The sequence below is a fragment of the Henckelia pumila genome, chromosome 3 (genome assembly GCF_033568475.1).
Source record: "Henckelia pumila isolate YLH828 chromosome 3, ASM3356847v2, whole genome shotgun sequence".
Lineage (NCBI taxonomy): Eukaryota > Viridiplantae > Streptophyta > Magnoliopsida > Lamiales > Gesneriaceae > Henckelia > Henckelia pumila.
In genome coordinates, this window is record NC_133122.1 from 152,748,512 (window position 1) to 152,820,600 (window position 72,089).

A 72,089-nucleotide genomic window follows, 5' to 3' on the forward strand; every position below is an offset into this window, starting at 1 on the left:
ACAGCTATTCTTGATGAAACGAGGGGGACAAGAGATATATGTGGGACCACTAGGTCGACATTCTTGCCATTTGATCAAGTACTTTGAGGTAAGTTTTGCAGGATGAACCCCCATTTTTACTGAATAAAATCTGTTTAAAAAAGCAAAATATCGAATCCAGGGAATTCCAGGAGTTAAAAAAATAAGGGATGGTACTAATCCAGCAACCTGGATGCTTGAAGTGACATCTTCATCTCAAGAAATGATCCTTGGAGTTGATTTCACAGATCCGTACAAAAACTCGGAACGTTACAGGTAAGATAATTCACGAATCACCAAAGAATTTAACCTTGTTAACCACAGGCAAATTCAAGAGACTCAACTGAACTTTGAATGGAATTTCAGGATGAATAAAGCTTTGATTAATGAGTTAAGCACCCCTCCTCCTGGGTCTAAAGAGCTATATTTTCCTACTCAATATTCTCAACCATTTTTCACACAATGCATAGCTTGCCTATGGAAACAACACTTGTCGTACTGGCGCAATCCTCTTTATTCGGCAGTGAGGATCGTGTACTCAACATTTTTAGCACTCGTCTTCGGCTCAATGTTCTGGGATCTTGGTAGCAAAAGGTAATCATGAAGTAAACTATTTCAGATAACATTTTATTTTCCAAATCTAGATACTTGTTTTCATTTTCAATGCTACGCATCACAGGGGAACAAAGCAAGATATTTTCAATGCTATGGGATCTATGTATGCTTCGGTTTTCTTTCTAGGGGTGCAAATCGCCTCGTCTGTACAACCTGTTGTGTCTATTGAACGCACAGTTTTTTACAGAGAGAAGGCTGCTGGATTGTATTCTGCTTTGCCATATGCATTCGGCCAGGTAACTAGACAACTCAATAATCAAGGAAATTGAAGTAGAAACGTATGGAAAAAAAATGACATTTTATTTCTTCTGATTTTGTGTTCAACAGGCTGTAATTGAAGTCCCATATGGTTTAGCTCAAGCTACTATTTATGGAACCATAGTTTATGCAATGATCGGATTCGAATGGACAGTGACCAAATTCTTTTGGTATATATTTTTCATGTCCTTCACTATACTATACTTTACATTTTACGGCATGATGGCTGTGGCACTTACTCCAAATCTGAATATTGCCAATATTACATCGTATGCGTTTTACGCGATATGGAATCTCTTCTCCGGGTTTATAATCCCAAGACCGGTATGTTTTAACTAACGTTATACATAATATAACATGCGCATGAACCCTGGATTCGAGTGAAATTGCTAAAATTTTGTTTTGGTGCAGAGGACACCCGTGTGGTGGAGATGGTACCATTGGGCGAATCCAGTAGCGTGGAGTTTGTACGGTTTGGTTGCATCTCAATTTGGGGATTTGGAGGAGCAGCTTAACACAAAACAATCGGTCGCAGAATTCGTGGAAGATTACTTTGGGTTTAGGCATGATTTTCTTGGCTTGACTGCTGGTGTTATGGTTGGATTTGTTGTCCTGTTTGCTTTTGTTTTTGCATATTGTGTCAAGACTTTGAATTTCCAAAGGCGTTAGGTTCTTTGGTCTTCGATTGCATGAGCCGGTGGTCTGGTCTGTCTTGACAAGAAAAATAGGTTTTTGTGGCACTACATCAACAGTGTAAATTAAAAGCACACTACCAATGTTATTATTTATAGGACACCCATTAACGTGCGCTATTAATATTATTATAGCTTATACAAACAACAGCTTGATAAAAATGCACGCTGTAAATAGTTATTTCAATGACGAACAATCAATCTTCTCGTTTTGTTTCTTTTTTTTTTTTAAAATTTCTTCTAACTACAATATGAAAACTACTCGCACAACCGACGAGACTTGAGCATGAACTCGAGATTTGCTTATTTTGAACAAAGAAATTACAAATAAACTACTAAATTTATCTAAATAATAAATAAATTAAAAAATCTATCCGCAAACCGCGAGAATCGAACCTGAGATCATATGGCTCAAGGCCTCAACCTTAACAGGCGAAGGCCTCATCGGCACATCATTATTAATTATTGTTACTTCAAAAACATCTGTATATGAGTAGATGCACGACAACTAAGTTTTGAAATTTATTTTTATTTTGCACTATTTCAACTGTTGAACGACAAGTATGAGCATTTGAGAAGGTAGATAATTAATGGGCTTCTTTGGCTGATTCTATGATCTATGCTATATCACAATAAATACTCACTTCCGATGTGTTTGTACGATATGTTCGGCGAACTTATCATTTCACTGCAAAATAACCTAGAATTTTGCAAAACCGTTGCAAATTTTGCAACAGTTTATTTTAAACCATCGCATTCGCGACGGTTTTTACTAATCGTCGAAATTTGCAACGGTTATTTAAAACCGTCGAAAATAATTTGCAACGGTATGTAAAGCCGTCGCAATTGGTGACGGTTGTACAATAAACCATTGCAAAAGTGTGCGACGATTATCATACAACCGTCGCAATTTTCGGGTTTACGGACCTTTATTGCTTGAAGTTGTGACCTAGGATTTAAAATTATCGAACTAAAAAAGTATAAAATATTTTAGGACTTTAGGTGGCGAATTAAAAACTCTTAAAGTTACATTGGAACAATGATTTGAAATTTCTTTTAGGACATCATCACTTGGGAACAAATAAGAATTGTTAATTTATATTGCAGTAGGAGTTAGTCATATCCTTGATGATATAGATATCACTTAAGTATCAGAGTGAGCAGCGAAAGCTGATTTGGGCCAACTCATGTGGATGCAAGGATTGAAAAATTTAATGTTGATCTGGCATAATGTATCCGAACCTAGTTAGTAAGTCTTGAATTTCGAGGACGAAATTCCATTTAAGGGAGAAAGGAATTGTAGTGCCTAAAATCAAATCTACTAATTCGCATGCATTAAATTAAAATAAATATTATGATTATTATTTTTAAGTTTAATTGATTTAAATTCTTTATTTGATTTATGTGTTATTAAAATGTTTAATTATTTATTTAAATTATTTTATTGTACTAACTATTTAATTAATGCTTTTTTTTTACAGGATTTAATTAATGCTTTTAATTGTATAAGTTTACTTATGTAAATTATTTTATTATACAACTTATTTGTTTTAATGATTTTAAAGATTTAAGCTTTGCTTATTTAAATTATTTTAAATATCTAGCTTATTTATTTAAATGCTTTTGATTGTCCAATTTGTTTTAAAAAAATTTAATCCGCTTATGCATTTATTTACAACCGATTAAATAACCCAATATACAACCCAATAGAATGGAATAATTTCTACGGGCAAAAACCTACAGCTAATATTGCTGTCTCCAAGGTCAATGGCCACTCCAAGCTCCTGGTGCTCAATCATGCACCTACACCTGCCCCGTCAAATGGGGTGTCCAAACATACAGAAAACACTAGACGTGAGCTCTAAGCTCAATACATAAGCAATGATATATATATAATACATGCAACACATAAGTGTATTTAAAACCAAGGTAAAACGGTATACTCAGGGCGCCAAGAATATGCAGGGCTGTGCCGGATAGCTAATCCGCAGTGCCGCTCCCATATTCTCCTACCGACTATAGCTTCAAAACCCACCGTCATTGCCGCTCTTAGTGATAGCAAAACCAGGGGCTGAGTTTCCCCTCCCTGACACGAATCCATAAGGAGTAATCCCTCACTGATGAAAACTGTCAATGACTCACATCATACCAGATGCAGTCTACCGTAAAAACATGCAGGAGCTGTAAACCATATAAAACAAGTAGCACATACTCATGCAACACATATAATATATATCATGCTGGCCATCTCAGTCAGTACTCACGTACCTTTTTAAGGCAGTCCCTAGCAGTCCCACTCTAGGTTCCAAGCCTATCATCAACTCTACAATACAAATACACATGCATCATCTAATAAGCTTTAAAAGCCTTAACTAAGTCATTGCATACTCCTAAATAATTTAAAGAGACCATAGCTATACCTGCATTCGTCGTCAGCCCATTGATGGCGACTGCCTCAAAACTTAGACACAGCTCCGCTACGACGTTAGGATCGCTATGCCACTTCTGAATTCCCAATAGGACGCCAAGAAATCCCTAGATCTGAGTTAGAAGGCTAAGAAACGAGAGAGAAGAAAGGAGAGAGGCGAGTTGCAAATGAGTCTCGGCACCTCTATTTATAGACAGAGAATGAAACGTCCGTTCCTCCATCGTTGTGTTCGATTGTCACATCACGGTCATAAGAAATGACGTCATCTTGCTGACGTCACGGATGACAACAGATGACCAGAACGTTGCATCCATTCCACGAACGTTGCTTTCGTTCTAAGTCACCCTTCGGGCATTTATGATCATTCTGAATCCATTTCTAAAGTTCGTTAATCCAACAAAAATCCATTAATCACGTTTTACTTAATATAAACATGATCACACGATTAATATACTCATTAATCGCTAATTACGGATACGGGTCACTACATTCTCCCCCCCCCCCCCCTCTCTAAAAGATTTCATCCTCGAAATCTAGGGTAAAACCTCGAGAACGTACTAGAGACCCTTGCTCGAGTGTCTGGTCGAAATAGCTTCCGACACCCTCAGACTCTTGTCAAATTCATGAAAGCTCCATTAATGCAGAACCGCATTAGCATTCTCCCACTTGCAGATTACTGCGCTACTTGCCAACAGTCGAACTTTCCTGGCACTAATGTATCAAATCACTGATACATCTTCCATTATGACCACGATCTCCCTGATCACTGAGGATACAAACACCCACTTGATCGAGATCATCATCACAAGGAAAAATCTTAGACCGAAAAGGTCCAAGTCATAACCTGACTGTCTTACGAAATTCGTCGAGTCACCGAACAAAATCTAACCATTTGATGGTTCCAAAAGCTCTCGGTGCATAACACCTCTAGTCAGGAAACACCGATCCCAACACTGAGCTGACACATCCTATCATGAATCTCTTGTCAAGAGAATTCAGTTGACACAAAACTATACTACAACGTAACTGTTTTATCACAATTTCCAGACTGGTTATCATTCCCATGCTCCCCTGAAGCAACAAGCTTTCCAAGAAATTTACTGGGAATTTAGCCCACCATGTCTAGTGTGAATCACAGTCCATGTTTCTTAGTATAACTGAACACTGTGTCCTAAAGAAACTCTCCTCATGAGACAGTCATGACACAAATCCTTTCCTAACCACTAGCCTGCGAAGCCATACGCATATGCCGCAGTGACAATCATCGCATATATGATGATCTACATCATCTAGAACATAGGTTATTCACCCATGAATTCTAATCTATGGACATCCCCCTGATAGTTATACATACTCGCAATCACTGTACACACATCAAGACTAAGGCAAGCTCCCACCAATATGCTCGACTGGGACATTCCACAGTGCACTGGCATATGGAAACGCTTTCTATTCTATCTCGAAACTCTATAGTCATTGCACCTGGTATAACTCACCTCGGAGTCTCTGATAACACCATCATCATTAGCTACCTATCACGCATCCGACCATTGTCCATTTCTAAAGCGCAATATCCTTGACAAACAGTCTGCACAGATGTGACTCACTGACTGGAAAGAACGAATTCAATCCGCCCCGATCTTGCAAAGTCTTCAATCCAAAAGGCAATCCTCGTTGGCTATTAAGATGATCATCGACTATCTCGATCATCTTAACTGTATCACACATTTTATGTTGGAAACTAGTGACACATCCTGCTAGATCTGGAGAACTAGATCCTAGCTAATTTCATATATCCCAGCCAGACAATTGATGTTCTCTTACTAATGTCCATTAGCTTTTCCAACACTCGTCGGATTCAACATACGGTTGAACACAAGAACACTCCGTCGAAATGTTTTGTTGACACCCTTAATGTTGTTGTTAGTGGACAATTCTCACACGAAGCAGAAATCTTGATCCCTTCCGATAATCAATCCCGAGTATGCGATTACTATTACTAAGCAATTGTTGGAATCAATATTAGTTTCTTCTTAGAAAAAGACACTATCCTGAGTAACTATCGACTCCCTTGCTTGTCTCTATTGTCAAGTTATCGTCTAACTTGACCATACAAGTCCAATTGCAATTGTCCCCGATTACAGTAATCCCAAAAGAAAATCCATCCCTGGAAACCCTAGAGACTTCTAAATATCCCAAATCGTCGACTGCTCTGAGATTGTACCAAGTACAAATCCCCTTAAGCACTACGCGACGAAATACTATCCCAAGCACTTCTCGATTCGCTATGTCCTAGTCAACACTGATAGTATTAACCTAGCGAATTCGTCGATCTACTACGGCTCACACTTAGCTCAACAGTGAAACTCAAATCAGATTAGCTGGATGGCTCGATCAATAATCTTGACTCAGCTGCCACAAGTCTACTATTCCAAAACACTTGGAATACCCAAATCACTTTGGTTCCAACAAACCTATACTCGATAGCCAGACAATAGCTATTAGTAGTCTACTAACAACATCTCGCGCCTTACTACTGACAGCTACCTCGTACACTAGAATCGGAATATTAAGGCGAACTAAACCCAAGAAATGTTCGTGATCCATCAACCTAGACCATTTCCATTCCATGGAAAATCCTACGCTCAACTTCTGAAAACGTCAGACAGTACTTAGCGCAAACATTGGACTCAATATCCCTTGTCTCATTTGTTCGGAAAGAACGTCACGATTCGTCGAGTCCAAGAATTATAATTAATGAATTTCCAAAGATTTCCAAAATCTCTAGACACGCTCCTGATTATATCTCTCGTTAAGATTGTGCAATAATTCAAGAATGAGGTAGCTTACCACGATAACCCACCTGAACAACCACCAATGCTCCACGGTTATAGACCACGGTTTTCTCACGCCTCAAATAGTTCTATACAATCCCTAGTATTTGATATAATCCATTACTGACGAAGTCAATCATCATGAAGCAATTCTCCTATTTGGGTCGAAGTCTCGAAACAACATTCCATCCAGTATCATGGATAACTCCTATTACAAGGAAACTCTTAATCATGATTCTGATGACAACCCCTAGTCATCACTGGAAGACATCCGTCTATCTACTAGATCTACTCATCTAGTAATATCCCATAGGTCAAAACCCATCTGCTCAGAGTATACACTTGTCAAAGGAACCCCTCCAAGACTGGTCCTCATAGCAGAACACTCCCACTGATATCTTTGACACACCAGACGATATCTACCCAATGATATCAAACCTGATATCCAATCTAAGGTCATACCCCATCGCGACTGTCGCCAAATCCCTAGACTGAGTAGCCTTCCCACCGCCATCTCCTGAAGCACAAAGGCTCCTAGGTAATCCTATGAAGTACAAAGACTCCCAGAGTAACACTGGCATAGGGTCGCGCCCCATCACGTCTACTCATGGTCATAGTCCACAACTCTCGACATATACTCGATCTGGAATCCTGATGAAATCCCATCATCATAGTTTCGACCTTACGAAGGTCAAACATACTACTGTTATAAGAAAACAACCTAGAACAAGCCCAAAGTTCCAAACCGAACCATTTTCCCATGCCTCAAGATGAATCACTTCATCACTGGCACTAGCTTAGTCCACTGATTAACTACGTCAATCCTAGGAAAAACACCTAGACTAACCACATACAGGTAGTTACAATCGGCTTGCTCAAAACCTATGAATAACACAGTTGAACACTAATAAACTAGAACCAAACCAAACTTAGCAAAATCATGCAATAATTCACGAATTTCTAAATAAATAATACACGTATAAATTATTTCAAGTTATGTATAATTTCTTTATTACAATCCCATGTAATACAATTACAGTATTCCGAAAACACAACAAAATGTACATCCAATAACTTGAAATGATGTAATCAAAGTATGATGATTCATTACAACTGAAATAATGTTTACAATTACAACAATACAGTATTAAAATCATCGTACTCGTCTTCGTTTTTTGAGCATGAAGCTTCTAATAGACACACGCATCCATACAAGCATCCTCCTGTCCAAATCTCTCTACCCGTACTCCTTCAAAGACATCCACAGAAATGGTACGTGCTGGCTAACCAGCTATGCTATGCATCAGTGCATGTCAGCCGACCTCTTCTGCTCACGATCTACCGTCAGCGTTCATCTTGTAACTAATTCATGATTTTGAACATGAAGTTTTCCGTGTGCTTACCGAACGCATCGATACAAACATACATATAAAATCATATACTACATGAATTTAATGACCTTACGTTCACAATCAGTCATGCCTTAGCCACTTGAGGCATTTCCCGGTGAAGGTCTATTTGACAATCTCTTCAACTACGATTGGATAATCTTCAGAGTAGTGTCATCATGGTATGGACTGTACAGATGCAAACATCAAGTGCGTCCCAACCAATCCTCTGCCACTGCCTCTGGCATCCGGTACTCGATCCAAAGCTAGGATCCATATGAGTAGAAGTCTCAAAGACTCGGACACGATCCATCGCTCCTGCCCGTACTTGCTGGAATCTCATAAGCCAAATCTTAAAAAATTCCTGCCGATGATGATAGTCTTCGGACAACCTAATCGCCTCATCATCGTTTCTCTTTAAAGGTCTCATCAATCCTACAAGGATAACCCAAAAGTTTCATTACTATCTCCCAAGTCTCTTGCATGCTGCTCTGATACCAATAAATGTAGCGACCCAACCCGGATCCACTACCTAATCAGAGTTAGAGCATAATTAAGCATGCATTTAAAATAAACCGCTGCGGAAGACTTAAATAAAACTGATCGGCAGAATACAATCGGTTAAATAACCCAATATACAACCCAATCGAATGGAATAATTTCTATGGGCAAAAACCTACAGCTAATCTTGCTGTTTCCAAGGTCACTGGCCACTCGAAGCTCCTGGTGCTCAATCCTGCACCTACACCTGCCCCGTCGAATGGGGTGTCTAAATATACAGAAAACACTGGACGTGATCTCTAAGCTTAATACATTAGCAATGATATATATAATACATGCAGCACATAAGTGTATTTAAAACCAAGGTAAAACAGTATACTCAGGGTGCCAAGAATATGCAGGGCTGTGCCGGATAACTAATCCGCGGTGCCGCTCCCATATTCTCCTACCGACTATAGTGTCAAAACCCACCGTCGTGGCCGCTCTTAGTGATAGCAAAACCAGAGGCTGAGTCTTCCCTCCCTGACACGAATCCATAAGGAGTAATCCCTCACTGATGAAAACTGTCAAAGACTCACATCATACTAGATGCAGTCTATCGTAAAAACATGCATGTGCTAAAGCTGTAAAACATATAAAACAAGTAGTACATACTCATGCAACACATATAATATATATCATGCAAGCTATCTCAGTCAGTACTCACGTACCTTTCTAAGGCAGTCCCTAGCAGTCCCACTCTAGGTTCCAAGCCTATCATCAACTCTACAATGCAAATATACATGCATCATCTAATAAGCTTTAAAAGTCTTAACTAATCCATTGCATACTTCTAAATAATTTAAGGAGAACATAGCTATACCTGCGTCCGTCGTCAGCCCACTGATGGCGACTGCCTCAAAACATAGACACAGCTCCGCTACGACGCCAGGATCGCTATGCCACTTCCGGATTCCCAATAGGACGCCTAGAAATCCCTAGATCTGAGTTAGAAGGCAAAGAAACGAGAGAGAAGAAAGGAGAGGGGCGAGTTGCAAATGAGTCTCGGCACCTTTATTTATAAAAAGAGAACGGAACGTCCGTTCCTTCATCGTTGCGTCCGTTCTCGAACGTTGCGTCCAATCCACCATCATTGCGTCCGATTGTCACATCATGGTCATAAGCAATGATGTCATCTTTCTAACATCATGGATGACATCAGATGACCAGAACGTTGCATCCGTTCCACGAACGTTGCTTCCGTTCTAAGTCGCCCTTCGGGTCATTTCTGATCATTCTATATCCATTTCTGAAGTCTGTTAATCCAAAAAAAATCTCATTAATCACGTTTTACTTAATCTAAACATGATCACATGATTAATATACTCATTAATTGCTAATTACGGATACGGGTCACTGCAGCCCCTCTTCCCCGGGATATCACTGCCACCTCTATTGTTTTGATTCCTAAAATTCCAGATGCACAGAGGTGGTTGGATTTCAGACCGATTAGCTTATGTAATGTCAGTAAAAAAATTTTTACTAAAATACTCTCATCTCGTTTGAATCAGCTACTGCCGAAGATTATTTCTCCTTCCCAGAGTGGATTTGTAGCTGGGAGAGCTATTTCGGGTAATATACTTCTTGCTCAAGAGATGGTCAATCACTTGAATTATCAGTCAAGGGGAGTGAATATTATTATGAAATTGGATATGGCGTAAGCTTATGATAGGGTCCAGTGGGTTTTCCTTCACAAGATGCTGAGTGCTTTTGGCTTCTCAGAGGAGTTCTGCCATGTTATTCTCAGGTATGTGAATAATTGTTGCTTCTCTGTTATTATCAACGGTTCTCTCTTGGGGTTCTTTCAATCGAACAGAGGGCTCAGGCAAGGGGATCCGATTTCTCTTTATCTTTTTGTGATTGCTGCTGAATATTTGTCTCGGGGTTTGGATCTTTTATTTGATCGGCATAAGCGGCTTAGCTATAGCACGGGTAGGCCATTCAGGTTATCTTATTTGGCTTATGCAGATGATCTTATTCTTTTCTCGAATGGCTCAACTCCTGGGATCAACATTATCCGAGATTTCTTATATAATTATGAACAGTGTTCTGGTTAACTCATTAGTAATGCCAAGAGTTTTATAATCACTGCCAGTAATTGTCCGCCTCAGATAAAAGGGCAATACTATGCTATCACTGGTTTTGGAGAAGGATCTCTTCCTGTTCGGTATTTGGGTGCTCCTTTATTCTTAGGTCCGAGAAAGAGCTCTTATTTCTTTCATATTATTGTCAGTGCTACTAAGAAGCTTCAAGGTTAGGATTAGAAGATGCTGTCTGAAAGATGACGTGTACGTGGTTTGTTATGTGAAAACAAGCAGTGTTGTACTTGGTGTTGTAACACCAACGACAACACAGTGCAGCGGAAATTTAAAGCGTAAATAAAACACAAGTAAATAAATTTGCACGAGTATAAAAACTCGTGCGGGTGCCTTAGGGCTAAATATCACTAGAAAAAGTAAGATCAGTCTTACAAAACAATACTAGTGATTTTACGAAAAATCAATTAATCCTAAATTTCTCAACAAGTTGAGAAATCAAACTTGCATCCTAAATAATCAGAGTACAAAATAAATAGATGCAACTCCCGTAGCCTAAATTTGAAGAACCATAAAATATCTTCAACAAAAAAGTACCCACAGTGTTGTCTTCGATGTCTTCAATACTAACAGTAACACGGGGATAAGCAACAACGAATGTTGCAAAACCTTGCTTCAGAATCTTCGAATTCTTCAATTGAATTCTTCAGTCTATTCACAGAGAATTATACGTCTAAAGTCTTGTTTTTTCTTGTGTGTGAAACCTCCTTTTATAGATTGGAATCCAAGTCTTGAAGGTTTCCTTAGATAGAGTCCTACAATAATAAAGAAACATGATTAAGTAGGAATAAAACTCTATCAAATATATTAAATCATATCTTGATAATATCGAATACTTAATATATCTAATAAATACCTTATCAAGATATAATATAAGTATGACAAATATATTTCATAAGATATTCGAAATATATGCAAGATATTTGCCAAATATTGTAACTTGTCTAGAAGGCAAAATCAAATATTAATTACTAATTAAGATCGAGAATATCAAGGAATGAAAATTCCTTTCAATCTCCCCATTTTTGCTTTCTGAAAAAAACCTAGCACAAGTAAGAATAAACATAAACTCCCCCTGAGTTTAAAATACTTCTTCCCCTGAATTTGTAAGTCTCCCCCTGAAGGTTTTGTTCTTCATGTTGGCAAGACCAAGGATAACATCAACTTTAACACTTAGGGATTCTATAATTCACATCTCAGAGCATAAGTGGGATAGAAGTTGTTAGTCTAGTTAAATCATATTCAAGCAATTAAGGCGCATAACTAGATCAAACAAAACAATTATATTAACATTAAAACAAAACTAAACAACTAAGCAAGGATGAGAGAAGAAGCAAAATCTAAAATTGATCACTAGCGGATCCCTCTTGAGTAGTATCTTCATCCTCTTCATCCTTAGTCCCAGATGGACCAGCTTGATCATCTTGTGCACTATCTCCCCCTTTTTGGCCAGAAATGTCAAGTTTTCTCCTACAATCAGCCAAGACCGTGCTATAAAAGGTAATATCTTCCCGTGCCTGAGAAATCTTCACCTCAGCCCGAGTCATCAGCAATCGAATAGTGGCAGTAGTAAATTCCAGAGGAGTAGGAGTAGGCACTGGTTCTTCAGTGTTGTCACCCGTGTTGGCAACGCTGGGTACAACATTAGAAGCTGCAACAGCAGGAGTAGGAATGGCAGTCCAGGGCAAATCAATGACTTGATTTCCCTTGAGAAGTCCAGCTGCTATCTTTAGAATCTCCGGTTGATCTGACGAATCTTCAGTAATGTTGCGAATAAACCCTTGAGATTCTAATACACCATAGATCAAAGACGGGAAGGGCAGCTTGGTAGACTTTAAGCCTCCATCAGCAAACTGGAGTACTGTGGGGACCCGGGTTGCTAATCTTATCTTAGGGCAATTTATTGTAATTAACAATTAAACAAGTACTTAAAAGAATTAAAGAAACAAGAGCTAAAAAAAAAATTTTTTGTTTTACAAGCTTCTAAACATAATAAACATAAACTAGCATGTATTCAAGCCATAATATACAAAGTTCTTGTATCACTTCTAGCATGGTTCAACAACATAAAGTACAAGTCGTGCTACTTAAGCCCGTGTCCTCACTTGCTATGCCTCAATCTCGAGCTATCCTTGTCTTTTCTGACTAGCTCCTGCCCCACCTATTGCCATGCACACATACAAAACAAAGCAATAGCCGGATAACTCCGGTGAGAATAAAATCCCAGTATAAACAACTTTAAACGCGAGATAATAAACGTGAATGCAATGCAAATGGCAAAGGAAGGCTATCAAGCTGATATCAATAAAACTTAGTTCTTTGGGATCCCGAGGAATAAAATAACTATCAAACCACCGATACTCCCATTCGAGGCGGCATCAAGTATTTTAGTCCTCTGACTTTGGTACAACTATAGTGAGTCTTCTGGCTCTGAACATAAATCCATATTCTGTGCCATGAGTCAAGCTGACTCTAGAAATAAATTTACAGTCCATGCCACTCACTACAGCTCTCCAAACGTCATCTGCACTCTAGGCGATGGCTGCCCTCTGTGCTATTAAGGCTGGAGTTCAAGATGAATGAAACATAAGCTGTATGCATTAAAAGCTATAAAACACATCTTGAACAACTAAGCATATAAGCAAACAAAGCAGTACAAATAAATAATCACATAAGAAATATAAAGAAACAAGTATGTGATTGACATGGGAATACTTGAAATGAAAGCTATTTCAAGCGTTCTATCCCATCTGGATTTGCTGTCATTTATACCTTTCTATGTCACGTCTGAAAGTACTTCAAATCTGCAAGTACATCAATGAAAATTCATATCAAAAGGTTTCTCCACTTCTTAATTCAATCTCAAGTGCAAATGCTAGCAAACCTTGCTTCAAATCCTTCTCGGTTTGACTCGGAGATCTCGAGTTCGGCAACTTCGATAGAAAGCTGATAAATTACATATCGAATAACTAACAAGATCAGATGCCATTAAAACCATGCTTCGTTCAATCAACAATATCAAATTCTTGATATTTTGCAAATCGACGGCATAACGGCTAAAACCGGCAATCCAAACAATATCCAAATCAATCCAACAATCCAGATAACTTATAATCTCTAACATATCATCTCATTACCATAAAAATCAGTAATAATCAAACATGGTAGTGTTCGAATTATTGTTCCCAAATTCATATAAAATCCGAACGACAGTCTTTTTCCAAACCTTCTGCGAATACACGATCGGTACAGCTGATATACGCATATATGATAAAATCATAATTTTCCATCTTTCACATAAAAATAAAATCTGAGATATGTGAATAAAACATGTACCAAATCGAAGGTCTCGGAGCTGTGATCGCAGATATATATTTATCTGGAATTTCTGACAACCGGAGCGCGAGTTATCGAAGCTTTTACGGAGCGAAAATGGCGTGGGAAGGTTTCAGCTTTTCTTTCTGCCTTTCTTTCTTTTTGGATTCTGATGATACACGTGACAATGATATATATAAAGTGTAAGTTGAGATAAATATAGCCAAATTACAGTTTAGTCCCTGAACTTTTGGCTATTTGCAATTCAGTCCCCGAAAAAGCGATTTAATTCAATTTCAACCCTTTTCAATTTAAGAATATTAGAATTTAATTCTAAACTCTAAATATTCCCAAATTAAATATTCTCGGATTAAAATTAAATAATCCCGGGCCTTACATTTCTCCCCCACTAAGACATGAGTTCGTCCTCGAAATCATAAGCAAGCTGTATAGACAATCTGTATACACATAAGATAATGAAATAGCATAAAACAAAATAAGAACTCACATCAATGAAACAACTCTGGAAATCTCTGTCTCATGTCTGACTCAGTCTCCCAAGTCGCTTCTTCGATGCCATGTCGACTCCACTGAACTTTGACTAGCTGAATTATTTTGTTTCTGAGCTGTTTGTCTTTGCGATCAAGAATCTGAATAGGCTGCTCAAAATAACTAAGAGTCTCGTCAAGTTCAGCTTCATCAGGCTGAAGAATATGGGAAGGATCAGGCTGATACTTCCGCAGCATAGAGATATGGAATACGTCATGAATACCAGACAAAGATGGAGGAAGAGCAAGTCGATAAGCAAGATCGCCTATCTTCTCAATAATCTCATATGGACCGATAAAACGTGGAGATAACTTTCCTCTCTTTCCAAATCTGACGGTACCTCTAAACGGAGAAATCTTCAAGAAAACTCTGTCTCCCTGATCAAAAGATAGAGGTCGTCGTCTGATATTTGCATACTTTGCTTGTCTGTCCTGAGCTGTTTTCATTCTTTTCTGAATAAGCTTTACTTTCTCTGTCATTTCTCGGATCATATCAGGCCCAACATCAGGAACATCTGAGATATCATCCCAGTACAACGGTGATCTGCATTTCTTTCCGTACAATGCTTCAAAAGGAGCCATCTCAATGCTCGTCTGATAGCTGTTATTATAAGAGAATTCTGCAAGTGGTAATGAATCTTGCCAACTAGTACCAAAATCTAGTATTACAGCTCTCAACATATCCTCAAGTGTCTGGATAGTCCGCTCTGACTGTCCGTCTGTTTGAGGATGATAAGTTATACTCAGATGCAATTGAGTACCAAGAGCTTGTTGCAAGCTATGCCAAAAGTGTGATGTAAATCTAGGGTCTCGATCTGAAACAATAGATTTAGGCACACCATGTAATCTTACCACTTCTCTGACGTAGATTTCTGCCATCTGATCATGTCTGTACGTCATTCTGTACGGAATAAAACATGCTGATTTCGTCAAACGATCAATAATCACCCAAATGGCATCGCACCCTCTGGATGAACGTGGTAGCTGTGTAACGAAATCCATGGAAATGTGATCCCATTTCCATTCTGGAACTGATAGACTCTGCAATAGACCACCTGGTTTCTTTCTTTCTGCTTTTACCTGTTGGCAATTCAAACATCTGGCTACAAATTCAGTCACATCTGACTTCATTTGTTTCCACCAATACTGCATTTTCAAATCATTATACATTTTTCTGCCACCAGGATGAATACTGAATCGACTACTGTGAGCCTCTTTCAAGATTTGTTGTTTCAAAGCTGAAACATCTGGAACAACAAGTCTGTTATTCACATATAACACATTATCAGCACTGACCTGATATTCAGATTGATGTCCAGATCTGACCATAGCAATCGAATTCTGAATATTCTGATCCTCTTTCTGTGCTTCTTTGATTCGTATCAAAAGTTCTGGCTCAGCTCGTATAGCACAAACACAGATAGGGTGCATATCTGTTGCAAATATTAATCCAAAAAGACAACAATCTTCCACCATTTGAGATACACCTATCGTAGACAAGGATAAAGAACATACCTTTCTACTTAAGGCGTCCGCAGCTGCATTAGATTTTCCATAAAGATAATATTTAATCTCGCAATCAAAATCTTTCAATAAATCAAGCCATCTACGCTGTCTCATATTCAATTCTGATTGCGAAAACAGATATTTCAAACTTTTGTGATCTGAAAAGATTTCAAACTTCTCACCATAAAGATAATGTCGCCATATCTTCAATGCAAAGACAATAGTGGCAAGCTCCAGATCATGGATAGGATATCGAGTCTCGTGTGGCTTTAACTGTCTCGAAGCATAAGCGATAACATGACCTCTCTGCATAAGCACACAACCCAGACCCTTGTGAGAAGCATCACAATATACAACAAAATCACCTGTACCTGATGGAATCGTCAAGACAGGTGCACTTGTAAGCCTTTTCTTCAACTCCAAGAAACTAGTTTCACAGGCTTCAGTCCAGACATACGGCTTATTCTTCTGAGTCAGTTGCGTAATAGGCTTCGCAATGCTGGAAAAATCTCTGATAAAACGTCTATAATAACCTGCCAAGCCCATAAAACTCCGTATTTCTGGTACTGATGTAGGTCTAGGCCAATTCAATACAGCCTCGACCTTGCTTGAATCCACTGAAATCCCATCACCTGAAATAATATGCCCAAGAAACACAACTTTCTGCAACCAAAATTTACATTTCGATAACTTAGCATATAATTTCTCATTTCTCAAAGTCTGTAAAATGAGTCGAAGATGTTCAGCATGCTCATGTACATTCTTGGAATAGATCAAGATATCATCGATAAAAATAATGACAAAGTCATCCAAATATTTCTGAAATACCCGATTCATCAATCCCATAAATACTGCAGGAGCATTGGTTAAACCAAAAGGCATGACGATAAATTCATAATGTCCATACCTTGTTCTAAAAGCAGTTTTAGGAATATCTTCATCTCGTACTCTCAGTTGATGATATCCAGATCGCAAATCAATCTTTGAATAGATAGCTGAACCCTGTAGCTGATCAAAAAAATCATCTATTCTAGGTAGTGGATATTTATTCTTGATGGTTACCTTGTTCAATTGACGATAATCAATGCATAAGCGCATGGAACCATCTTTCTTTCGTACAAACAGTACCGGAGCACCCCAAGGTGAAACACTCGGTCTAATGTACCCCTTGGCTAACAAATCTTCCAATTGATCCTTCAACTCCTTCAATTCAATAGGTGCCATTCTGTAAGGAGCCTTGGATATTGGTTGCGTACCTGGCATTAGATCAATACTGAAATCTATATCTCGTACTGGAGGTAAACCAGGAATTTCATCAGGAAATACATCAGCAAATTCATGCACAACTGGAATATCTGTTACTGCTGGACTGGATTTTAATACATCGACTGCATAAATCAGAAATCCTTTCGCCCCTCTCTGCAATAAACGGGTCATAGATAACACAGATATCAAAGGAATCTTGGCTCGAGAACCCTTACCGTAGAATTTCCATTCAGATGCCATTTCTGGTCTAAATCGAACCACTTTCTGGAAACAATCTACAGTTGCTCTGTACTTGGTTAACATGTCGATACCAACAATACAATCAAAATCTGATAATCCAAGTACTATACAATCTATATTAATCACATTCCCGTCATATTGCAACGCATAATTTCGAATCATTCGAACAGATATAATACCTTCACCCAACGGTGATGAAATAGAAACAACAGTAGGCAATGGCTCAGAAGATAAAGAATGCATCATAACAAATTTTTCAGAGATGAATGTATGAGATGCACCTGTATCTATCAAAACATAGGCAGGATAACCATAAATAAAGCAGTTACCTGCTATGACATCGTCAGGTGCCGCCTGTGCCTGTTCCTCAGTAAGTGCAAAAACTCGAGCCTGTTGTCTAGGAGGTTGAGTCACAGTCTGGCTTCCTCCTCCTCTGGTCTGTTGCTGAGGTTGCTGAGGCTGAAATGAATGCACTGATTGCCTTTCGGCCTGAGGTATTGGTCGAGAAGAACTTTCACCTATAGCTCTTTGATGACATACCTTGGCATAGTGACCAGGTTGACGACAAATATTGCAATTACCTATCACACCCTTGCACTGATCACTTGAATGTTTTCCACCACACTTAAAATAGAATTCTCCTGATTCACCAGTTCTCTGACCTGCCCCAAACTGTCTCTGTCCACTAGAACTTGAAGAACTACTACCTGGCTTCTTAAATTGCTTTCCCTTTGGCCTGAATCTAGAATCCTTTCTGCCACTGCTTCCTCCCTCAAATCTGGGCGATGTTTGCTGAAACTGTGGCGGATTCTGTGGAATGAAAGCTGATACAGGCTGGGGAAATGGCTGTGGAATGAACGGTGTTCCTCTTTGTCGCAAAATACCTGCTTCGGCTCCCTTAGCTTTGTTCAAGGCATCAGCAAAAGTATTTGGTCGTCCACTGTTCACCAAGGTAAACACATCTGGATTAAGGACATTGATAAACTGATCCGCCATTGCTTCATCAGTAGCTGCTATATGTGGTGCAAACTTCAAAAGACTTGAAAATTTGACCACATATTCCTCGATATTCAAATTACCTTGCCTTAGATTGGCAAATTCAGCACCCTTATCCTTCCTGTAGGAGACTGGAAAGAAACGTTGATAGAACTCAGTTTTAAAGACAGTCCAGGAGATAATCGTACCTCGTTGTTCCAATGCCCGTTTTGTTGTAATCCACCAACTTTTGGCAACATCATGAAGTTGATGTATTACCAATCGGATACGACGATCATCTGTATAGTCAAGTGATTCAAATAGTTGTTCTATATCTTCAAGCCAATTTTCACAATCAACTGAGTTTTCTGTTCCTTTCAGTTTTGCGGTTTGAATGATTGAAATCGCTTTAACAAAGTCTCCATTGGAGTAGCAGTAGGATCCAACGGGTCAGTAGATGTACTACCCTGTGCATTCTGAGTTTCAACAATTGGCGGTGGTACTTGTACTGGTTCAGCTGGAGGAACCACTAATGGCTGTCTAATGACCGGTGCTTTACGAGGAGGCATATCTGATTGTCAAACAGATTAGTGCATAAACAATATAATATGCAGAAATTTATTCCATCCTTCTCTGATAAGCATTCTCATGAGAATTCAGGTTCTGACTAAGGATATTCTGGAATACAATTGCATATATATAGCATGCAGTAGCAATAAAAGCACATAATCATGCAATCACATAATTATTTCTATATATAAAGCATGCTAGCAGATAATGCACATAATCAGATATAACATGTACTCTCATGCAATATTAAACAATCAGACAGACTCAAACTACCCCGCTCATCAACTTCTATCTAAATCCAGAAACTTATGCTCTGATACCACCTATTGTGGGGACCCGGGTTGCTAATCTTATCTTAGGGCAATTTATTGTAATTAACAATTAAACAAGTACTTAAAAGAATTAAAGAAACAAGAGCTAAAAAAAAAATTTTTTGTTTTACAAGCTTCTAAACATAATAAACATAAACTAGCATGTATTCAAGCCATAATATACAAAGTTCTTGTATCACTTCTAGCATGGTTCAACAACATAAAGTACAAGTCGTGCTACTTAAGCCCGTGTCCTCACTTGCTATGCCTCAATCTCGAGCTATCCTTGTCTTTTCTGACTAGCTCCTGCCCCACCTATTGCCATGCACACATACAAAACAAAGCAATAGCCGGATAACTCCGGTGAGAATAAAATCCCAGTATAAACAACTTTAAACGCGAGATAATAAACGTGAATGCAATGCAAATGGCAAAGGAAGGCTATCAAGCTGATATCAATAAAACTTAGTTCTTTGGGATCCCGAGGAATAAAATAACTATCAAACCACCGATACTCCCATTCGAGGCAGCATCAAGTATTTTAGTCCTCTGACTTTGGTACAACTATAGTGAGTCTTCTGGCTCTGAACATAAATCCATATTCTGTGCCATGAGTCAAGCTGACTCTAGAAATAAATTTACAGTCCATGCCACTCACTACATCTCTCCAAACGTCATCTGCACTCTAGGCGATGGCTGCCCTCTGTGCTATTAAGGCTTGAGTTCAAGATGAATGAAACATAAGCTGTATGCATTAAAAGCTATAAAACACATCTTGAACAACTAAGCATATAAGCAAACAAAGCAGTACAAATAAATAATCACATGAGAAATATAAAGAAACAAGTATGTGATTGACATGGGAATACTTGAAATGAAAGCTATTTCAAGCGTTCTATCCCATCTGGATTTGCTGTCATTTATACCTTTCTATGTCACGTCTGAAAGTACTTCAAATCTGCAAGTACATCAATGAAAATTCATATCAAAAGGTTTCTCCACTTCTCAATTCAATCTCAAGTGCAAATGCTAGCAAACCTTGCTTCAAATCCATCTCGGTTTGACTCGGAGATCTCGATTTCGGCAACTTCGATAGAAAGCTGATAAATTACATATCGAATAACTAACAAGATCAGATGTCATTCAAACCATGCTTCGTTCAATCAACAATATCAAAGTCTTGACATTTTGCAAATCGACGGTATAACGGCTAAAACCGGCAATCCAAACAATATCCAAATCAATCCAACAATCCAGATAACTTATAATCTCTAACATATCATCTCATTACCATAAAAATCAGTATCAATCAAACATGGTAGTGTTCGAATTATTCTTCCCAAATTCATATAAAATCCGAACGACAGTCTTTTTCCAAACCGTCTGCGAATACACGATCGGTACAGCTGATATACGCATATATGATAAAATCATAATTTTCCATCTTTCACATAAAAATAAAATCTGAGATATGTGAATAAAACATGTACCAAATCGAAGGTCTCGGAGCTGTGATCGCAGATATATATTTATCTAGAATTTCTGACAACCGGAGCGCGAGTTATCGAAGCTTTTACGGAGCGAAAATGGCGTGGGAAGGTTTCAGCTTTTATTTCTGCCTTTCTTTCTTTTTGGATTCTGATGATACACGTGACAATGATATATATAAAGTGTAAGTTGAGATAAATATAGCCAAATTGCAGTTTAGTCCCTGAACTTTTGGCTATTTGCAATTCAGTCCCCGGAAAAGCGATTTAATTCAATCTCAACCCTTTTCAATTTAAGAATATTAGAATTTAATTCTAAAATCTAAATATTCCCAAATTAAATATTCTCGGATTAAAATTAAATAATCCCGGGCCTTACAAGTACTGCCCTAAACACTGTCTTCCCAAAATTGAAAGGACCTATGGCATAGAGAATGAACGCCTGTGGCCTTGTTACCATGGTAGAATTTGATGAAGGCGTCCAATTCCTCACAGCAATTTTATGAAGAACCGAGTAGAATGAAGTGAGCTTAGCTGCAGAAAATTGCACGTGGTCAGAAAATTGCTTGACCATACCACCAGTAAGAACAGAAATAACTTCATGAATGTCCGGGTGGTGTCCTTCATCCACATCGGGGGTTGAATATAGAAAGTTGATCACGGGTGGAGTAAACTCAAATAGCCTGCCCCGAAGATATACCAAACTATACTTTGCAGAATCTTGATCTTCAATACTCGAAGTAAGGTTGGCATAAAATTCCAGAATGACCCTCTTACAGTAGGGTATCAGAGCAACAACTGTAGAATAAAGCTTCCTAAGCTTTAAAAATTCGGTCAAAGAATACCTGCTGTATGACTCCACATCGATGTTCTTTTCATCCCACATTCCTCTGTGTACATAGAGAGGCCATACAGCAGCAGCATCACTAGAGTAAAATTGAAGGGAATGATTAGTATCAACATCATACCCATCTTCAACAGTGTTGTCTGTGGTGTTGTCAACACCAACTGCAACACTGGCTTCATCAGTAGAAACAACCTCTTTATCCAAAGGTTCTTCATCAGCATCCATGCTGGAAACATCATCAGAGTCTTCTTTATCTCCGATATCAGCACTTTTATCAAAAGATTCATCACCAGAATCGGCAGAGGAAGAGGAACTATCTTCAAGATGTGCTTTGCCCGTAGCAAATTCCTCCATCATCTCAGCATCAGGTTCATCATCAGATTGATGAACAACAGAAATAGAGGGAGTAGACTTCCCTTGCTTGAGACTCTCTAAAATTTGTGCCAAAGTGGCATCTTCATCAGAAAAAGGAGTCTCCTTAGGAGCAGGTTGTGCAGTGTTTGCTTTCTTGGCTTGAGTAGGAAGAGGAACCTCATCGGAAGAACTCGAATCACTGCTCTCAGAAGCAGATTCGGCAATCGGAGCGGAGGCAGAGGCGGATGCAGAGGGTGAGGGTTTCTTCCTCGCGACAAATTTATAATCGGCATCCTCAGAGTCATCACCCAAACTACGATCTTCTTCGGCCATGGAAATACGAGAACCCTTGTAAAACCTCTTTAACTAAGTAAAATATGGATTATACCAAGCTTGCCTCTTTGATCTGTGGGCCATTGGAGGAGCATGATGTACTCAATTCAAAACAGAGAAATCCGACGGATTCTCTAAATCAATTTCGTTCCCAGGTTCTCTGGGCATGATTGCAGCAAGTGGAACGGGTTCCATGGGAACTGGAACGATCGGCAGAGAAGGAGCCGTGGATGGGTTTTCCGGTGTTGCAACACTGGCGGAAACATCGGGATTCACATGACCCATCTCGCTTCGAATATCCTGAGGATCAAAGCTTGCCATTGCAAATGCAATTTGAGAATGAGAGAGAGGTAGGGTTTGCAGAGAAACAATAGGGTTAAAGAAGATTCAAGAAAAAGATAATGCCCGAAATAAAAGGAAACAAGAATATATAGCCTCTATCACAAATGGTAATATTTTTCCTAACAACCTCATAATTACTATGATTTCCTTATCTCATCAAGTTACTAACAGTAAATTTTCCTAACATTCGAAAAATAAAAAATTGGAAATTAAGAGATAAAATCCCATAAATAAGGCAATAAACCGAGATATATATTTTGACCCAAATTTTCCAATATTAACTCCACATCAGCATAACTCTACTAAAACAAAAATCAATCACAAAAATTCAATTTCAGTGTAATTCATCGAATTTTGTCTATTTTGATCCTTACCCAAAAACAGATCCCTATTATCAAAATGCATATGCATGACCTATTTTATGCCTAAACAGAGTCTAACATAAAATAAAAATGCAATCACAAGCATATGATATGTTTACAAGTATAGTGGTATCTCTCGTGTTGACAACATCATCAACAACACCAAAGTTTTTCAAAAGTATTTGAACCTTGCACACTTGATTACCCTTGATTTCAGAAAATTTCCAGAAGTGGTAGTCTGCACACTAAAAGAACAGTCTTCATTGGACTCAATTAGGTAGCTTTTTCCATTTTCTTCCGATTGTTGATAAAGTTTGTTTACATCACATTGGTCATCAAACTTATTAAAAATTTGAACACTGAATTTGCGAAATCACCTTTCACATGGGACAAAAACATGAAATACACGTACATCCCTCAACTACTTAATGGTTTATTCAGAGTTCGATTTTCAAGGGCCAGTGTGCTTAAAAAAATTTTTGCTGAAAAACTTGGCATCGACTGTATCACTGTAACAGAGATTTAAACACTACACATAACAAAGTGAATGCATAATGCCTAAAATCCTAAATATGCATGAACAGAAAAACAACAGTGTTGTCTAAGGTGTTGTAACATCGGAGACAACACCAACAAAGAATTATAATGCACACATGCTGAGAGATCTCCGAAGGGTTGAGAATCTCTTAAAATCTAATGCTTTAGTAAAAATTTCTGCCAATTGGTTATTGGTTCCAACAAAATCCATTCGAATCATAACTTTTTCTGCAAAATCTCGAATAAAGTGATGACGAATGTCAATGTGTTTTGTGCGTGAGTGTTGAACTGGATTATTTGATATATCAATAGCACTCGAATTATCACAATAAACAATGGGGGGTTCACTCTTAATGTGACGTCCCGTATTTTAAACATTGAATGAAAATAGTTGCGAACTAAGGTGAGAAAATGTTTCAAAACTTAAAACCATATAGGGAGAGCATCACATCAATTCCAAAAAAATTTAAAATTCCAAATCTTTAAAAATAAAACTTGTGACTCAATGTTCACGAAGTCGAAGAAACACAGATGCAACCTTATAACAAATACCATTTAACATACAGCACGTCAAAACTTACTACTAACATTTAAATAGGATGGGAAAAATGTGAGTTACTATAAACAAACTACGTACACCAAATACATTTAAAATAATCGAGGAACTCACATAAAAAATATCAAATTGAAATGAATATTTAAAAGACGAAACATTTGAAATCCACAAAACTTATCTTTAAAAGGTTGACAATGAAAATAATTAAATCATTACTTTTAAACATCATACATAAAATATTGTAACAACATGACATAAATAAACATAGGTAAATATTTTTGCTTTAAAAACATCAGAGTTTCTGAACTGTCGTGTCATGCAATGTCTTCGCCTCTTGGACTTTTCAGCCGTGCTACCAAAGATTTTAAGTCGAATCTTCTAATCCAACTGCACCATTCAATTATAGTGAGTCTAATGAATCAGCAAGATTAAAAACATGCATATTGATAACGTAATATCTTCAAAATACTTTAAACTTAAAATGACTTGAACATACATAACATGATACCTTGAACTTGAAGAATTTTAACGTAAACATCATGGAACTATAAACTTAAAAATCTTGAACATGAACTTCAAAACTCTTAAAAGATGCAAGGAACTTAAACATGGACATCAACTTACTTAACTTTAAATCTTGAAAGTAGCCTTCATGCATTTTCTCAAAATTTTACCATTTCATTCTTAATAAACATTTGCACTTAACATCTAATGAAAATCATGCAGCTTGGACAAACATCAAACCATGAACATAACATAAAAAGTTATCATTTTGGGGTGATGAATTAAGTGAAATTGTGGTAACCGTCATAATGGGCACATTTGTAGTTCTTGTTGATCAACAAGCATTTTTTTTCTTTTCGGAGGCCCCTCCGGAGCTCATCCCGGAGTACCTATGTTGAATCCTGACTTTTGGTGATAACAAAATAATACTTTGTTGTTTAGTCGGCCGCCAGTTATTTGTATAAGTAAGCTACGTCAACCGAACAAAGACATATCTACCGACGACAGTCAAAGCATGCAAAGCAGCTACGTCAACCGAACAAAGACATATCTACTGACGTCAGCTAAAGCTTATCAACCAAAGAAAGATGCAAAACAGTTGTATGTCAAACATATCTACCGACTGAGATATCTACCGAACTTCAAATACAAAAAGCTATACGCTACAGTTCGAAGTTACAGTTTTCCAGATCTCGGAAAGTGACAAGACAACTGAAAAGCAAAAGGACGAAGCATTTAAGGATTTGTCTGATAAAGTGAGAAAGCCTTAAATAGCATTTAATGTGAGCGACACATTGAATAGACAATTAAAGGCGCTCCCAGTACGAAATATTCAGAAAGCTTTATCAGCAGGGAAATCCTACCGTTGGACAAAGAAGAAAGACGTTGAAGACAAAGACTATATATATCAAAGCCTCTCTGGACAGAAAGAAGATACAAAACAAACACAACAACGCTTATTGAGAATCTGTCTATCTGAGCTCTCGAACCCATCTTGAATACTCAACCGCTCAAAGAGAAAATCCTTAGTTTTAACAGCCTTATCCGATCTTCGAAGAGATCCTTTTCAAGGGTTGCTCAAATCCAAATATCGTTTGAAAGACGCTACCTTATACAAGGATTTGAGAAGTCTTAAGTCCTCGAGAGACTAAGATAATCATCATCACCATCTGAAGAAAAGTTTGATAAGAGCTTTAAATCTTATCACTGTGAATCTAGGAGTTTCATATTAGGCGTTGGATAAGTCTTAACTTGGATCGGGTGTATTGCAAGACATTGTAATTTATTCTAAGGAATGAAGACTTACGCAAGAGAAGGATAGTTGGGACAAGACATGAGCTTAAATTACGGCGCGGGTCGGGATCGCTTTCTCTAGTTTGGCAGAGTAAAAACGTATGCAGTAAAATTAAAAATGAAATTTTTTACCGTCCTATTTATAGGAGGACTAAATCAATCTCGACCTTTGGATGATAATACCGATCAGCGGTCCGGGGCGGGCCACGTCACTCGGGGAATATCTCAAAAATCGTACCGTCAGGAGATCTGGGCCGTTCACAGAAAACACATAATGCGGATCGAAATCCGGACCATTCATAAAAAGCACATTATGACAGATTACAGAACAAACACAATATCTTGGGCTCGGGTTCCAAACAGACAATTTGGTCTAAATTTCATACTTCTTTTTAGACCAGTAGGGGGAAGTACTATTGATGCCCCTGAAAATTATATGGGTTTAATTAGACCCGAGCCCAATAATCCATATTCCTGGAAATATGTTTTAAGGCCCATCTAGTCTTCTTTTATGAGAAATCCAGTCTGGGATAGCCTTGTTAGGGAATAAGGTCATGGTAATAAATTCATGGGCTTGAGCTCCAGCTGGTATGGTTGAAGTCCGACCCCGGCCCAAGTCGGGCCCAATATCCAGAACCTTCCAATTATTCTCGGATATATTAAGATCTGCAACAGATAAGGACAATATTTCAAAAATCCAGAATGTGATAGGGTTTATAAGTCGGTTCAAGACTTTTGGTCATCAGGGTAACTTAGTTCTACTTGATCAAGGCTCTTACCTTGAGTAGAATTCCACCCTAATACAAACTCTACCTCCACAAAGTAATTACCCCTCCAGCCCTATAAATACAGGTACTTCTCATAGTTTTACACATTCATCTCTTCTATTCACTTCTTATCCACACACTCACGCACATATATACTCTTGTTCTTACTTTTTGTCAAGCTCTTTATTTTTCGAGCACTGACTTAGGCATTGGAGGGGTCACGTCGAAACACCTTCAGCGCCCCATAACCTAGCTTCTGTTTGTGCAGAACTCCGTCGTGCCCGACCCGACCCAGTTTATTGCAGATTTGGAGATCCACTTTACCAGACCGAACCCAGGGAAAAATTTTCCAAGCATCGCACAGATGAAATACTAGTTGATGTCCCCATAAATTATTGGGTCTGGAAATCGACATCATCACTAGTATAATTAATTCTATAGTTGCATGATTACATCACTTTTTTTCTCTTTGGAGATGGGAAGGGTATCCACGAATACCCCCGATATCTACATACAACTTGATTAACTATGAGCTATAATATATGTCTAAGAACTCATATTTATAATAAAAAATAATATTTTGAATAAATTTTTTTTTTGTAAGTTCGATATGTGAGAAAATATTGATCTCAAATGCGACACAATGGACCCTCATTTTCGAATTTTGTGTATCATAGTTTAGACTAGCCATTTTGTTGCATGCATTGCATGCTAATAATCTGTTTTTATAATAAATTTATATTTCAATTAAAATTCTCAAATAAAATTATTATATTATATATTAAATACAAAAATTGGTGAGAATAAAAAAAATATTTAGATGAAACAAAGAAGAAAAAAATCATAATTGAGAGAAAAAAATGAGATAGTGGAAAAAAGTGGTTGTGTGTTTTTTTTAATTTATATATTATTTTAATGGGCACACCAAGAGACTACACTAAAGGGCTCTTACATAATATATACTAGCTGTGACGCTCGGGGATGAGGAGGCAGGGAGTGATCGCTGGTGCCAAGAGGTTGCACGGACAATGAGCGGCTCCTAGTAGGCTTCTAGGCGGAGGGATACATGAATGAACCGATCCCGTGCCGGAATGAGAGGGAATTCTGAGACTGTGTAGGTATGGGACTACATAGTTGAGGAGGGCATAAAAGATTTCATATGTACTGCTCATATCAAGAAGGTGCATCTTCTTTTCGGAAGCTCATCACATAAGAACTCCAAAGTTAAGCGTGCTTGACTTGGGGCAATTATAGGATGGGTGACCCCTGGGAAGTTTCTCAGGGTGTGTGTGAGTGAGGACATAAGCACGCTGAAATGACCCGTCTTAACACAGTGGGTCGTTACAAATGGTATCAGAGATTACCTCTCTTAGTACGGTATGGTTCGGGGACGAACCAAGCGGAAGCTGGTGGGCATGTGACGCCCGGGGCTGAGGAGGCAGTGAGTGATCGCCGGTGCCAAGAGGTTGCACGAACAATGAGCGGCTCCTGGTAGGCTTCTAGGCGGAGGGAGACATGAATGAACCGATCCCGTGCCGGAATGAGAGGGGATTCTGAGACTGTGTAGGTATGGGACTACATAGTTGAGGAGGGCATAAAAAATTTCATATGTACTGCTCATATCAAGAAGATGCATCTTCTTTTCGGAAGCTCATCACATAAGAACTGCAAAGTTAAGCGTGCTTGACTTGGGGCAATTATAGGATGGGTGACCCCCTGGGAAGTTTCTCAGGGTGCGTGTGAGTGAGTACATAAGCACGCTAAAAAGACCCGTCTTGATACAGTGGGTCATTACAAATGGTATCAGAGCCGACCTCTCTTAGTACGATATGGTTCGGGGACGAACCAAGCGGAAGCTGGTGGGCATGTGACGCCCGGGGCTGAGGAGGCAGGGAGTGATCGCCGGTGCCAAGAGGTTGCACGGACAATGAGCGGCTCCTGGTAGGCTTTTAGGCGGAGGGAGACATGAATGAACCGATCCCGTGCCGGAATGAGAGGGGATTCTGAGACTGTAGGTATGGAACTACATAGTTGAGAAAGGCATAAAAGATTTCATATGTACTGCTCATATCAAGAAGGTGCATCTTTTTTTCGGAAGCTCATCACATAAGAACTTCAAAGTTAAGCGTGCTTGACTTGGGGCAATTATAGGATGGGTGACCCCCTAGGAAGTTTCTCAGGGTGCGTGTGAGTGAGGACATAAGCACGCTGAAAAGATCCGTCTTGATACAGTGGGTCGTTACACTAGCAAACTTGGCACACGCGTTGCATGTGTAATAAAAATAAATTTAATGCTTCGAGTAAACTAACAAATAATTATAGATATATTACATATATACAGACTATGTACTTTTTAGAAAGACATACAACTAATGAAGTTGAAATTATAATCTTAATATATAAATATTCAAAAAATAATTTATTTTTTGAGTTAAGCTTCAAGGATATTTCTGAATTTCAATCTTCGAACATAAACTTCTTCACGACCACATGGGTTTCTATTGTTTGGACCTATGGTATTGTAGTATCCAAATCGTCGTTGCTGCATAAATTCAATGTTATGATATTAAAATTTATAGTAAATAATATATGAAAATATCGATATAATCGTGGTCTAATATTAACATTGCAAAAGAAAAGATACATAGAAAGTAATTTCCATTGTTTAAGGATGATTTGATTAGTTAATGTCTTTTTGGCATGTTGTTTGGGTTTTTAAAAAAATTCTCACTAATTCAAAAAAAAAACTTGAAAACAAATAATTTGAAGTTACTAAGAAAAAACAATATTAAATTATGTAGACATCGCTCATTCTAAAACATGGAATGAAGATTCTGCAAAAGGGAATCACTCAAAAAAAAAACATTAAAATTTGTAGATGAAGTCAATTCGTGGGAAAAATAAAAAGTAATACGAATTTAATTTTAAGACTAAATAAAATTTATAATATTTATCGATTCCAAACACACAAACAGAAAATTTTTAAGCTAGCTTTAACATTGTCAATACTCAAATTTATGTGGTCTAACTACTCCGTCAAATGCCAATAGAACTACAACAATAGTTTATGTGACGCCGTCTGTGACCACTGACCATGCCTACTAATAACCATGATTACAACTATTGCACCAGATCCAAAAATTTCAGATAATTTGATATGTGCTTGTGTTTCTAGAACTTGGCACATATTACTTTACGGTTTTTACCACATAAATATATAAAAATGTTTGAGATGTGATATATTACCTCTAAAACAGAAAACATCTACAATAGTTTTCTCATACAGCAACAAAAATCAGGCCAACCAAAAATAGTAAGAGATATCCAACAAACTCAAATAAAACACATGCACACTCAAATTTTTATTTTCTGAAACTCAAGTTTTTAACATGCGAAGATACTAATTGAAGAATCTTTCCCACTTAAATTAGGCATAGAAATCATACCGGACATTTTCTTCCAAACTGAGGTGGAGTCGTCGAGCCCTATCTACGGCTTTATCAACTTCGTACAGACTTGCTCTGAAGCTTCAGGCTCTCTTCTCCCCATGCTCTTTCTACTCCTTGTTTTTGTCGATCTCAATTTAAAACTCCTAAATAATTTTCCGAATACAACCTGTAAAAGAGTCCACCAATTAAGAATCTTAGATTGTCAATTTGCAAACCTTTGAAATCGATGACCTCAATGGACAGGAGCTAGCTGCTTTTGTTTAAAGAATTCATCGGTGCACTTCATAGTCAAATTGAGAAGACATCATCATATCAAATTAATAAAATTTGATTCTAAATTATGAAGCCAAAAAAAGTACCGAAAAGTAAAATGCAAAACTCAAAAGGGAGATTTTCAGCTTTTTATTGATAATAAACATTAGATTTCTTTAACACATTTTATCAAACATGTTACTTGCCTTTAATGCATTCAAACAACTGTAATCATAATTGTTAAATAGTAAAAGTTTGAAAACAAAATATTCTTCAATCCATCAACATTGTTCTTTGATTTCACCAATTAATCTTGAACACTGCAACGAATTCTAAAAAAAAATATAAAAACACAACAGTACTATGTTTAAGAAAATCGAAGAAGGCCAAACCTGATAATTGAACCGTAAAAACTCTTGGCGGAAATACTTTTCGATGATGATTTGGGAGAGAGGCAGAGAGTAAATGATCGATCAATGTTTGTCCAGATTTTGAGAGTGAAAAAAGAGAGTTTGAAACCGTAAAAAAACGTGTCAAAAAGGGTATAAAGTGGGACGGTTTTTTAACCACGTTGGAAGAATAGGATGCAATTTTTGATTTTTTTCTCACGGTTTAAATTTATTTCTTAGTAAAATAATAGAAAATTATTGAAAAATTAAAAAAGGTCATACTAACGTATCAATAAGTTAGTATTAGACCCACATCTTTTTTAATAGAATAATAAGATAGTAAAATTTAATGAAATAGTAAGATAATAATATATATATATATATGAATAGATACGGTAAATGGCTGGTCATATATATTTATATTTATAATACCAAGAGACTACACTAAATGACTTTTACATAATATATAGAAATAGATAATATATAGGAATAGATACAGTAAATGGCTGGTCATATATATTTACATATTTATAATACCAAAAGACTACGCTAAAGCACTTTTACATAACATATAGAAATAGATACGATAAATGGCTGGTCATATATATTTATATTTATAATATTTATGCAGTAAATAATTGGAAGGGGGCATGGCATCCACCATACTGGATAAAGTTGCCAAGAAACTGCCAATACACGGCATTCGCTTCCCTCCCCCGATGTGACAACTGATAGAAAATTCCGATTCCAATTCCGATTCCTACTCCAACTACCCTATCCTCAATCCTCCCCATGAAAACTCAGTTGTTTTCTTGATCAGATCTGTCTTTTTTATGGGTATCGTTTGAACATATTTATTTATTTATTTCTTTTTTTTTTTTGGACTTTTGGGTTTTGAAGCTCTGATTTTGCCTGTCGGTGGTGAATCTGGCCGTGTTACTTGCTTGAGATATTTTAGTGCGAGCGGAGGAATGCAGAGCCAGATTGTGTGCAACGGCTGTAGGAGTCTGCTGATGTACCCGAGCGGGGCAACCAATGTATGCTGCGCTTTGTGTAATGCCATCACTAATGTGCCCCCTCCAGGTTAATTTTGATGTCTGCTCGATAATTTGATAGAGTAATTTGTAAGTTTTTGGATGGAGAAAAGATGAGTGTGGTGTCATTTGTTGTGTTTCTGCGGGTAAAGTACTGTTTCTGTGATCTTTTATGACATGATTTGTTCTTTCTAATTAATTCTATCGCTTGAGAGGGTGAATATTTTTAGAAAGAAAGTTAGGTTACAATGCTTCTCGTCTTATGTAGTCCAAAACAATTTCAGCTGGCAAAATTTTGCTGTATTTTTGTCAATCATTTTCGTTGTCATTAATTGAGCTGCATCATCTGATTGTTTTTTCAGTGTTATACGTGGACTAATTTGCGTTTAGCAATGGAACATACATTTTTATTCTTCGGTTTGGGTTTTAGAAGCAAGGAATTGGTTTTTTGGCTTCTTGATACAACGCGAGAGCCAGCTGCTAGTGCTATTTTGATTTTTTTTCCCTCCTAATTTTCACTCCACACGTTATTTTGCTCATCAACTCGCACAATTATCTTTATACTGTTTACTTTTTCCCATCAGTCATTATGCTCTTCCACAGTTTCATAAAATATATCACGGAAACTTTCAAAACTTTTAACCAAACAATATCTAAGAGCTATAATAGATACATAACTCTTTTGAAAAATCATTAGGTATAAAGCCCAAACTAAACACCACTAAAACCATTCCTTTCATTCTGTGAACTCGATATTTATGTTATAGATCAAAGAATGAGATCAATCGGAATCATGCCCACGGATTTCTATATGTGTGTTTGTGTATACACCAAGGCTATTAGATTGCTCAGTCGACAATGTAGCTTAGAACAGAGCAATTTTCCATTATTTCCTAGTTTTAGGCTTCAATGTCATGGTTTTTCAATATAACATTGTCCCTCCACAGGAATGGAAATGGCCCAACTGATATGTGGGGGTTGCCGTACATTGTTGATGTATACTCGTGGAGCTACAAGTGTGAGATGCTCCTGTTGTCACACGGTGAACCTTGCACCAGGTGATAATCATTGTTTACTGTAGATGCTACTTTAGAGACTACTGTTTAGTGACAAATGACAATGTCTTCAATCTAGAGTAATTTTGGTGTTTGATCTTGGCATCTTTGCTTATCCGTGAAAATTTTTGCTGTATTTTCGTTACTAATGCCACTGAAATGTATGGGGTACATACAATGTGATCTTCTATCAAGTTATATTTTGGAAGGATTTGATTCATACATTCACTGCCACTTTATCTCCTCCCATTGAACATTGTTCATGTCCTAAGACAAAAATTACATAATGGGAAATTAGAAGAGCATATTATTATTATCGTTTTGGTGGCTAGATGTTAGATTATAAACCCAAGAGATGTTTGATCCTAAAATGCTTGTCAAATGGGTGTTACAACCTCATGTATTTATAAGCTATTCTTTTTTGGTTTTAATAACATTGTCGACCCCTTGAGAAGGCAATGTCCGTGGCTGCCTACTATGTACACCTACATTTCAGTATTCAGCTCATGCACCATGCACCTCAATACACTCTATAACATGACTTTTTTTTTAACATGATTACCGACACTGGTCCGATGGTAATCCTTTTCTGATTGACTATTCCGCTACGCCGACTTTCAACGAGAGCACTAATGACTAATGTTAGGTTATAAACCAACAGTTGTTCCCAAGACCCAAAAGTTTGCCTAACAGGTGGTATAACCTCATAGGCTTATAAGTTATTCTTTATTTGTTTTAATATTCGATGTGAGAAATCTGTAACAGTAGACAACATAAAATTCTGCTCTTGCTATGATTATTGGTCGAGAAAGGAACATGAATGGCAAGTAATTGGTAAAATAAATTGTATGCTGTAAGGGAAACTCCAGTAGTTGATATCTGGTCCGAATAAAGCCTTATTGATTGTTTCTTCTCCTCCAAGAGTGAAGATATTTGTGTTTCTTTTGTCCAAGCCACATTTAATGGTCGATCCATAACAATTACTGGATAATAGGTTGATAGATATGTTTTTTATGCTTCCAAATCTGTCTTAACTCTTTATTTTTTTTATTGATGGTGCAGAGAGGGTGCAATGCAATAACATTATTACTTTGTATTTACTGTTCATCTTTGGTGATCGCTATTTTTATTCACGGCTTGATTATATTAATCCAAAACCTCATAATGATAAGATCATGTGGAACCCATCATGTAAATCCAAAAGATATGCAGAAACAACAAAAACAACTTATTTTGTCCATTGTCTGTCACCCATCTTAATGTGTAGCTGTTTTGTCTAGACTATTTCGGATTTCCTATGTTTTTTATTTGGATTTTGGTTGTTTTTTAGCATCTAATATCGCTCATGTCAACTGTGGAAATTGCCGCACAACACTTATGTACCCATATGGGGCTCCGTCTGTCAAATGTGCTGTATGTCAATTCATCACTCATGTCAATGTAAGCATCCCAGTATATATCAATTGTTGTTGAGATTCGATGCACACTAAAGATCACTGAATGTTTTCTCATTCTTACCTGAATTCAACTAATGCTTGATTCTCATGGAGTATGTTAAACTTTCATTTGAGGTCATAGGATGAGTCGTATGTTCCTTTTCTGTGCTGGTACTATGACTATCTATTTGTTTTGTGCTGGCAGATGGGAAATGTTAGGGTACCTATTCCCATGCATAGGCCGAACGGAACTCCCTCTTCGGCATCGCCACCTTCAAGTACAGCGGTAAGTTCCTAATGTGGTTAGCTACCATGTAAGAGCTGCATATGGATCAGGAGCACCCTTCATGGGAAAGTCTTTTTTCTGAATGTTTAATTGTTGTCATTTTCTTTTTCCTTTGTGCAGGCATTGTCCAATTCTCAGAACCAAACCGTGGTTGTGGAAAACCCCATGTCTGTTGACAAGAGTGGGAAACTGGTAGATCTGCTATTTGTGCCATCTGTGTCGTGATTTCTTACTACCCCCTTTCTGTTTGACCGAGTTTTGAACACTATCTCAAATTTCAGGTTAGCAACGTTGTTGTTGGGGTCACTACAGATAAGAAGTGATCCTGATTGATAATTTGGTGGATCACTGCAGCCATCACTAAGCCAAGAAATGCATTCACCATTTTGCTTTTTGGGTATATGAGGTATATATATATTTGGCGGGAATATATCTTGGTGATGTTGCTGCTTTGTGTTGTGGCACCTATGTTATCAAAAACAGAAGTGTTTGTGTGATTATGTATATTGAAAATATATATAAATATAATGTGATGAAAGCTCTACCTTCTGCGTCATTTGTAAGGAAATCATTGTAGTTGGGAGGAGAGAAACTAAGATCGTTGGTGTTGAAAAGTCTAGATTTGTTAGACTGAACTTGCTGTGCTAAGTGTGATATAAAAATTGAAGATAACAGCTTCTTGTAATATCATTATCTATAGTCCTATGCTACCAGTGATCCTTGATCTGTGCTGGGAAGAATATCTGCAGTTGGGTGGCACAACCTTGTCATGAGTTGTGTTTTTGAACTGCTTTACATGCAGAACCCATAAAAATCGTGCTACATTCACAGATATGTTCTTGAATTCATGAATCATGATACGACTGTGTGTGAAGATGGTGTAACCTTGCGGCAGAAGCATATGGTGCATTTGCAATATTGCCAATATTTCCACCCCCTTCAATTTCTCTACTGATAACAAGGGCATGAAATTTAAGATCCCCATGTGTGCCGTGAGGGCAAGGCGAAAGCTATGCTACTCGCGGAGAATTATATCACATCATCTTAAAACCGTTGGACTACATAGGTCCCAAAACTACATGTGAAATTTACCCAGCATAGAAATATCCTTGGCTATATTGAAAGGTTAGCAGTGAAATGTGGTGTTACGGTCCGAATTTGCATCGCTAGACACTACTTCGAGTGAGTATCAAACTCCGAGAGTTACAAAGATGTCATGGGAAGAAGACAACGGTTTTTACGAGCATAATTTTTATTTAATATTTAATTAAATCAATTCCACTGGTAACTCGACTTAACCAAAATGTCGCTGATCTAAATGGCAGGAGGTCCATGTGGTTCAAAAGAAGTAAAGAATCAACCTTAATCATAAACATGATGTGAATAATGGTGCTAGCAGTTGTGTATTTAAGGCATCTCTGGTACATTTACTCGAGGTCTTCATATAATTACACGCTGGCCATTTTCATATGTTGGAATTGGGTTTTGCTATTGCTGGTTTCGACTTCACCAATTTCCCAATGCTGCTATAATGAATGGACATTGTGATTTTTGACTTGTTATAACGTACTTCTTGTTTTTGGACAGTACTTTGTACTTTCAAAATTGTACTGAAGCCTCAATTTGGGGAATGCGACCTAGCAAATACGGCAAGAAAGATTCAGAAATAGTATTACGTTAGTATGTTGTGATGAACATGATATGGTGCTGAATTTATAATAGTTATTTCCGTCAGAGTTCTACTAGGTTTCTACAATTATTATTCTGGCAGGATTTTGATTTTCAATTCCACTGAAATCATTATTCTACCAGGATTATAATATGTCGATCCCCGTAATTTTCGCAGTGGCAAACAATATTCGTTCTCGGCAACTAAATTTCTGGAAATACTCCGATAAAAATTCTACTCTCGGATCTCTCCACACACGCGACATGCCCGAGAGTGGGGGGCCTATGATAGGTTACACCTGAAAATTCAACTGGGCCTGAGCCCAATCATGAAGGTCCACTTCAAATATTTTTGAGGCCCAAGCTTATTTAAATATTATATATATTTAAATCAAGCAGACTTTGAATTCTACAAAAGCCCATAAAAGGCTCAAGCCCGTGAAAACTCTCCGAATATCTATAAATAGATCAAATCACCTCATTATTAAGGTACACACTTTCTTAAGCACTATATCGCTCTACTCTCGATTATTATTCCTTGAGTAATCGCTAACTTGAGCGTCGGAGCGCCTTCGCCGGGAACCCTCCCGGCTCCTCTGACTTTGTTTTGTGACGTAGGAACAACCCACTGAAGATCTCCCAAGAGAACGCACAAGGACTTATTCATACTCCGGACTTTGCGAAAGCAACGTGTCGAGTACAAGTGATTTTTAACTACATCAGCTTGGCGCCGTCTGTGGAAAACCGTTCACTACGTCATTGAGAACACATATTACTTCAAAAATGTCTCAAGGAAATATTAACAATGGAAACGCACTGCCGAGTATTACTCTCACCCGTGAAGACTTGACTGCGCTAATGAAAAACACAGCAGCACTCGCAGCAAAAGATGCAGTTGCTCAGTACCTAGAAACCCGCAAGCGCAAAAGCAGCAAGAAAAAGGCTCAGACTGAAGGCTCGTCATCTTTTGACCCTAAAGATAAGTCTAAAGTGAATGATAAAGATCAAGGGGGGACCAAGAAAAATACTACTCAGAAAGACGGTGAAGCAAGTGTTCACACAGTTCATGACATTTCTGGCAAAAACAAGATCACTAATCCAGCTCGGAAGGATGGATCTCTCACACATGTAACTGGAGAGAATATGTCCGCAATTTTGCCGTCACGTCGAAGCCCCTTCACTAATGACATATTATCTGAAGCATTACCAAAGGGAGTCAAAATCCCCAGCTTACCTGAGTTCGATGGAACGAGTGACCCCCAAGACCATATTGACAAATTCTACGCGAAAGCGGATTTGTATGATATCACAAATGCTGCATACTGTAAAATTTTCCGAAAAACATTATCAGAAAGAGCACTCACATGGTTCAATAAGTTACCCTCTGGATCTATTGCCAATTTGGAGCAACTTACTGACTGCTTCATCCAGCAATTCTCAATTAACAAAAAATACCCAAAAACAGCAGCATATTTGTTCACAGTCATTCAAAAAGAAGGAGAATGTTTGAGGGACTATGTTCGGCGATTTACTCATGCGGTGCACGAAGTCTTATACGTGAACCATGATTTGTTAGCTGGAATAATGCAACAAAACTTGCGTCATCGGAAGTTCAAAGAATCAATAGCGGAAAGGCCGCCCAAAAACTTAGAGGAATTATTGGAAAGAGCTGAGAAATACATACGGGTTGAAGAATCTGTAGAGCCACACTACTTGAATAAAATAAAGAGATAAGAAGATAAATTAGATATTAGAAAGCGAGACGAAAAGCGAACAGCACAGAGCCCCCGACTCCAAAATACACCCCTCAATGCACGTCTGACCGATATACTGGTAGTGGCTGAAAAACAAGGGTTGTTGTGTCCCCCTCGCCCAATGCAAAATAACCCAAAGCGCCAGCGTTCGGACAAGTACTGCCATTTTCATAAAGATAAAGGTCATACTACAGAAGATTGCTTCAGTTTGCGAGCAGAAATTGAAAAACTCATAAAACGCGGGCATTTGGGAAATTTTGTGGACAAGTCCCGCGGTGAGAAGCGAGATGACAGGCGTCGGGACGAACAACCAAAACGTGACTATCAAAAGCGACATGATGAAACTGGGAAACAACATGAACGGGCTGATGAAAATTTGCCCTCGGGAGGGGTAATCGCCGTAATCACTGGGGGGCCTGCTTGTGGCGACTCGAACAATGCAAGAAAATCTCTTCTGCGGGCAGAAAAAGGAACCAACAATTTATCTAGCCCCACATCCTTGTCGATATATGAAATTGGAACCATCCAAGAGGGATTATCATTCAGTGACAAAGATCTGGAGAACCCTCGGGGCACCCATAATGATGCTTTAATTATCTCAGCCACAATCTCCAATTTTTGGGTAAAGAAAATTCTAGTGGATTCAGGAAGTTCAACCGACATAATTTTTCATGATGCATTCGTGAAGTTGGGTATTAGTAATGCACAGTTAGCTCAAGTCAACACTCCACTAGTTGGATTTTCTTTAGAAATAGTTGAAGCTTTGGGAGAAGTAACGCTTCCTCTTTCCTTGGGTTCTTACCCCAAAAGGTCTACTAAGATGGTGAAATTCCTTGTAGTAAAAGCTTCATCTGCATACAATATGATATTGGGACGATTAAGTCTCAATATATTCCAAGCCATCGGATCGACATATCATATGAAGCTGAAGTTTCCGACTCCAGGAGGAGTAGGAGAAGCCATTGGTGACCATCGTCTAGCCAGAGAGTGTCATGTGGTGACACTACGGGGTTCATCAGGAAATCGTAAAAGACAAGTTTCTAGTGAGGAAAGAGCACCGAAAACTGGTAAAATTTTACGTGAAAACAGAATACACTTGGTGGATGAGGAAGCCGAGAGCAAATAAAGAATAACAGCAACCAAAAATCTAAAGCATGTAGAAATCGTACCGAGTAATCCCAAGAAGACACTGAAAATCGGGACTGAATTACCTCCTGAATTGGAAGAGAAGTTGAAAAATTTTCTTGGTCGCAATTTGGACGTGTTTGCTTGGGGTGATGAGCATCTGCCAGGAATACCTCATGAATATGCGCTTCATCACCTCCGTGTTTGTAGTAACCCGGAACCCATTTTAAGATAATAATATGTTAAACATAATTAAGGGTTGGTAATTGATCTATTTTCAGAGTGTTATTGGACTTCGGAAGAGGAATTTGGGCTTTTGACTTCGGGCCAGATCGGAAGCTCCGATCTCAGTTCGGAAGCTCCGATCCTGACCACTTCGGAAGCAGATCGGATGCACGGTGATCGGACGTTCCGATCAGGAACGGAGGTTCCGATCTCAGCCAGCCAGCAATGCTCGATGACTCAGCCGTGAGTTTTGACAAGTGTTGATCGGGGGTTCGATCGGAAGTTCCGATCCCGGAACGGTGGTTCCGATCCCGACGTGTCGGACATGCACAGAATGAGCTGGAATCGGAAGCTCCGATCCCGAGATCGGTGGTTCCGATCGTTGCCGAGATTTTGGCTATAAATAGGGCTCATTTGCTTCAGTTTTGAAATACGAATTCCCGCGTTTCCTTCTTCAGTTATATAGCGTGAGATATACACTTGAGGGCCCTATCGGTTAATAGTGAGGTTCTGAAATAACCACGGTGAGGTTATAGTCATTCAGAACTAGCGACTCCAAAGGGCTAACTACGGACGAAGGTATGGTCCGGGAATCTATTTAAATTTTGGGAGTACTTATTAGCTTAGTTAAGGCTTATAGAATTTACGTAGTGATACGGTGAACTTTTGAATATAGGCTTGGAACCTAGGATCCTATTATACTTGAACTAGCCTAGAGGTACGTACACATTGACTGAGATTGCCAGCGAGTATACATGTTTATATGTTGCATTTATTTGGCATTATTATATGGCATGATATATGATTTACCGCTTTCTATATCCATATGTCATGTGCATATACACGTTGAGCCTATACCTTGTTATACCTGACTATAGAGCCGCTCAGCTCTATACTCGATAGTCTGTCACTGAGAGTACCGCGACGGCGGGGGCATTTATGTCTGTCTACTCTGGTGTACTAGACGAGTGTGGTTGCACCCAGAGGTTGATCCGTGCGGTGGCAGCACTCATATGGCGCCGGTTCTGAGCATGACTTTTCAGATGACCCTGTACCAGTCATCATGTTTCATGCATTATATACATATGTTTACTCATGTCTATGTACTGGGCGTAGCGCTCACGTCCTAGTTGTTATCTTGGACTCCCTATTCCATGGGGCAGGTCGCAGGATGGACGGAGCTGGTAGTTCAAGGCAGGACTAGGGAGCAGGAGCTTTGAAAGTTTTTATACAGCACGATTTATTAGCTGTATAATGTTTACTTTTAAGAATTTCGATATGGTTGTATCACTACAGATCTAAGCCTGGATTATATTACTAAGCTGATATGTAAATTATGGATTACGTTTCCGCACGTTTTTACTCTGTTAAGTATTTTGCTGTATTTAAGTTTAATGCATGCTATTAGTTGCCAGTTAGTAGGTGATTCCATGCAGGGTCACTACATTTTTGGTATCAGAGCATGCATAGATTTTGGGATTAGTACTTGGGATTTAGTTTAGTCTTGAGTAATTCTTGCGCATTTGGGATTTTAATGTGCAATTCTTTTCAGGATATGGCTGACGAGAGTCACGGTAGTGTTGGCCAGGGAGGTGGTCATCATCATCGTCGCCATTATCATCAGGATGATCAACATCGTCCTCATGAGGGTCGACGTCGCTACTCTATCAATAAGTTTATGCAGGTAGGACCGAAACCCTTAGTGGGAGGCGAGAATCCTGAACAAGCTAGAAGCTGGATGTCTAAACTTGAGAGCACGTTCCGAGCTTTTGAGTGTACTGAGGAGCAGAAACTGGAAGTTCTAGAATTCGTTCTAGAGGATAGAGCACGTTTTTGGTGGGATGCCAAGGTTGCTCAGGCACGTACTGAGAGAGGACAGGTGACTTGGGGGGATTTCTGTCGGGAGTTTCAGAAATTATATTTTCCTCCGGCTGTTCGCCAAACACGATCTATGGAGTTGCTTAATTTGAGGCAAGGATCAATGACTATTGATCAGTATCAGCAGCGATTTCTTGATCTGCTACCTTTCAGTCCTCATATCAATGAGAGTGATGCGTCGAAATATGATATCTTTCTACAAGGCCTGAACCAAGATATCTACTCTCAGGTTGTCGTCTGTGATGACCCGGTATCTTATGAGACTTTGGTGAACCGTTGCCGTCTTGTGGAGACTAGCAACAGGCGTGCACAGTTGATGATGCCAGCACAGCCTAGTGGATCTTTTGAGCCTCGAGCTCAATCTGTTGTGCCATCTGTACCTACGTCTTCTTCTACTCCTACTACTTCGTCTGGTTCTCGTGGTTCACGAGGTACTTTCCGCTTTGGGAAGAAGAAGAAGAAGGAGGAGTTTTGTAGCCACTGTGGTGGGAAGCATCCTGCAGCTTCATGTCGGAGAGCTACTGGGGCGTGTTATATTTGTGGTCAGCAGGGACATCTGCGGAGAGATTGTCCTCAGCGCATGAGTTCTGCTAGTGGATCGGGATCCCAGGTTGGATCTCAGGCTTCTACTTTTCCACGTCAGCAGCCAGCACCACAGAGTTCTTCTGGTTATCGTCCCCAGACTCAAGGGCAGGTGTTTGCTCTGTCTCAGGAGCAGGCTACGGAGGGAAGCGATCGCATGTTGGCAGGTAACTTCTTGTTATGTGGTATTCCTGCACTTGTATTAATTGATACGGGAGCATCGCATTCCTTTATTTCTAGTCGCTTCGTTAAGAGACATAGATTACCTTATGTATCATTAGATATGGATTTAGTTGTATCTACTCCGTTGGAGCAAGAGATAGTAACTAAGCGTCTAGTGATGGGTTGCCTTCTGGAGTTTGAGGGTAATGTGTTATCGGCTAATTTGATGATATTAGCGATGACGGATTTTGATTGTATCTTGGGAATAGATATGCTGACTTTGTATCACGCTACTGTGGATTGTTATCAGCGTCTGGTACAGTTTCATCCCGTTGAGGGTGATAGTTGGTACTTTTATGGTGAGGGTGCGCGACCTCCGATGCCACTTGTTTCGGCTCTGAAGGCATGTCATGTCTTGGAGTCAGGTGGGGAGGGCTACCTCATCTATGGAGTTGATATGTCCATGAGTAGTACGGGTATTGATCAGCTACCGGTTGTCAGCGAGTTTCCTGACGTATTCCCTGATGAGATTCCTGGTTTTCCTCCGGTTCGAGAGGTTGAATTTGGTATTGATCTAGTACCAGGAACTACGCCTATATCCCGAGCACCTTATCGTCTGGCACCGTCAGAGATGAGGGAATTGAAACAGCAGTTGCAAGATCTACTTGATAAGGGATATATTCGTCCGAGTGTTTCTCCGTGGGGAGCACCTGTTTTGTTTGTCAAAAAGAAGGATGGATCGATGCGATTATGTATTGATTACAGGCAGTTAAATCGTGTCACCATCAAGAATAAGTATCCTTTGCCGCAGATTGATGATCTGTTTGATCAACTACAGGGTACTTCTGTTTATTCGAAGATAGATCTGAGATCTGGATACCATCAGATGCGGGTACGAGACTCAGATATATCTACGACTGCTTTCAGGACCAGATACGGGCATTATGAGTTTCTGGTGATGCCATTCGGTTTGACGAATGCACCGGCAGTCTTTATGAATCTGATGAATCAGGTATTTCGAGATTATCTGGATAGATTTGTCATCGTCTTCATAGATGATATTCTTGTCTATTCTCATGACAAGGATGAGCATGCACAGCATTTGAGAATTGTTCTACAGACGTTACGAGATAAGCAACTATATGCGAAATTGAGTAAGTGTGAATTCTGGCTTGATCGGGTAGTATTTCTCGGTCATGTGATTTCTAATGAAGGGATATCTGTTGATCCTAGTAAGATAGAGGCAGTGCTGAACTGGTCTCGACCGACGACGGTTGCTGAGATTCGTAGTTTTTTGGGTCTAGCGGGATATTACCGTCGGTTCATCGAGAATTTTTCACAGTTGGCCAGGCCTTTGACTCAGCTTACTCGGAAAGATGTTGCCTTCATTTGGTCCTCGGATTGTGAGGAGTCATTTCACGAGCTGCGTAGACGTCTTACTACTGCACCTGTGCTAACTCTACCTTCTGGATCAGGAGGTTATGTTGTCTATACTGATGCCTCTGGTCAGGGGTTGGGATGTGTGTTGACACAGCATGGACATGTTATTGCCTATGCTTCTCGACAGTTGAAGACGCATGAGAATAACTATCCAGTGCATGATCTCGAGTTAGCCGCCATTGTATTTGCGCTCAAGATTTGGAGACATTATCTTTATGGCGAGAAATTTGAGATATTTACGGATCACAAGAGTTTGAAGTATTTATTCACTCAGGCAGAGTTGAATATGCGACAGAGACGCTGGATGGATCTCCTGAAGGATTATGATTGTGAAATCAAATATCATCCAGGTTCTGCTAATCTTACTGCTGATGCCTTGAGTCGGCAGGTGAGACTGTCTGCACTTCAGACTAATGAAATATCTCATATGATTCAAGAGTGCTGTTCATTGAGTTTTACGCTCAAGCACAAGAAAGGGAGGAATGGGATTCATTTGTATACTATTCTATCTGAGCCAGCATTGTATTCTCGGATCAGAGATGCTCAGATATCTGATGATAAGACTCAGCGATTGGCACGTCTAGCCAATGGAGTTAATACATCTGGATTCCATTTTCAGGCAGATGGTTTATTGTGCCTATCCAATAGAGTGGTTGTACCTAATGTTGCGGAGCTCAGGAATGATATTCTATCTCAAGCTCACAGGAGTCGATTATCAGTTCATCCTGGAAGTATGAAAATGTATAAGGACTTGCGAACTAGATTCTGGTGGAAGGGAATGAAGCGAAGTGTTTATCAGTTTGTTTCGAGATGTTTGGTTTGTCAACAAGTCAAGGCTGAATATCGACGACCAGGTGGATTACTGCAGAATCTTGAGATTCCCGAATGGAAGTGGGAGCACGTAACTATGGATTTTGTCACCCACTTACCTATGACGTCACGTCAGTGTGATGCTATTTGGGTCGTTGTTGACCGTTTGACAAAATCAGCACATTTCATTCCTTATAACCGGAAGTATTCTTATGATCGCATGGCACGCTTATATATCCAGGAGATTGTGCGATTACATGGGATTCCAGTGAGTATTGTCAGTGATAGAGATCCGCGATTTACTTCACATTTTTGGGGTAGTTTTCAGCAGGCGTTGGGTACCACTCTGAGTTTGAGCACGGCGTATCATCCGGAGACTGACGGGCAGTCAGAGCGCACTATTCGTACGCTGGAGGATATGCTACGTTCTTCTGTCATGGATTTTGGCTTATCTTGGCAGGATCAGTTGCCTTTGATTGAATTTGCCTACAATAACAGTTATCATCGTAGTATTGATATGGCACCTTTCGAGGCATTGTATGGTCGACGGTGTCGTACTCCGTTATTCTGGGATGAAGTCGGGGAACGGCAAGTCGAGGGTCCTAAATTGGTGCATCAGATTGTAGACAAGGTAGATTTGATCAAGCATAGGATCAAAGTTGCTCAAGATAGACAAGCCAGTTATGCGAATATTCGCCGCAGGCCACTTCAGTTTGAGCCTGGTGAATATGTTTTTCTGCGAGTATCACCTTTCAGGAAGGTGATGAGATTTGGTGTGAAAGGCAAGTTGTCTCCTCGTTACATTGGGCCTTTCCAGATACTGGAGAAGATCGGAGATGTTGCTTATCGTTTGGCTTTACCGCCATCTCTTTCCAGTATACACAATGTTTTTCATGTGTCGTTGCTTCGACAGTACATAGCTGATGAATCTCATGTGATTCAATCTACTGATATTCAGCTAGAGCCAGATCTGTCTTTTGTGAAACGACCAATCTGTATCCTAGACAGGAAGGAGAAAGTTCTTCGGAACAAGACTATACCACTTGTGATGGTACAGTGGCAGCGCCGAGGCGTTGAAGAAGCAACTTGGGAAACTGAGAGTCGTATGCGAGCAGAATATCCTGAGTTGTTTGCTTTGTATTTTTGATTACCATATAAGATGTAATTACCGTTGTTGTAATAAGACATGGTTTGTTGTTTCATATTGTTATCTTGATTTATCTTTAGATGTTATTTCGCGGACGAAATATCTAAAGGTGGGGAGAATGTAGTAACCCGGAACCCATTTTAAGATAATAATATGTTAAACATAATTAAGGGTTGGTAATTGATCTATTTTCAGAGTGTTATTGGACTTCGGAAGAGGAATTTGGGCTTTTGACTTCGGGCCAGATCTGAAGCTCCGATCCCAGTTCGGAAGCTCCGATCCTGACCACTTCGGAAGCAGATCGGATGCACGGTGATCGGACGTTCCGATCAGGAACGGAGGTTCCGATCTCAGCCAACCAGCAATGCTCGATGACTCAGCCGTGAGTTTTGACAAGTGTTGATCGGGGGTTCGATCGGAAGTTCCGATCCCGGAACGGTGGTTCCGATCCCGACGTGTCGGACATGCACAGAATGAGCTGGAATCGGAAGCTCCGATCCCGAGATCGGTGGTTCCGATCGTTGCCGAGATTTTGGCTATAAATAGGGCTCATTTGCTTCAGTTTTGAAATACGAATTCCCGCGTTTCCTTCTTCAGTTATATAGCGTGAGATATACACTTGAGGGCCCTATCGGTTAATAGTGAGGTTCTGAAATAACCACGGTGAGGTTATAGTCATTCAGGACTAGCGACTCCAAAGGGCTAACTACGGACGAAGGTATGGTCCGGGAATCTATTTAAGTTTTGGGAGTACTTATTAGCTTAGTTAAGGCTTATAGAATTTATGTAGTGATACGGTGAACTTTTGAATATAGGCTTGGAACCTAGGATCCTATTATACTTGAACTAGCCTAGAGGTACGTACACATTGACTGAGATTGCCAGCGAGTATACATGTTTATATGTTGCATTTATTTGGCATTATTATATGGCATGATATATGATTTACCGCTTTCTATATCCATATGTCATGTGCATATACACGTTGAGCCTATACCTTGTTATACCTGACTATAGAGCCGCTCAGCTCTATACTCGATAGTCTGTCACTGAGAGTACCGCGATGGCGGGGGCATTTATGTCTGTCTACTCTGGTGTACTAGACGAGTGTGGTTGCACCCAGAGGTTGATCCGTGCGGTGGCAGCACTCATATGGCGCCGGTTCTGAGCATGACTTTTCAGATGACCCTGTATCAGTCATCATGTTGCATGCATTATATACATATGTTTACTCATGTCTATGTACTGGGCGTAGCGCTCACGTCCTAGTTGTTATCTTGGACACCTTATTCCATGGGGCAGGTCGCAGGATGGACGGAGCTGGTAGTTCAAGGCAGGACTAGGGAGCAGGAGCTTTGAAAGTTTTTATACAGCACGATTTATTAGCTGTATAATGTTTACTTTTAAGAATTTCGATATGGTTGTATCACTACAGATCTAAGCCTGGATTATATTACTAAGCTGATATGTAAATTATGGATTACGTTTCCGCACGTTTTTACTCTGTTAAGTATTTTGCTGTATTTAAGTTTAATGCATGCTATTAGTTGCCAGTTAGTAGGTGATTCCATGCAGGGTCACTACAGTGTTGATCCGAAAATGAGACCGGTGAATCAAAAGAAAAGAGCATTTGGTCCAGAAAAAAATCGGCATATAGCCGCTGAAGTGGAGAAACTCTTAGCGGGAAAGTACATCAGGCCAGTTTCATACCCAGATTGGCTTACAAATGTGGTTTTAGTACCGAAGGCGGGAGGAAAGTGGCGTTTGTGTATATATTTCACTGATCTCAACAAAGCATGCCCCAAAGATCCGTTTCCACTCCCTCGAATTGACTTGTTAGTCGATTCGATAGCAGGATGCGAGCTGCTCACTTTTCTTGATGCATATCAAGGATACAATCAGATCGGCCTAGCGCCAGAAGACCAGGAAAAAGAAAGTTTCGTTACTGATCGAGGAATTTATTGTTATGATGTAATGCCGTTTGGGTTGAAAAATGCTGGAGCTACCTATCAACGTCTGGTAAATACCATGTTCGAACACTTGATCGGTCGTAACATGGAAGTTTATATAGATGACATGCTCGTCAAAAGTATTCAAGCATCTAATCACTTGGAAGATTTTGAGGAATGCTTCAGTATACTCAAAAAATACAGGATGAAACTTAATCCGAATAAATGCACTTTTGGTGTACGAGGAGGCAAATTTCTCGGTTATATGGTGTCAGAACGAGGAATAGAGGCCAACCCTGAAAAAATCAAAGCAATTTTAAACATGAATCCTCCGAAGAGTGTAAAAGGCATCCAAGAGTTGACAGGACCTTTGGCCGCCCTCAACCGATTTATCTCAAGATCTGCAGACAAGGGTTTACCATTTTTCAAAATGTTGAGGAGTGGGAAAGGTTTTCAATGGACAGAAGAGTGTCAACAAGAATTTGATGAGTTGAAAGTGCATCTGACCTCTCCGCCGTTGTTGGTAAAACCAAACGAAGGTGACACCCTGTTGATTTATCTGGAAATATCTGCGGAGGCGGTAAGTGCAGTATTGGTCTCTGAAGTAGGACGTGAGCACAAACCAGTTTATTATATCAGTCGAACTTTACACGGAGCAGAATTAAGATATACAAAGATCGAGAAACTGGCACTGGCTTTGGTAACTGCAGCGAGAAAACTATGTCCTTACTTTCAATCTCATCCAATTATTGTACTCACCAATCATCCTCTCAAACAAATTATCTCGAGTCCTGAAGCATCAGGAAGAATGGTTAAGTGGGCTGTTGAACTGAGCCAATATGGAATTGAATATCACCCGCGTCCAGCGATTAAAGCACAAATTCTGGCTGATTTTCTAGTAGAGATGATAGTAACTCAAGAAGAAAGCTCCACCCAGACATGGATGGTTTATGTCGACGGGTCATCAACCTCTACAGGAAGCGGTGCAGGTATAGTTGTGGAGAGCCCACAGGGAGATAAATTTCAATATGCCATCAAATTTCTATTCCCTGCAATGAATAATGAGGCAGAATATGAAGCTTTCATCATGGGAATTAAATTGGCCCTGTCGGTCGGAGCAAAAAGACTGACGATACACAGTGACTCCCAACTTATCGTCAGTCAGGTTAATGGAAATTATGAAGCCAAGGAAGATAAAATGCTTGAATACCTCACTCAAGTGAATGAGCTTCTCTCGCGTTTAGAGAACTATGATATAAAGAAGATACCTAGAGGGGAAAATGAGTCAGCAGACCGCCTTGCCAAGTTAGCAAGATCCTTGGCCAAAATTGATAATAGGGAAATTACATTCCTAACTTATGGCAAGGAAAAAACTGATGGAAGTGATGTTACAATCTTCTGTGCTGACAGCGAAGAACCTAGTTGAAAAGATGAAATAATCGACTATTTGAAGCAGGAGAAACTACCTGCTAACCAAGTCGAAGCTCGAAAACTTAGAGTGAGAGCTGCTCGGTTCACGATCATTGACGGAGAACTGTACAAAAGAGGTTTCTCTTCACCTTACCTAAAGTGTCTAACGCCAGCTAAGGAAAACTATGTGCTCCGTGAAATTCATGAAGGAATATGTGGAAATCACTTAGCTGGCAGAGCTCTCGCGGGGAAAGCATTGCGCTAAGGGTACTTTTGGCCAACGATGAAGCAAGACGCTATTGAGTTAGCAAAACATTGTCACGCATGTCAAGAGCATGCTAACTTCCATTACCAGCCGGCGACAATCTTACAGCCCCTGAAAAGTCCTCTACCTTTTGCTCAATGGGGAATGGATTTGGTAGGTCCTTTTCCTCCTGCTACCAGACAAAGAAAATTTCTGATAGTAGCTGTGGATTATTTCACCAAATGGGTTCAAAGCTGAACCATTGGCCAAAATATCCGAGAGAGATGTAATCAATTTCTTATGGAAGAATATAATATGCAGATTTGGCATTCCTCAAACCTTGGTTTCAGACAATGAAACTCAATTCTCTGGAGCGAAGATAAAAGACTGGTGCAAAGGACTCTTTATCAAGCAGTTCTTCACTTCTGTAGGGAATCCTCAAGCAAATGGGCAAATCGAGGTCACCAATCGGACCATTCTACAGCACCTCAAAACACGCCTAGGCAATGCCAAAGAAAAATGGGTGGATGAGTTGCTAATTGTTCTATGGGCATATCGAACCACTCCACGCTCTTCAACTAGATAATCTCCTTTCAACCTGGCCTACGGAGCGTAAGCTGTGGCTCCTGCCGAAATTGGAGAGCAATCATGACGAGTGAAACAGTACACTTCATCTGGGAATGACCAAGCCCTCCGAATTTCATTGGACTTGGTGGATGAACTGAGAGATGAAGCTTCGACATGAGCCGAGAGATATCGAGCTTGTATGACTAAAGCATACAATGACAGAGTCAAACCAAGATCTTTCCAAGTAGGAGACCTGGTCTTGAGAAAATCCGACATCTTGAAGTCTGTGGGTAAATTAGACCCAAAATGGGAAGGCCCGTACAAAGTAATTGAGATTGTGATGATGGGAACATATCGCCTCCAACATTCAGATGGAAGAATACTTCCCAGACCTTGGAACGTGGCCAACCTGAAGAATTTTTATGCATAAACTACAACTCTCGCCAATAATAGGCTAAATCTACCTTTTTTGTTACTAGCATATTTTCTTTATGTTTTGATACTACAATTTTGTTATGTAGTTTTCAACTAATATGATTATTTTGTTATACAAGCAGATCACTTTGTCGAACGCTTATCATATCTCCTCTCCTATACCAACGCTTACTTACGATGTAAACGTCATAGACCCTAGCAATCATAAAAAAAAATTCCCAACAATAAGAGGCTTGGACAGCCCCATGGGACATTTGAAATTATGACGCTGTAAGAGGTCAAGACGAAATAATAATATTACAAGTCTTGGGATACCTCACCACGTACTAAGTGGGTTTAGGACTTCCCCATGAGACAAAATCTTGGGAGACTGATCCCCTCCCAAGTACTCCAATATTAAAGCGATAGTATTTTATTCATCAAACAAGTATGCAATAGCAAATTCAAAATGCAAAAGAGTTATGATAATCGACAAAATTGAATGTATATATATAAAAGAATTATTGTTTTTCCTTTTCTCCTCCACCAACTACTTACTTACTCAAAAAGAACAGACAAAGTCTATGACTTTAACTTTTTTACAAAAAAAAAAATTGCCCAAAAGTGGCAAGAAATAATAAAGCTAAACTGCTCCACGGCTCCAAAGAGTAGTCTCCATGTAGCTTCGACACACACCGTCATTATTGATTGTATAAGCTAAAAATTCGAACGCAAAGCTTCGATCATCTCCTCATCACCCAGTCCTCCCAATAAATTCCCTAAGGGAGGATCCGAGTCATCCTCAACTCTTGCAGTTCTAGGCTCCGGAATTTTAGGGTGAATCATCATAATAATTTCCTCCGGAACTAGTTTAGTATCCCATAGTTCTTGGCGAAAATCCACAACAACTTCATCATGAATAACAATCGCCCGCTGAATCACTTCATCTCTAAAAGCTGTGGATTCTCGATAGCCTTCAATTGCTTTTTCTCCGGTGCTTCGCAAGAGATTCTTGCCTATTGACGAACTGAGAAAAATCTCACCGGTCTCCGATTCACAGGAATATTTCCCTCTAAGTTCCTCCATCTCCTTGCACAATGCATCGTACTTTTTGGATTTTTCTTCAAGCTCCTTTTGCGACTTGAGAAAATCATCTTGAGCCTTCGTGTTTTCCTCGCCAAGTCTTTTGCACTCACCCATTAAGGACGTAAGCTCATCATCAAATTTTTTCCCGGAATTTCGAGACCTCTCTTCTCGAAATTGAAAAGTGTGAGCAAGCGATAAAATTTATAAAAACCCATAGATAAAAAAAATTATTTGTTACGTAAAAATCGTAATAAATAACAACAAGCAAGTAATGATATACTTGGAAGGCGGACGAAGAAAGAGACCGAGTCAACACTTCGGTAGGTTGTGGCAGTAAATGCAGCTTATCATGATCTCCAATCAGGTCCGCTCCCATTCTCCAACCAATTTCTGGATCTTTCAAATCCCAAAAAGATCCAGCATTATTTTTATGGTTCACTCCTTCCATGAACAAGTGGCGAACCTCGAGAGCTCTCAGATCAACTACTCGTTCGTCGTCATGTTTTTTCTTCGGATCTCTCGGATCTTCAACCTTTTTACTACGTGCATCGATGTCGGGTCCAGCTGCAACATATTTCCTTTTGCCGCCAGTCTTTCTTTCATGCACATCAGATCGTTTGGATGGTGGGCCGGAACTCTGAGCATGATTTGAAGGCCCGGGAGACTTTCTCCTCCGGGGAAGCTCTTGAGAACCAACGATAGCTCGCTCCTTTGTGAAGTATTTTCTTAGCATTTTTTACGCATCTTTCTCATTTTTTTCTATGCACGCCCGGACCTCCGCCAAACTTATTTTTTTCTCTATTAAAAAACAAGAAGAATAATACATAAATAAATACAATAAATTCTCAAATTACACCGAGCAAGGTACATTTATTTAAAGAAAAAAAATACAATAGCATGCAAAAGAATGAAAAATCAAATACCAGCAAGCAAAGTATGTGGATCAACCAACTTTTTGAAAAGACCTAAGGAGCGACATTCAAGTTGCAATTCACGATGAGTTTTGCTACAAATAATTCTCCTATGGCCCGGACTCCATATTACGGGAACCCCCCAACCATAATCCCAGACATAAACAAAACTTTTTCTCCAATCGCTTTTCGGAGATGGACAACGAGATAAAAAATTACAATCTCCGCGAGGTAGAAAATAAGTATAGGAGTCCGACATGGAACGACACACCGAGAAGAGCGGATAAAATAAGTCTATAGTCAGAGACATTTTAATTTCGCTCATTCTACATAGGAAGCATGTAAAGAGGAGAATAGCACTGGGTGTTAATTGACTCAAACTCACCCCAATACTATCTACAATTTCTATCAAAAGGGCATGAGGAGGAAGCGAGAAACCAAAATTAAAGTACCCCAGATATAAAGTAAAATATCCCGGAGGCGGTTCATGACAGGAATCTCCATTTTTGGGAATCTTAAAAATGTGTCTAGATGATAATTCAAGTTTTTGATATGGACTTGAAATCTCCAAGTTATCTAAAACACGCTCTCTCACTCCTCCCGAAGACTCTTGGGCACCACTGTTATCCCATGAATTCAAATCACTCAAAGGGGTTAAACACTCGTCAATTTCACTACCATCGCCAGACTCCGCCAACGGGGACTTATCTGGGTTAGCAACCAACACGGAGATTATTTTACCCCGTGAATGACACCCTGCAATGATGTTTACAAGAAATAACCATATAAAAAAATAAATAAATAAATTTTAAGGAATCAATTACAACTTGTAGTAAATTTTTTCAAATTTATTGCTCACTTGTTATTGAGATCCTCCAATACCAATTTATTCAATAATAATTAATATCAAAAAACACCTGGGCATAAGAATAAATTATATATTTCATAACATGTTTATATATATATCTGTATATATATATACACGCACGTATGTATATGTGTCCATATCCATACTAGATGGGATCATCATCACCAACATCGTCCACCGTTTCTGTCATCACCGCTTGCCGCCTAACCATCGGACACAGCTACCTCCGGTGACCCGTCAACAGTGGCCTGTCTCTCATACACCATCATCTCCGACCGGCTGCCTCCCTCACGCCGTCACGCCACGCCCATCTCCGATGGCCAATAGCAACCGAGCAGTCGTCTCCTTCGCCCCATCGAGTCCAGATTTGGATAGCTTAGACACTAATCCATGGCTGGAACATCGAAATAAGTCCAGCACCGTGATGCCACCACGCCCTCGCAGAGTCTCCCGCTTTCGATTTCAGATTTGGGTGCAGCTTTCAAACTTGTGAAAGCTGTTCCATGGCTGAAATTCGAAGGCACTCATCGGCCGGATTAAATCAAACAGCGCCGCCCCACTTCGATACTGTTTTTTGTAGCCACAACCAAGTCCAGATCTGGGCATCTCCACGAGCAGTAGAGAAGGTCCCATGGCTGGAACTTGGCTCCTCGGCATCACCATCACATCACCATCGCATCACCATCGCACCACCTATACATTGCCGCCCAGTCGCCGTCTCAACGAAGAGGATGATAACCCATAGCCAAGGATGGAATATCACACATATACAGGGAACTCCAATGCTAACGTGAAGGTAGGTAAAAAGGAAAAAGGATGCAGACGTGTACACACTATGAAAAGGCCAAAAAAATTCCAAACTTAAAAAAAAAATACGAAGAGAAGGGTGGATATAATAATTAAAATAATTAATACCTGCCATGTGTATCCGATGAAAAATTCTACTCTCGGACCTCTCCACACACGCGGCAATACTTCGGTAAAAATTCTACTCTCGAACCTCTCCACACACGCGACATGCCCGAGAGAGGGGGGCCTATGATAGGTTACACCTGAAAATTCAACTGGGCCTGAGCCCAATCATGAAGGTCCACTCCAAATATTTTTGAGGCCCAAGCTTATTTAAATATTATATATATATTTAAATCAAGCAGGCTCTGAATTCTACAAAAGCCCATAAAAGGCTCAAGCCCGTGAAAACTCTCCGAATATCTATAAATAGCTCAAGTCACCTCATTATTAAGGTACACACTTTTTTAAGCACTATATCGCTCTACTCTCGATTATTATTCCTTGAGTAATCGCTGACTTGAGCGTCGGAGCGCCTTCGCCGGGAATCTTCCCGGCTCCTTTGACTTTGTTTTGTGGCGTAGGAACAACCCACTGAAGATCTCCCAAGAGAACGTACAAGGACTTATTCATACTCCGGACTTTGCGGAAGCAACGTGTCGAGTACAAGTGATTTTTGGCTACATCACGTACTTCTTGTTTTTGGACAGTACTTTGTACTTTCAAAATTGTAGTGAAGCCTCAATTTGGTTTTGTTTTAAAGGAAATAAACGTTTATATATTAGAATTTTTTCTTGATAATTATGAAGCCATTAAATGAGTGTCCTCACTATTTCCAGGTACTAATAGTAGGTATGGTTAACGGATTGAATCAAATTCAATCCGGAATCGATCCGAATTTGGTCTGATTTATTCAGGATTAATTAGTATTGGTTTGGTTGAATCGAATACAACACAATCGTTAGCCAGATTGGATTGTTTCAAAATGGGTTAGGAGCCGTTTTATTTCAATCTGTTGACTCCGGTATCAGAACTAGTCTAGAATCGCTTTCATATAGCTATGTTAAATAGCATGTACACTATATAATACATGCAAATAGATACAATTATTATATAATAAATACATATAAGATAGCATGTACACTATATAATACATATATAGATATAATTATATTAAGAATTAACATGAGGCTTATATGTAATTTAGGTAGATATATAATATTTTTTTAAAAAAATTGATTTGAATTTGCTCTCGATCCAACTTATTTCAATTTCGATTTTAGATTGCGATGGACTCCCGGTCTGATAAATTCGGAACTGATCTAATCTGGTATCATACAGGATTAGTTCGATTTCATCACCAGAAATCCGAAACCGGTCCGGTTCGATAAACTAATAGTCAATATCATGTCGGGTTTACTTGGTATTTTGTGTTTGAAAATCTTCAACTTCTATTTATAATTTATTTGGATTAATCACAATGTATACGTTGAGGTAATGTTTGAATGAAAGGGTTTGGATTTATGAGAGAATTTCATATAATGAATTCCAGATGATAAGGTAAAAGAGAATGAATTTGAAATTGAGGTGAAAAAAAATATATAATTGGAGCAACACAAGGAGTTTCAGATCCTTTATCCTAATTTTGAACCAAATGCCCATCAACGGTTTAAGGATTTGAGATGTAGGTCCAAAATTAAATTCACTTAAATCGTTCGATTCAAATGCAATCTTACGATACTAAATTGTCCGTTCTCGACCTATTTATTAAAATTTAGAATCATCAATGTTCCTTTAAATATTTATGCTAAGATTTCCTATTTCAAAGCGAAAATAAACGGAGTGTGGCCCCCAAAACACTATCCGAGTTGGTGGATTAGGTGAGCATTTGATCAGTGATCAGGTGTTCGATTCTCTCTACCAACACTTTCTCTGAGTATCTTGTTGCACAAGAATTGCCCAGTGCGGTTCCCACGTTAAAAAATAAAAATAAATAAACCGATTGTGAATTGTGATGATATTTATTGATAGTTTGAAAATAAGTGTTGAAGTATGTTTCTATCAGATTGAATAAGAATAGAGAAGAGATCAGATCAAATAGTGCAGATCAGATGAGTTCAATGATCAGATGAATTCATGGTCCAGATCGAATATTGAGATCAGATCGAAGTGATGGTCAGATGAGTCTTCGGATGAGTTCATGCAGATCTATTGCTAGAGTACTGTGACTTGGTTAGAAGTCAGATGAAATGTCCGAGAAGCTATAAGCTTGAAGGCAGATCAAAGCAGATCAAATTACAAGAGCAGATCAGACTGATGAATGAAGGCTTATCGGGTTGGACCATGTTGACTTTATAATTGGGCCGTAAGTTGTTGTTGACCTAAAGCCCAAGATGAAATTCGATGTAATTCTCTATATAAGTAGATGGAAGTTGGCCGCAACGAACATAACAGTAAATCAAATTCTTCATAATATATTGAGAGAAGAAAAGAGAGATTTCGGAGGAGAAAACTAAGCGAAGATTGTGACGAGAAGAATTCAAGGATTCAAAGCTTGAATTGAGTTTGCATCTAGCTTGAGAGTTTATTTTAGTCCATCTCTGTATAAGCTCTGTTGATTGAGCTTGAATTGTTCTGTTGGTGATTAATAAAGTAATTGTGTTGCTCTCCTGTGGACGTAGGCAAATTTTTTGCCGAACCACGTAAACACTTGGTCGTTTATTTGCTTTCGCGTGAGTGTTGAGTTTGATCTGTGTGCGTTGGTTTTATCTGATCGTTGGGATTGTGTTCTTGTCTGTTGTGTGATCGTTTGTCCATAAATTCTCGAAATATTGAATTTTTGGATTGATTCCTAACAAGTGGCGCCGTATGTGGGAAACTAAGCAAAGATGGTGGAATCAATGAAGTTTGATATTGAGAAGTTTACGGGCAAGAACAATTTCTCGCTCTGGAGAATTAAGATGCGGGCAATCCTGATACAGCAAGGATTGGTGGAAGCTCTTAAGAAGAAGTAGGAGATGTCTGATGATATCAAGAACTTGGATGAATTGCTCGAGAAAGCACACAGTGCAATTATTCTCTGTCTGGGAGATAGACCTCTTTGGGAGGTGGCCAGAGAAGAATCTGCAGCGGCTGTGTGGCTTAAACTTGAGAATCTATACATGACAAAATCCCTGGCAAACCGTCTGTATATGAAACAGAGATTGTATTCCTTTGTGATTAAGGATGAGAAGAACCTTGAAGACCAGATTGAAAATTCACCAAGATATTGGATGACTTGGAGAATATTGAAGTAAAGCTTGAGGATGAAGATCTGGCTTTGATACTTCTGAATGCTCTTCCAAAAGAATATGAAAATTTCAGAGATGCTTTGCACTATGGAAGAGAACAGACAATAACCTTGGAAGAAGTTATGCCTGCTATTCAATCCAAGAAACTTCAGAGAAAATCAAACACAAACACTAAATCACATGGAGAAGGTCTTACGGCAAGGGGAAAAAGTGATAGAAGGACATCTAATGGGAAATACAGGCCAAAATCCAGATCGAAGAGTCAAGGAAGATACCAGAATAGAAATTTGGGTAATATGAAGTGCTATGCATGTCAGAAGGTTGGGCATCTAAGAAGAGACTGTCCAGAAAAGAAAGAAAAGCAACATGAAAAACCCAAGGAAGATGGTACTCTGGCCATAGCTTCAGATGGATATGACTCTGTAGAAGTATTGGTGGTTTCTAAAGGTGATCAAAACCACGAATGGATATTGGATTCAGGATGCTCCTTTCACATGTGTCCTATAAGATCTTGGTTTGAAAAGTTGGAGGAATCAGAACAGGGCATGGTATTGTTGGGGAATAATCAGTCATGAAGGATAAAGGGCTCTGAAAACATCAGAATAAGGATGCATGATGGGATTGCCCGAGTACTCACTAAGGTGAGGTATGTGCCCGAGTTGAAGAAAAACTTGATATCATTGGGAACCCTTGATGCTCAGGGATATTCATTCAAATCAGGAGCAGGTAGTATCTCAGTGTCAAAAGGATCTCTGGTTGTTATGAAGGCTGTCAAAAGAAACCTCGTATATGTACTACAAGGCGAAATGATTGTTGAAAGTACAACAAGTATTCAGGAACAGCAAGACAGAACCAAGCTATGACATATGAGGCTTGGACATGTAAGTGTGAAAGGGATTACATGAGCTGTCTAAACAGGGTCTGTTAGGTGGAGATAAGATCAAATCACTGGAGTTTTGTGATAGCTGTGTTCTTGGGAAATCAAAAATAGTATCGTTTGGTCAAGAAAGTCACACAACTGAGCAACCATTGGTCTACATTCATTCAGATCTATGGGGTCCTACCCGGATAGAAACTCATGGTGGAGGCAGATACTTCATGTTTTTGATAGATGATTACTCAAGGAGAGTATGAATATTCATCTTAAAGACTAAGGATGAAGCTTATGACAAGTTCAGAGAATGGCTGCTGGCAATTGAGAACAAGAGTGATCGAAGAGTTAAACACCTGAGAACAGATAATGGGCTGGAATACTTATCAGATAAGTTTGTGAAGCTATGTAAGGAGAAAGACATTACCAGACACGGAACAGTGGTAGGAACACCACAGCAGAATGGCCTGGCAGAGAGAATGAACAGAACTCTTCTGAAAAGGGTCAGATGTATGTTGATCAATGCTTCTATTCCTAAGTCCTTCTGGGGAGAAGCATTATCTACTGCGTGCTATTTTGTCAATAGGTGTCCATCCAGTGCGATTGGTTTCAATACACCAATGGAAAAGTGGAGTGGAACACCTGCAGACTACTCAAACTTGAGGGTATTCGGATGTCTTGCATATGCTCATCTGAAACAGGACAAGTTGGAAGCAAGGGCAGTCAGATGTATATTCATTGGGTATCCGGATGGTGTGAAGGGTTATAAGGTTTGGAACCTGGAGTCAAGAGGTTCAAAGTGCTTCAACACTAGGGATGTGAAGTTTGATAAATTCAAACTGAGATATAAAATGAATATAGATGGAAAGGACAGTCAGATCAGTGAGAATGATAAACTACCAATTGAGGTGGAGTCTTCTATTCCAGATGAAGGGTCAGAAGAGATGCAAGATGATAATGTGACAGCAAGAGATCAAATCGAAGATTTGAGTACTTATAATCTTGCAAGGGACAGAACCATAAGGGAGATCAGAGCTCCTAAAAGGTTTGGTGAAGCTGATCTGGCTTGGTATGCAATTACAATAGCTGAGGAGGTGGAGTATTCAGAGCCGAATACATATGATGAAGCTATGGCGAGTAAACATAAAAACAAGTGGATTGAAGCTATGAATGAAGAGATGAACTCACTTGAGAAGAATCAAACCTGGACACTAGTAGACAGACCGAAGCATCAGAAGACATTGGGATGCAAGTAGATATAAAAAAAAGAAGGTAATCCTGGTACATATCAGATCAAGTATAAAGCCAAATTAGTTGCAAAGGGTTTTGGTCAAGTAGAAGGGATAGATTTTAATGAGGTCTATTCTCCAGTGGTCAAACATTGTTCCATCCGGATTATGTTAGCACTAGTGAACCAGCTCGACTTGGAGTTTGAGCAGAAGGATGTGAAAACTGCGTTTCTACATGGTGACTTGGAAGAAACCATCTATATGGAACAACCTAAGGGCTTCATACATCAGTAAACACAGAACAAGGTCTTCTTACTGAGAAAATCATTGTATGAGCTAAAGCAGAGTCCGAGGTAGTGAAACAAAAGATTTGATGAGTTCATGATTGGTATTGGTTTTCTAAGAATCCAATATGATAGATGTGTCTATCTGTAGCAGGTTATCTTGTATCTACTGATTTACGTTGATGATATATTTATTGCAAGTAAAAGTAGGACAGAGATATCATCCTTGAAACATCTAAACTCAGAATTTGAGATGAAAGATCTGGGAGAAGCGAAGAGGATTTTGGGCATGGACATAATGAGAAACAGAAAAAGATAGGAGATTCATCTGAGTCAAAAGAACTACTTGAAGAAGTTTGTTCTGAGGTATAACATGAATCAAGCAAAATCTCTCTTGACCCCTCTGGGACAGCATTTGAAGCTATCTGCGAATCAGTCACCTGAAAGTGAGGAAGACAAGATGAAGATGGCTGGTATTCCATATGCTAGTGGAGTGGGGAGTCTCATATATGGAATGGTGTGTAGTAGATCTGATCTGGCATACGCAATCAATGTAGTGTCACTATGGCTAATCCGGGTACATATCATTGGGAAGCTCTAAAATGGATTCTCCGATTTCTCATTAACAAATTGGGCTGGGGTTGAAGTTTGAAAAACAACAAGATGAGATTGATCCGGTAGTTGGATAAGTGGATTCAGACTTTGCTGGGAACTTAGACATGAGAAAGTCATTGGGAACTTAGACATGAGAAAGTCATTGACTGATTATGTGTTCACATTTTATGGCACAACGATCACCTGGAAGTCAAATTTACAGTCAGTGGTTGCCCTTTCTACCACTGAGTCAGAATTCATAGCTGTTACGGAGGCCATAAAGGAAGGATTGTGGTTAAAAGGGATGATAGCGGAGTTGGGTGTAAAACAAGATCAAGTTGTAGTACACTGTGACAACCAAATTGCAATACACTTGACGAAACATCAAGTCTATCATGAACGATCGAAACACATAGATGTGAAGATGCATTTCATCATAGATGTAATTGAAAAAGGAGATGTAATCATCGTGAAGATAGCATCAAAAGAAAACCCTGCAGATGTTATGACGAAGTCACTGCCGTATGCTAAGTTCAAGAATGCTTGGATTTAGTTAATGCGGTGATTGGAAATTAGCCAAAGGAGGCTAGGATGGAGAGCAGCATTCAACCTGAAAGAATCAAGGTGGAGATTGTTGAAGTATGTTTCTATTAGATTGAATAAGAATAGAGAAGAGATCGGATAAAATAGTGCAAATTAGATGAGTTCAGAGACCAGATGAATTCATGGTCCAGATCGAATATTGGGATCAGATCGAAGTGATGGTCAGATGAGTCTTCGGATGAGTTCATGCAGATCGATTGCTAGAGTACTGTGACTTGGTTAGAATTCAGATTAAGTGTCCGATAAGCTATAAGCTTGAAGGCAGATCAAAACAGATCGAAGTACAAGAGCAGATCAGACTGATGAATGAAGGCTTATCGGGTTTGACCATGTTGACTTTATAATTGGGCCGTAAGTTGTTGTTGACCTAAAGCCCAAGATGAAAGTCGGTGTAATTCTCTATATAAGAAGATGGAAGTTGGCCGCAACAAACATAACAGAAAATCAAATTCTTCAGAATATATTGAGAGAAGAAAAAAGAGATTTCGGAGGAGAAAACTAAGCGAAGATTGTGACGGGAAGAATTCAAGGATTCAAAGCTTGAATTGAGTCTGTATCTAGCTTGAGAGTTTATTTTAGTCCATCTCTGTAATAATCTCTGTTGATTGAGCTTGGATTGTTCTGTTGGTGATTAATAAAGTGATTGTGTTGTTCTCCCGTGGACGTAGGCAAATTCTTTGTCGAACCGCGTAAACACTTGTATTGTTTATTTGCTTTCGCGTGAGTGTTGAGTTTGATTTGTGTGCATTGGTTTTATCTGATTGTTGGGATTGTGTTCTTGTCTGCTGTGTGATCGTTTGTTCGTAAATTCTCGGAATATTGAATTTTTGGATTGATTCCTAACAAGAAGGTTGTTATTTGAATCCTATTTTTAATTTAACTCTTTAGATTGCAGAAAACGAGTCTTGAACACTATATTTACTTTTTCCTTGCTACAAATTCTGTAAGTTGGTAACCTAACAGTACTAACATGCTATCGATTATATGTTCCAAAATAAAAATAATAATAGATAAAACTACGATTATATTCTAATTTAATTCACAACAAAACCAAAATTATTAGACAAATTAGTAATTTTGTAGTATTTGGTAGCCCGGATTACCTAAGGCAGTGTTTGTTAGCCTGGATTACCTAAGGATAAGCCTGCTATCTAACGTTTGATTGTATTTTTACTGGAAATCTCTTATACAGGGCCCGGTACTAAGTGACTGCAGCAACTGGAAAAGATGGTACTGCTGTCAAGGCCTCTTAAGTGGTATTGTTAAGCCCAATGTGTACAGTGGCTTGGACTAGGGATTTTTTTTACCATGCTACCCTTTGCTCTAAAACTTTCTTCACTCCGCCGCTTGTTCTTCTCTTCCATTTTTTCCTGCTTTGAAGTAGGAAGATTCTTCTCCCAAGCTGTATTCTTCCTTTTTTACGATCTTCAAGTACATTTTAATTTATCTTTACGAAAAGGAACACAGGTTTGTAAGAGTGGGTGCCCAGTGAGCCAACTGTGTGGCTATGGGCTTTGTTGACTCTTTGTATAAACAATCTTTTGTTTAATATTATTTACACTTTTATGGCAATGACTTTATATTACTTCATATTGTTATATTGTGATATACTATTGTTGTTTTGATAAAGACCTTGAATATACTATAGTGTATGTAAGATGTGGTAGAACATGGAGATGTCTATCATGAAATACATCTTATAGTCACTGTATGTTCTAAAACCGTTCCTAGTCGATTGAGCCGTCCGATAATAAGGATAAGGATCGCTCGACTTTGAGACTAGCATTTGCGATGCGGAGTACCACGTTTCATTGGTAGGGAACATGGAGATGTTCGAAGCATGCAAATGGATATTCATAGGATGAATAGTCGAACTACCCTATCCGGACTTTCCAAGTGGTTATCACTTATCGAGTGGATAAAGTCCGCGGTTTTGGTTGTACACCATTAGTCCTTACGACTTGAAACATCATGGAGACTCTATATGCTAGTACTGTGCTTTGACTCGTTTACCGACTCTGAGGGGGTCATCAGGTGTCGAGATTGGGTACAGTTACGACACATATAGGAGTCAATGCATTGTTGTCAAGGATTCACCACATACTTGCGAGTGTGGATATCCTATGCGATCTGAGGAGATATTAGTGTGACAAATCTCTGGCCAGAGTACTTGATGTGATTTAAGAAATGGTTTCTTAGTAGCACATGCGATGTCACTAATTTGATCTTCAAGATGTATTGCATAGTTATCGAATCTTGAGCGACTCTCGATATACCAATGGTTGTTGATTCGATCGGGATATTTGGATGAAGGGACCGTACTGTACGTTAACCAAAATCTACTGGTTCTTGTAGGCACTATCAGTGATACCTAGGGAATCATGGGGCGATGTTGCTAGGCGCTTTACCATGATTCGTTGGGCAAGTCGGAAAGTGTTGTTCCGAGTCACAAGGAGTTGTGAGCCCACGGCTAGCTGTATCCCTGAACCATTGAGGGTCACACAGTGTAATGGAGTTTTAATCCCCGTTGAGATAGTTAAATTTAAAGAGTTAAATTTAATGAACTAAGGAGTTGGACTTCTTAAATAAGAGTAAGGGAGTAGGATTTCCTAAAATGACATAGGGATGGACATTTTTGAAACCACTGAATTCGGATTCAGGAAAATTTATTTTGACTTTAAAATGTGCAGAAATGGTTTCTGTGCACATTGGTGAAATCAGTTCATCAATCGGAGTCACGATGAATTTTATATTAATTTCTGAACGAGCGGGCTTTGCTTGTCGGGCCCCAGCTTATGACTAATGGGCCCTAAGGTGTTAGTGGCCTGCATTATAAATAAGTTATTTCAGTACAGAAATTACATACGATAGCTCATAATTTAGAGAGAAAAATCGAAACCCTAGCCTCTCCTCTAGAATAATCGGCCGAACCCCTGCCTTGCTCTGCACGAGAAATTTCAGTCTGTGATTTTGAATCGCAGTCAGGAATAACGAATCAGATTCGTTTAATCTCTTCGCAGAAAAACTTCTGATAGATTTTCTAGTGCAATCTATCAGAGGGATTAAAACCTCATTCGTGGACCTGATTGAAGGAGTTCATCGGTTCCAGGGAGAGACAACAAGAGCAGAATTGTTCTGTTGGTGTCCATTAATCTCGTTGCGAGATTTGAGGTAAAATTTATTTAATTGTTATTTAAATTTTACACACACGTAATTCAATCGATGAACGGTTGATACCCATACCATGGAAACGTTCCATGAAAAATTTTTAAACTTCCGCTGCACCGGGTATCAATCGTAATTGGTCTGGGAACTCGCCAGTTTTCCAACAGTGGTATCAGAGCCAGGTTGCTCAGATCAATCGATTGAATTAATCAATTGTACAAAATTTTTGAGTCTCGGTTTTTGAAACAAAATAAATATTTTAAATAAAAAAAAAAAAATTTTTCGGGGCAAAACCCGGGCAGCGATTGGATCGCTGCCCGGTGGGGCAGCAATTGTTGCTGCCCCGGGCGGCGCACGGCGCCGCCCAAAGGGGGCGCACGGCGCCGCCCAAGGCGGCGACCGTCGCCGCCCAGGGCGGCGCACGGCGCCGCCCAGGGCAGCGCTGTGCGCTGCCCAGCGCAGCGCTGGGCGCTGCGCAGGGCGGCGCCAGGCGCTGCCCTAAGGGGGCAGCCGGGCTGCCCCCGGCCCGCGCCCCGGATGCGGGCCGGCCCGGGAGTGTCCCGGGTGGCCCGCGGGAAAAATTATATTTTTTAATTTTAATATTTAAAATTTTATTTTTGGTCCGGTCAAAAATTGTTTTTGATTGGTTCACGAGATTTCGGATCGAATTGTTCGAGTCCGTAAATTTTAAAATTGATTTTGGATAAATTTGAATTTTTGGAAAATTTTAATATTTTATCCGTAAATTGAATTTTGAAATCAATTATTTTGGTACAATTGATGATAAGATATGATCTTATGATATATTAGATAAAATATGATTTTATTTGTAAAATTGGATTTTATAGATAAAATATGATTTTATTTGATATGGAGATAAAATATGATTTTATATGTGAAATGTGATTTTATATATAAAATATGATTTTATCTTGTTTAAATTTGAATTGCCACAGCATGTTATCCAATAAATTAATTTTGAATTAAATGTTATTGGATAAGGATGATCGATTGCCATGACCAATTTTGTAGGTGTATGTTAGGAATTTACATTTTGTCTTTATTGTTGTTGGTTTTATTAATGGGCCTGGTTTATGGCCCGATATGAATGTCATATGTAATAAAAGTGGGCTTGGTTTATAGCCCGTTCCCACCCCTAAAAATGTATCCCCTACTTGTCATTGTTATTTATTGTAAATACATTAGATTTAGTGGGAGATCAAGATTTGAAGATGGTGGGCCCAGCAGACAATGAAGACTGAAGAAATGTAAATTGGAAGCATATGTAATAGGATTGCATTTGCATACTGCATATTACCTAGGATTGGACTAAGACCCGTGATTGGCAACCACGGGTCAATTAGAAATGGAATCGATCATCCTATATAATATGTGATATTATGATTGTATGCATGTTTAGACATAAATTGCGTGAATCCGGCAATGCATGCAATAAATTAAATATGATGAGACAAATATTTTTTAAAATAAAATCCCTCATTTTAAATATGATTTAAAATTTATATCAAGATAAATAAAGGAAATTTAAATATTGTTTAAATGTTCCTACCTTCCATCAACGGTCAATGTATGTGATGCTACCCGCGGATACGGTCCGGCTCATATTATTGGGGGGGCCCGTCCGTCGGAAAGCTGTACATTGGATCGACAAATGTTGTAAGTTGGGTGGAACTCCCATGGGATCGGCTCATATTATTGGGGGATCCACATGGCGACCGTCCATCACAACTTAATATTGATGGGTCATCTTGACATGTCACTTTAAACGGCGTCATATTATTGGGCCCTTATTGGACATGAGGTAAACACATGGGGGTTGCTTTGGAAGCAATTGGGCTCTACCTTTTGAGAATTATGGTTGGCTGATATTATTCGGGACCATAAGTTTGTCAATTGGACTCCATGTTCTCACTAAGGAAAAAGTTTCCCGTTTTCACTAGAGGGTGGTGAAATCGTTAAAATAGTGGGAGTGAGATTCATAAAATTAAATTCGCCTATTTTATGTCTTAGTAAATTGTTAAACAATCATTGATATATGTCTGTTTTTCCTTTTCAGTATTTCATACAATGAATTCGCGAAATCCTTTATTCTCGATCCTCGAACAAAACAAGCTGACTGGCGCCAACTATACGGAATGGTTCCGGAAGTTGAAGATTGTCTTAACTTCGGAGAAAATGCTCTACGTGTTAGAGAAAGCACCTCCGAAGGAAGCACCAGCTGACATAAGTCCGGAGGAATTGGCCAAACTTGATGCATGGTGCGACCATGACATCAAGACCAAATGCTATATGCAAGCCTCGATGTCTGATGAACTCCAGAGGCGATTTGAGGACACGGTGAATGCTGCTGACATTCACACGCAACTCAAGGAACTTTTTGGGGCTCAGTCGAGGGCTGAAAGGTTCTCTACTGTTAAGGAGTTGATGACGTGCCGCATGCGTGAAGGGACTTCGGTCCGTGATCATGGGGTACGAGTGATTTGGCTCATACAGAAGTTAGCGACCCTTGATTTGGTGTTGGAGCATGAACTCAATGTGGACTTGCTGCTTCTATCTCTTCCTTCTTCATTTGATGGATTCGTGATAAATTTTAATATGAACAAGATAGAGGCCACCCTTGAAGAGATGGTCAATATGCTCGTTACATATGAATCCACACTTAAGAAGGATAAGCCAGCTTTCTTGGTGGGCTCCTCATCTTCTGCTAAGAAGGGGCCAAGTATGAAGGGCAAGAAACGTTCTGCCCCACCCAAGAAAGTGGAACCCGAGAAGAAGCAAAAGACAAAGGCTTCAAACGATGGAAAATCCAAGGATGTTTGCCATTACTGCAAGAAGCCGGGTCATTGGAAGCGCAACTGCAAGGAGTATCTTGAGCAGTTGGGAACTGCAAAGGGTATGTTCTATATCGAAATAAACATGTCACTTAATACAACTTCTTGGGTATTGGATACCGGATGTGGATCTCACATTTGCAATGATTTGCAGGTGATGACAAGAAGTCGCAGGCTTAGAATGGGTGAGACCCAGCTGAGGCTCGGGAATGGTTCCAGAGTTGAAGCTACGGCCATTGGAGATGTTTGTTTGATTTTGCATAATGGTTTTAAATTATTGTTGAGAGATGTTTTATTTGTGCCAGATTTAATTAAAAACATTATTTCTATTTCTATGCTTGATAGAGATGGTTATTCTTGTAATTTTGTGAATGGGATTTGCAATATTTACAAGAATGAATGTTTAATTGGAAATGGACAACTTGAAAACGATCTATATAATTTAAAACTAAAAGACGTTCCAGTGAATTGTATTGACAAACCGGCGACAACAAACAAAAGGAAAATCGATAGTCAAAACCCGGCAAACCTTTGGCACGCTAGACTAGGTCATATTTCCTCAAGGAGGATGAACAAGCTAGTGGGAGAGGGCATGTTTGATATGTCTGATATTAACTCTCTACCTACTTGTGAATCCTGCCTAAAAGGGAAAATGACTAAATCTCCTTTTAAGGGGAAGCCTGAGCGTAGTCAAAATCTGTTGGATTTGATCCATACAGATGTTTGTGGTCCATTTAGAGTAGGGACTCAACATGGCCACACCTACTTCATTACCTTTACTGATGATTATTCAAGGTATGGGTATTTATATTTAATGAAATATAAGTCTGAAGCATTTGAAAAGTTCAAAGAATTCAAGGCTGAAGTAGAAAACAAGCTAGGTAAAAGTATTAAAGCACTTCGATCGGATCGAGGTGGAGAATACTTGAGTACCGAGTTTTTGGACTATCTGAAAGAGAATGGGATTCTCTCTCAGTGGACTCCTCCTATGACACCACAGCTTAATGGTGTATCGGAGCGTCGTAATCGAACTTTGTTGGACATGGTTCGATCTATGATGAGCTTCACTGAGCTTCCACCTTCGTTTTGGGGCTATGCGCTTGAAACGGCGGTATTGTTGTTGAACAACGTCCACACTAAAGCAGTGGACAAAACACCATACGAGTTATGGAATGGCAAAGCTCCTAAGTATTCGTACTTGAGGATTTGGGGATGTCCTGCTTACGTGAAGCGGACAGTGGGAGATAAGTTGGATAGTCGATCCAGCTTGTGTTATTTTGTGGGGTATCCGAAGAATTCAATCGGATATTATTTCTATTATCCTGCTGAAACAAAGGTGTTTGTTTCTAGGAATGCCACCTTCTTGGAGAAGGAATTCTTATTGGATAAGAAAGGCGAGATGATGGAACTCGAAGAAGTTCGAGAAGAACCCGAAATACAAAATAACGATCCCACACCTCAGGAACCATTGCTGGACACGCCTGCACCTAGAAGATCCGAGAGGACTTCTAGACCTCCAGTTCGATATGGTCTTCTTCTTGAAGAGGGTCAAGATGAACCCGACATTGGATGTGATCCAAGAAGCTTCAAGGAAGCAATTTCTGATGCGGATTCGAATTTATGGCTTGAAGCTATGCAATCAGAATTGGATTCGATGCATACTAACCAAGTCTGGACTTTAGTGGATCCTCCCGATGGAATTGTTCCAATAGGGTGTAAATGGATCTACAAAAGAAAGCTTGGGCCTGATGGTAAGGTATTGACCTACAAGGCGCGATTGGTGGCTAAAGGTTATACTCAAAGGGAAGGAGTTGACTATGACGAAACCTTTTCACCAGTTGCAATGTTCAAGTCCATAAGAATCCTTATTGCCATAGCTGCATGGTATGACTATGAGATATGGCAAATGGATGTGAAGACTGCTTTTCTTAATGGAGACATTAAGGAAGAAATCTATATGAAGCAGCCTGAGGGGTACACATCCATGGGAAGCGAGCATAAGGTATGCAAGCTTCAAAGATCAATTTATGGTCTAAAACAAGCATCAAGAAGTTGGAACCAGAAATTTGATGAAACAATTAAAGACTTTGGTTTCATCAAGAACCCGGAGGAACCTTGCGTGTACAAGAAAGTAGTTAAGGATGCGGTGACATTCTTAGTACTTTATGTTGATGACATCCTACTCATTGGGAATGATGTAGGGATGTTGCAGTCAACAAAGATATGGTTATCAGGTAGATTTTCGATGAAGGATTTGGGTGAGGCATCCTACATTCTTGGGATACAGATCTATAGGGATAGATCTAAGAGAATGATAGGACTCACTCAATCAACCTACATCGATACCATATTGAAACGGTTTTCAATGGATGGGTCCAAGAGAGGACATCTACCCATGTGTCATGGAGTTTCTCTATCCAAGTCTATGTGTCCCAAGACTGATGCAGAGATAGAGAATATGACACATGTACCATATGCGTCAGCTATAGGTAGTATCATGTATGGGATGATATCTACCAGACCGGATGTAGCATTTGCTCTGAGTGTCACGAGCAGATATCAGTCTAATCCTGGTCAGATGCATTGGAAAGCCGTGAAGGACATTCTTAAGTACTTGCGAAGGACTAAGAATATGTTCATGGTTTATGGAGGACGAGAACTCAAACTGGAAGGCTATACCGACTCTAGCTTCCAAAGTGATGTGGATGACTCGAAGTCAACCTCTGGATTTGTGTTCATGCTCAATGGTGGTGCTGTCTCTTGGAAGAGTTCCAAGCAGGACACCACAGCGGATTCCACCACTGAGGCTGAATACATTGCAGCATCAGTTGCTGCTAAAGAGGCCGTTTGGATGAGGAATTTCGTCCAAGAGTTGGGCGTCATTCCTGAATTTGTTGGTCCAGTCCCGGTGTACTGCGACAACACGGGTGCCGTTGCTCAAGCAAAGGAACCAAGGTCTCATCAAAGATCCAAACACGTACTGAGGAAATACCACATAATCCGGGAGATTGTGGAAAGAGGAGACATCAGTGTCGAACGAGTGGCCTCTGCAGACAATATCGCTGATCCACTTACTAAGCCTTTGCCAGGACCATTGTTTGACAAACATCGCGAAGCAATGGGTCTACGTAGTATGACTAGTTGGCTATAGGGCAAGTGGGAGATTGTAAGAGTGGGTGCCCAGTGAGCCAACTGTGTGGCTATGGGCTTTGTTGACTCTTTGTATAAACAATCTTTTGTTTAATATTATTTACACTTTTATGGCAATGACTTTATATTACTTCATATTGTTATATTGTGATATACTATTGTTGTTTTGATAAAGACCTTGAATATACTATAGTGTATGTAAGATGTGGTAGAACATGGAGATGTCTATCATGAAATACATCTTATAGTCACTGTATGTTCTAAAACCGTTCCTAGTCGATTGAGCCGTCCGATAATAAGGATAAGGATCGCTCGACTTTGAGACTAGCATTTGCGATGCGGAGTACCACGTTTCATTGGTAGGGAACATGGAGATGTTCGAAGCATGCAAATGGATATTCATAGGATGAATAGTCGAACTACCCTATCCGGACTTTCCAAGTGGTTATCACTTATCGAGTGGATAAAGTCCGCGGTTTTGGTTGTACACCATTAGTCCTTACGACTTGAAACATCATGGAGACTCTATATGCTAGTACTGTGCTTTGACTCGTTTACCGACTCTGAGGGGGTCATCAGGTGTCGAGATTGGGTACAGTTACGACACATATAGGAGTCAATGCATTGTTGTCAAGGATTCACCACATACTTGCGAGTGTGAATATCCTATGCGATCTGAGGAGATATTAGTGTGACAAATCTCTGGCCAGAGTACTTGATGTGATTTAAGAAATGGTTTCTTAGTAGCACATGCGATGTCACTAATTTGATCTTCAAGATGTATTGCATAGTTATCGAATCTTGAGCGACTCTCGATATACCAATGGTTGTTGATTCGATCGGGATATTTGGATGAAGGGACCGTACTGTACGTTAACCAAAATCTACTGGTTCTTGTAGGCACTATCAGTGATACCTAGGGAATCATGGGGCGATGTTGCTAGGCGCTTTACCATGATTCGTTGGGCAAGTCGGAAAGTGTTGTTCCGAGTCACAAGGAGTTGTGAGCCCACGGCTAGCTGTATCCCTGAACCATTGAGGGTCACACAGTGTAATGGAGTTTTAATCCCCGTTGAGATAGTTAAATTTAAAGAGTTAAATTTAATGAACTAAGGAGTTGGACTTCTTAAATAAGAGTAAGGGAGTAGGATTTCCTAAAATGACATAGGGATGGACATTTTTGAAACCACTGAATTCGGATTCAGGAAAATTTATTTTGACTTTAAAATGTGCAGAAATGGTTTCTGTGCACATTGGTGAAATCAGTTCATCAATCGGAGTCACGATGAATTTTATATTAATTTCTGAACGAGCGGGCTTTGCTTGTCGGGCCCCAGCTTATGACTAATGGGCCCTAAGGTGTTAGTGGCCTGCATTATAAATAAGTTATTTCAGTACAGAAATTACATACGATAGCTCATAATTTAGAGAGAAAAATCAAAACCCTAGCCTCTCCTCTAGAATAATCGGCCGAACCCCTGCCTTGCTCTGCACGAGAAATTTCGGTCTGTGATTTTGAATCGCAGTCAGGAATAACGAATCAGATTCGTTTAATCTCTTCGCAGAAAAACTTCTGATAGATTTTCTAGTGCAATCTATCAGAGGGATTAAAACCTCATTCGTGGACCTGATTGAAGGAGTTCATCGGTTCCAGGGAGAGACAACAAGAGCAGAATTGTTCTGTTGGTGTCCATTAATCTCGTTGCGAGATTTGAGGTAAAATTTATTTAATTGTTATTTAAATTTTACACACACGTAATTCAATCGATGAACGGTTGATACCCATACCATGGAAACGTTCCATGAAAAATTTTTAAACTTCCGCTGCACCGGGTATCAATCGTAATTGGTCTGGGAACTCGCCAGTTTTCCAACAAGGTTGATAGTAGTAATTGTTGACGATGTTCAACTCTCCAGCTGGTCCTGTCGAGAGCCTGTTGTGTTAAGCTACTATTTGCCGGCAGTAATTGTCATACAAGTTATTTTGTTTATTCGTCGTTTTCGATATCGATACTTCCCAGTTTTTCTATTTTTTGGAAGTTCATTTTGTTAATCATCTCCATCCTTATTACAGAAGCATTGACACATACGAATGAATGTGTTACTGTGTGCTCTTTACTTTTCGTTTTTGATTTTGAG

At 39.3% G+C, this 72,089-nt stretch overlaps 2 protein-coding genes and 1 long non-coding RNA gene across 6 annotated transcripts in view; 2 read left to right on the forward strand and 1 right to left on the reverse strand.

The window, feature by feature from the left end:
- LOC140889755 (pleiotropic drug resistance protein 1-like) overlaps positions 1-1,579 on the forward strand; it is a 9,539-nt gene extending 7,960 nt beyond the window's left edge. The window contains exons 19-24 of the mRNA XM_073297481.1: positions 5-88; positions 161-294; positions 385-612; positions 698-869; positions 961-1,215; positions 1,303-1,579. Coding sequence (XP_073153582.1) covers positions 5-88; positions 161-294; positions 385-612; positions 698-869; positions 961-1,215; positions 1,303-1,560 — 1,131 coding nt within the window. The 3' untranslated portion in view covers positions 1,561-1,579. The remainder of the gene's footprint in view (positions 1-4; positions 89-160; positions 295-384; positions 613-697; positions 870-960; positions 1,216-1,302) is intronic.
- Positions 1,580-24,602: 23,023 nt separating this feature from the next.
- Positions 24,603-31,235, reverse strand: LOC140886095 (uncharacterized). Of its 2 annotated transcripts, none has more exons than XR_012151427.1 (3): positions 31,076-31,235; positions 30,429-30,597; positions 24,603-24,805 (listed from the first exon to the last, which is right to left on the reverse strand). It is a non-coding gene; the product is annotated as an uncharacterized lncRNA (long non-coding RNA). The 2 variants fall into 2 exon arrangements; XR_012151426.1 differs by lacking the exon at positions 24,603-24,805 and adding an exon at positions 29,283-29,524 and having other exon boundaries at positions 31,076-31,232.
- A 477-nt stretch (positions 31,236-31,712) lies between these two features.
- On the forward strand, positions 31,713-35,568 carry LOC140887136 (protein LSD1-like). 3 transcript variants are annotated; one of them, XM_073294196.1, is made up of 7 exons: positions 31,713-31,909; positions 32,031-32,155; positions 33,054-33,164; positions 34,492-34,601; positions 34,803-34,883; positions 35,004-35,075; positions 35,165-35,568. In XM_073294196.1, exons 2-7 carry the CDS (start codon positions 32,044-32,046, stop codon positions 35,204-35,206), a joined length of 528 nt encoding a protein of 175 aa, XP_073150297.1. In that variant the 5' UTR covers positions 31,713-31,909; positions 32,031-32,043; the 3' UTR covers positions 35,207-35,568. The 3 variants fall into 3 exon arrangements, with proteins under 3 accessions (XP_073150297.1, XP_073150298.1, XP_073150296.1); XM_073294197.1 differs by having other exon boundaries at positions 31,713-31,875; positions 31,973-32,155; XM_073294195.1 differs by having other exon boundaries at positions 31,713-32,155.
- Positions 35,569-72,089: the final 36,521 nt, after the last annotated feature.

Coding starts and splice junctions, on each gene's coding strand:
- LOC140887136 (XM_073294195.1), top strand. CDS start 32,044: ATGCAGAGCCAGATTGTGTGCAACGGCTGTAGGAGTCTGCTGATGTAC. Junction 33,165..34,491: donor CACGGTGAACCTTGCACCAG/GTGATAATCATT, acceptor GTTGTTTTTTAG/CATCTAATATCGCTCATGTC. Junction 35,076..35,164: donor TTGACAAGAGTGGGAAACTG/GTAGATCTGCTA, acceptor CTCAAATTTCAG/GTTAGCAACGTTGTTGTTGG.